Here is a 72,089-nt window from a genome sequence, read left to right as displayed (position 1 = left end):
TTTGACGGTGGTTGAGAATGTGCTGATTTTGACGGTGGTTGAGAATGTGCTGATTTTGACGGTGGTTGAGAATGTGCTGATTTTGACGGTGGTTGAGAATGTGCTGATTTTGACGGTGGTTGAGAATGTGCTGATTTTGACGGTGGTTGAGAATGTGCTGATTTTGACGGTGGTTGAGAATGTGCTGATTTTGACGGTGGTTGAGAATGTGCTGATTTTGACGGTGGTTGAGAATGTGCTGATTTTGACGGTGGTTGAGAAAGTGCTGATTTTGACGGTGGTTGGGAATGTGCTGATTTTGACGGTGGTTGGGAATGTGCTGATTTTGACGGTGGTTGAGAATGTGCTGATTTTGACGGTGGTTGAGAATGTGCTGATTTTGACGGTGGTTGAGAATGTGCTGATTTTGACGGTGGTTGAGAATGTGCTGATTTTGACGGTGGTTGAGAATGTGCTGATTTTGACGGTGGTTGAGAATGTGCTGATTTTGACGGTGGTTGAGAATGTGCTGATTTTGACGGTGGTTGAGAATGTGCTGATTTTGACGGTGGTTGAGAATGTGCTGATTTTGACGGTGGTTGGGAATGTGCTGATTTTGACGGTGGTTGGGAATGTGCTGATTTTGATGGTGTTTGGGAATGTGCTGATTTTGACAGTGGTTGGGAATGTGCTGATTTTCATGTTGGTTTGGAATGTGCTGATTTTGACGGTGGTTGGGAATGTGCTGATTTTCATGGTGGTTGAGAATGTGCTGATTTTGACGGTGTTTGGGAATGTGCTGATTTTGACGGTGGTTGAGAATGTGCTGATTTTGACAGTGGTTGGGAATGTGTTGATTTTCATGGTGGTTTGGAATGTGCTGATTTTGACGGTGTTTGGGAATGTGCTGATTTTGATGGTGGTTGGGAATGTGCTGATTTTGATGGTGGTTGGGAATGTGCTGATTTTGACGGTGGTTGAGAATGTGCTGATTTTGATGGTGGTTGGGAATGTGCTGATTTTGATGGTGGTTGGGAATGTGCTGATTTTGACGGTGGTTGAGAATGTGCTGATTTTGATGGTGGTTGGGAATGTGCTGATTTTGATGGTGGTTGGGAATGTGCTGATTTTGACGGTGGTTGAGAATGTGCTGATTTTGACAGTGGTTGGGAATGTGTTGATTTTCATGGTGGTTTGGAATGTGCTGATTTTGACGGTGGTTGGGAATGTGCTGATTTTGATGGTGGTTGGGAATGTGATGATTTTGACGGTGGTTGGGAATGTGCTGATTTTGACGGTGGTTGGGAATGTGCTGATTTTGATGGTGGTTGGGAATGTGCTGATTTTCATGGTGGTTGAGAATGTGCTGATTTTGACGGTGGTTGGGAATGTGCTGATTTTGACGGTGGTTGGGAATGTGCTGATTTTGACGGTGGTTGAGAATGTGCTGATTTTGACGGTGGTTGAGAATGTGCTGATTTTGACGGTGGTTGAGAATGTGCTGATTTTGACGGTGGTTGAGAATGTGCTGATTTTGACGGTGGTTGAGAATGTGCTGATTTTGACGGTGGTTGAGAATGTGCTGATTTTGACGGTGGTTGAGAATGTGCTGATTTTGACGGTGGTTGAGAATGTGCTGATTTTGACGGTGGTTGAGAATGTGCTGATTTTGACGGTGGTTGGGAATGTGCTGATTTTGACGGTGGTTGGGAATGTGCTGATTTTGATGGTGTTTGGGAATGTGCTGATTTTGACAGTGGTTGGGAATGTGGTGATTTTCATGTTGGTTTGGAATGTGCTGATTTTGACGGTGGTTGGGAATGTGCTGATTTTCATGGTGGTTGAGAATGTGCTGATTTTGACGGTGTTTGGGAATGTGCTGATTTTGACGGTGGTTGAGAATGTGCTGATTTTGACAGTGGTTGGGAATGTGTTGATTTTCATGGTGGTTTGGAATGTGCTGATTTTGACGGTGGTTGGGAATGTGCTGATTTTGATGGTGGTTGGGAATGTGCTGATTTTGACGGTGGTTGAGAATGTGCTGATTTTGACAGTGGTTGGGAATGTGTTGATTTTCATGGTGGTTTGGAATGTGCTGATTTTGACGGTGGTTGGGAATGTGCTGATTTTGATGGTGGTTGGGAATGTGATGATTTTGACGGTGGTTGGGAATGTGCTGATTTTGACGGTGGTTGGGAATGTGCTGATTTTGATGGTGGTTGGGAATGTGCTGATTTTGATGGTGGTTGGGAATGTGCTGATTTTGATGGTGGTTGAGAATGTGCTGATTTTGACGGTGGTTGGGAATGTGCTGATTTTGACGGTGGTTGGGAATGTGCTGATTTTGACAGTGGTTGGGAATGTGCTGATTTTGACGGTGGTTTGGAATGTGCTGATTTTGATGGTGGTTGGGAATGTGCTGATTTTGACGGTGGTTGGGAATGTGCTGATTTTGACGGTGGTTGGGAATGTGCTGATTTTGATGGTGGTTGGGAATGTGCTGATTTTGTTGGTGGTTGGGAATGTGCTGATTTTGACAGTGGTTGGGAATGTGCTGATTTTGATGGTGGTTTGGAATGTGCTGATTTTGATGGTGGTTGGGAATGTGCTGATTTTGATGGTGGTTGGGAATGTGTTGATTTTGACGGTGGTTGGGAATGTGCTGATTTTGACGGTGGTTGGGAATGTGCTGATTTTGATGGTGGTTGGGAATGTGATGATTTTCATGGTGGTTTGGAATGTGCTGATTTTGACGGTGGTTGGGAATGTGCTGATTTTCATGGTGGTTTGGAATGTGCTGATTTTGACGGTGGTTGGGAATGTGCTGATTTTGATGGTCGTTGAGAATGTGCTGATTTTGATGGTGGTTGGGAATGTGCTGATTTTGACGGTGGTTGGGAATGTGATGATTTTGATGGTGGTTGGGAATGTGCTGATTTTGACGGTGGTTGGGAATGTGATGATTTTGATGGTCGTTGAGAATGTGCTGATTTTGATGGTGGTTGGGAATGTGCTGATTTTGACAGTGGTTGGGAATGTGATGATTTTGATGGTGGTTGGGAATGTGCTGATTTTGACGGTGGTTGGGAATGTGCTGATTTTGATGGTGGTTTGGAATGTGCTGATTTTGACGGTGGTTGGGAATGTGCTGATTTTGACGGTGGTTGGGAATGTGCTGATTTTGATGGTGGTTGAGAATGTGCTGATTTTGATGGTGGTTGGGAATGTGCTGATTTTGACGGTGGTTGGGAATGTGCTGATTTTGATGGTGGTTGAGAATGTGCTGATTTTGATGGTGGTTGGGAATGTGCTGATTTTGATGGTGGTTGAGAATGTGCTGATTTTGACTGTGGTTGGGAATGTGCTAATTTTGATGGTGGTTGAGAATGTGCTGATTTTGACGGTGGTTGGGAATGTGCTGATTTTGACGGTGGTTGGGATTGTGTTGATTTTGATGGTGGTTGAGAATGTGCTGATTTTGATGGTGGTTGGGAATGTGCTGATTTTGACGGTGGTTGGGAATGTGCTGATTTTGACGGTGGTTGGGAATGTGCTGATTTTGACGGTGGTTGGGAATGTGCTGATTTTGACGGTGGTTGGGAATGTGCTGATTTTGATGGTGTTTGGGAATGTGCTGATTTTGACAGTGGTTGGGAATGTGCTGATTTTGACGGTGGTTGAGAATGTGCTGATTTTCATGGTGGTTTGGAATGTGCTGATTTTGACGGTGGTTGGGAATGTGCTGATTTTGATGGTCGTTGAGAATGTGCTGATTTTGATGGTGGTTGGGAATGTGCTGATTTTCATGTTGGTTTGGAATGTGCTGATTTTGACGGTGGTTGGGAATGTGCTGATTTTCATGGTGGTTGAGAATGTGCTGATTTTGACGGTGTTTGGGAATGTGCTGATTTTGACGGTGGTTGGGAATGTGCTGATTTTGATGGTGGTTGGGAATGTGCTGATTTTGACGGTGGTTGAGAATGTGCTGATTTTGACAGTGGTTGGGAATGTGTTGATTTTCATGGTGGTTTGGAATGTGCTGATTTTGACGGTGGTTGGGAATGTGCTGATTTTGATGGTGGTTGGGAATGTGATGATTTTGACGGTGGTTGGGAATGTGCTGATTTTGACGGTGGTTGGGAATGTGCTGATTTTGATGGTGGTTGGGAATGTGCTGATTTTCATGGTGGTTGAGAATGTGCTGATTTTGACGGTGGTTGCGAATGTGCTGATTTTGACGGTGGTTGGGAATGTGCTGATTTTGACGGTGGTTGAGAATGTGCTGATTTTGACGGTGGTTGAGAATGTGCTGATTTTGACGGTGGTTGAGAATGTGCTGATTTTGACGGTGGTTGAGAATGTGCTGATTTTGACGGTGGTTGAGAATGTGCTGATTTTGACGGTGGTTGAGAATGTGCTGATTTTGACGGTGGTTGAGAATGTGCTGATTTTGACGGTGGTTGAGAATGTGCTGATTTTGACGGTGGTTGAGAATGTGCTGATTTTGACGGTGGTTGGGAATGTGCTGATTTTGACGGTGGTTGGGAATGTGCTGATTTTGATGGTGTTTGGGAATGTGCTGATTTTGACAGTGGTTGGGAATGTGGTGATTTTCATGTTGGTTTGGAATGTGCTGATTTTGACGGTGGTTGGGAATGTGCTGATTTTCATGGTGGTTGAGAATGTGCTGATTTTGACGGTGTTTGGGAATGTGCTGATTTTGACGGTGGTTGAGAATGTGCTGATTTTGACAGTGGTTGGGAATGTGTTGATTTTCATGGTGGTTTGGAATGTGCTGATTTTGACGGTGGTTGGGAATGTGCTGATTTTGATGGTGGTTGGGAATGTGCTGATTTTGACGGTGGTTGAGAATGTGCTGATTTTGACAGTGGTTGGGAATGTGTTGATTTTCATGGTGGTTTGGAATGTGCTGATTTTGACGGTGGTTGGGAATATGCTGATTTTGACGGTGGTTGAGAATGTGCTGATTTTGACAGTGGTTGGGAATGTGATGATTTTGATGGTGGTTGGGAATGTGCTGATTTTGATGGTGGTTGGGAATGTGCTGATTTTGATGGTGGTTGGGAATGTGATGATTTTGATGGTGGTTGGGAATGTGCTGATTTTGACGGTGGTTGAGAATGTGATGATTTTGACAGTGGTTGGGAATGTGATGATTTTGACGGTGGTTGAGAATGTGATGATTTTGACGGTGGTTGAGAATGTGATGATTTTGACGGTGGTTGAGAATGTGATGATTTTGACGGTGGTTGAGAATGTGATAATTTTGACGGTGGTTGAGAATGTGCTGATTTTGACGGTGGTTGAGAATGTGCTGATTTTGATGGTGGTTGAGAATGTGCTGATTTTGACGGTGGTTGAGAATGTGCTGATTTTGACGGTGTTTGGGAATGTGCTGATTTTCATGGTGGTTTGGAATGTGCTGATTTTGATGGTGCTTGAGAATGTGCTGATTTTGACGGTGGTTGGGAATGTGCTGATTTTCATGGTGGTTTGGAATGTGCTGATTTTGATGGTGCTTGAGAATGTGCTGATTTTGATGGTGGCTGGGAATGTGCTAATTTTGATGGTGGTTGGGAATGTGCTGATTTTGATGGTGGTTGAGAATGTGATGATTTTGATGGTGGTTGGGAATGTGCTGATTTTGATGGTGGTTGAGAATGTGATAATTTTGACGGTGGTTGAGAATGTGATGATTTTGACGGTGGTTGAGAATGTGCTGATTTTGATGGTGGTTGAGAATGTGCTGATTTTGACGGTGGTTGAGAATGTGCTGATTTTGACGGTGTTTGGGAATGTGCTGATTTTCATGGTGGTTTGGAATGTGCTGATTTTGATGGTGCTTGAGAATGTGCTGATTTTGACGGTGGTTGGGAATGTGCTGATTTTCATGGTGGTTTGGAATGTGCTGATTTTGATGGTGCTTGAGAATGTGCTGATTTTGATGGTGGCTGGGAATGTGCTAATTTTGATGGTGGTTGGGAATGTGCTGATTTTGATGGTGGTTGAGAATGTGATGATTTTGATGGTGGTTGGGAATGTGCTGATTTTGATGGGGGTTGGGAATGTGCTGATTTTGACGGTGGTTGGGAATGTGCTGATTTTCATGGTGGTTTGGAATGTGCTGATTTTGATGGTGCTTGAGAATGTGCTGATTTTGATGGTGGTTGGGAATGTGATGATTTTGATGGTGGTTGGGAATGTGCTGATTTTGATGGTGGTTGAGAATGTGATGATTTTGATGGTGGTTGGGAATGTGCTGATTTTGATGGTGGTTGAGAATGTGATGATTTTGACGGTGGTTGAGAATGTGATGATTTTGACGGTGGTTGAGAATGTGATGATTTTGACGGTGGTTGAGAATGTGATGATTTTGATGGTGGTTTGGAATGTGCTGATTTTGACGGTGTTTGGGAATGGGCTGATTTTGACGGTGGTTGGGAATGTGGTGATTTTGACGGTGGATGGGAATGTGGTGATTTTGACGGTGGTTGAGAATGTGATGATTTTGACGGTGATTGGGAATGTGCTGATTTTGATGGTGGTTTGGAATATGCTGATTTTGACGGTGGTTGAGAATGTGCTGATTTTGACAGTGGTTGGGAATGTGATGATTTTGATGGTGGTTGGGAATGTGCTGATTTTGATGGTGGTTGGGAATGTGCTGATTGTGATGGTGGTTGGGAATGTGCTGATTTTGATGGTGGTTGGGAATGTGCTAATTTTGATGGTGGTTGGGAATGTGCTGATTTTGATGGTGGTTGGGAATGTGCTGATTTTGATGGTGGTTGGGAATGTGCTGATTTTGATGGTGGTTGGGAATGTGCTGATTTTGACGGTGGTTGGGAATGTGCTGATTTTGACGGTGGTTGGGAATGTGCTGATTTTCATGGTGGTTTGGAATGTGCTGATTTTGATGGTGCTTGAGAATGTGCTGATTTTGACGGTGGTTGGGAATGTGCTGATTTTGATGGTGGTTGAGAATGTGCTGATTTTGATGGTGCTTGAGAATGTGCTGATTTTGATGGTGGTTGGGAATGTGCTAATTTTGATGGTGGTTGGGAATGTGCTGATTTTGATGGGGGTTGAGAATGTGATGATTTTGATGGTGGTTGGGAATGTGCTGATTTTGATGGTGGTTGAGAATGTGATGATTTTGACGGTGTTTGGGAATGTGATGATTTTGACGGTGTTTGGGAATGTGCTGATTTTGACGGTGTTTGGGAATGTGCTGATTTTCATGGTGGTTTGGAATGTGCTGATTTTGACGGTGTTTGGGAATGTGCTGATTTTCATGGTGGTTGGGAATGTGCTGATTTTCATGGTGGTTTGGAATGTGCTGATTTTCATGGTGGTTGGGAACGTGCTGATTTTGATGGTGGTTGAGAATGTGCTGATTTTGATGGTGGTTGAGAATGTGATGATTTTGACGGTGTTTGGGAATGTGCTGATTTTGACGGTGTTTGGGAATGTGCTGATTTTCATGGTGGTTTGGAATGTGCTGATTTTGACGGTGTTTGGGAATGTGCTGATTTTCATGGTGCTTGGGAATGTGCTGATTTTCATGGTGGTTTGGAATGTGCTGATTTTCATGGTGGTTTGGAATGTGCTGATTTTGACGGTGTTTGGGAATGTGCTGATTTTCATGGTGGTTTGGAATGTGCTGATTTTGACGGTGGTTGGGAATGTGATGATTTTGACGGTGGTTGGGAATGTGCTGATTTTGACGGTGGTTGGGAATGTGCTGATTTTGACGGTGGTTGGGAATGTGCTGATTTTCATGGTGGTTTGGAATGTGCTGATTTTGACGGTGGTTGGGAATGTGATGATTTTGACGGTGGTTGAGAATGTGCTGATTTTGACGGTGGTTGGGAATGTGATGATTTTGACGGTGGTTGAGAATGTGATGATTTTGACGGTGTTTGGGAATGTGCTGATTTTGACGGTGTTTGGGAATGTGCTGATTTTCATGGTGGTTTGGAATGTGCTGATTTTCATGGTGGTTGGGAATGTGCTGATTTTCATGGTGGTTGGGAATGTGCTGATTTTCATGGTGGTTTGGAATGTGCTGATTTTGACGGTGTTTGGGAATGTGCTGATTTTCATGGTGGTTGAGAATGTGCTGATTTTCATGGTGGTTTGGAATGTGCTGATTTTCATGGTGGTTTGGAATGTGCTGATTTTGATGGTGGTTGGGAATGTGCTGATTTTCATGGTGGTTTGGAATGTGCTGATTTTGACGGTGTTTGGGAATGTGCTGATTTTCATGGTGGTTTGGAATGTGCTGATTTTGACGGTGGTTGGGAATGTGTTGATTTTCATGGTGGTTTGGAATGTGCTGATTTTGACGGTGGTTGAGAATGTGATGATTTTGACGGTGGTTGGGAATGTGATGATTTTGACGGTGGTTGGGAATGTGCTGATTTTCATGGTGGTTTGGAATGTGCTGATTTTGACGGTGTTTGGGAATGTGCTGATTTTCATGGTGGTTTGGAATGTGCTGATTTTGACGGTGGTTGAGAATGTGATGATTTTGACGGTGGTTGGGAATGTGATGATTTTGACGGTGGTTGGGAATGTGCTGATTTTCATGGTGGTTTGGAATGTGCTGATTTTGACGGTGTTTGGGAATGTGCTGATTTTCATGGTGGTTTGGAATGTGCTGATTTTGACGGTGGTTGGGAATGTGATGATTTTGACGGTGGTTGGGAATGTGCTGATTTTGACGGTGGTTGGGAATGTGCTGATTTTGGCGGTGGTTGGGAATATGCTGATTTTGACGGTGGTTGGGAATGTGCTGATTTTCATGGTGGTTTGGAATGTGCTGATTTTGACGGTGGTTGGGAATGTGATGATTTTGACGGTGGTTGGGAATGTGCTGATTTTCATGGTGGTTTGGAATGTGCTGATTTTGACGGTGGTTGGGAATGTGATGATTTTGACGGTGGTTGAGAATGTGCTGATTTTGACGGTGGTTGAGAATGTGCTGATTTTGATGGTGGTTGGGAATGTGCTGATTTTGATGGTGGTTTGGAATGTGCTGATTTTGACGGTGGTTGGGAATGTGATGATTTTGACGGTGGTTGGGAATGTGCTGATTTTGACGGTGGCTGGGAATATGCTGATTTTGACGGTGGTTGGGAATGTGCTGATTTTCATGGTGGTTGGGAATGTGCTGATTTTGACGGTGGTTGGGAATGTGATGATTTTGACGGTGGTTGGGAATGTGCTGATTTTGACGGTGGTTGGGAATATGCTGATTTTGACGGTGGTTGGGAATGTGCTGATTTTCATGGTGGTTTGGAATGTGCTAATTTTGACGGTGGTTGGGAATGTGATGATTTTGACGGTGGTTGAGAATGTGCTGATTTTGATGGTGGTTGGGAATGTGCTGATTTTGACAGTGGTTTGGAATGTGCTGATTTTGATGGTGGTTTGGAATGTGCTGATTTTGTCGGTGGTTGGGAATGTGCTGATTTTGACGGTGGTTGGGAATGTACTGATTTTGACGGTGGTTGGGAATGTGCTGATTTTGACGGTGGTTGGGAATGTGCTGATTTTAACGTGGTTGGGAATGTGCTGATTTTGACGGAGGTTGGGAATGTGCTGAGTTTGACGGTGGTTGGGAATGTGCTGATTTTGACGGTGGCTGGGAATGTGCTGATTTTTATGGTGGTTTGGAATGTGCTGATTTTGACGGTGGTTGGGAATGTTCTGATTTTGACGGTGGTTGAGAATGTGCTGATTTTGACGGTGGTTGAGAATGTGCTGATTTTGACGGTGGTTGAGAATGTGCTGATTTTGATGGTGGTTGGGAATGTGCTGATTTTGATGGTGGTTGGGAATGTGCTGATTTTAACGGTGGTTGGGAATGTGCTGATTTTGACGGTGGTTGGGAATGTGCTGATTTTGACGGTAGTTGGGAATGTGCTGATTTTGATGGTGGTTTGGAATGTGCTGATTTTGACGGTGGTTGGGAATGTGCTGATTTTGATGGTGGTTGAGAATGTGCTGATTTTGACGGTGGTTGAGAATGTGCTGATTTTGACGGTGGTTGAGAATGTGCTGATTTTGACGGTGGTTGAGAATGTGCTGATTTTGACGGTGGTTGAGAATGTGCTGATTTTGACGGTGGTTGAGAATGTGCTGATTTTGACGGTGGTTGAGAATGTGCTGATTTTGACGGTGGTTGAGAATGTGCTGATTTTGACGGTGGTTGAGAATGTGCTGATTTTGACGGTGGTTGGGAATGTGCTGATTTTGACGGTGGTTGGGAATGTGCTGATTTTGACGGTGGTTGAGAATGTGCTGATTTTGACGGTGGTTGAGAATGTGCTGATTTTGACGGTGATTGAGAATGTGCTGATTTTGACGGTGGTTGAGAATGTGCTGATTTTGACGGTGGTTGAGAATGTGCTGATTTTGACGGTGGTTGAGAATGTGATGATTTTGACGGTGGTTGAGAATGTGCTGATTTTGACGGTGGTTGAGAATGTGCTGATTTTGACGGTGGTTGAGAATGTGCTGATTTTGACGGTGGTTGGGAATGTGCTGATTTTCATGGTGGTTTGGAATGTGCTGATTTTGATGGTGCTTGAGAATGTGCTGATTTTGATGGTGGCTGGGAATGTGCTAATTTTGATGGTGGTTGGGAATGTGCTGATTTTGATGGTGGTTGAGAATGTGATGATTTTGATGGTGGTTGGGAATGTGCTGATTTTGATGGTGGTTGGGAATGTGCTGATTTTGACGGTGGTTGGGAATGTGCTGATTTTCATGGTGGTTTGGAATGTGCTGATTTTGATGGTGCTTGAGAATGTGCTGATTTTGATGGTGGTTGGGAATGTGATGATTTTGATGGTGGTTGGGAATGTGCTGATTTTGATGGTGGTTGAGAATGTGATGATTTTGATGGTGGTTGGGAATGTGCTGATTTTGATGGTGGTTGAGAATGTGATGATTTTGACGGTGGTTGAGAATGTGATGATTTTGACGGTGGTTGAGAATGTGATGATTTTGACGGTGGTTGAGAATGTGATGATTTTGATGGTGGTTTGGAATGTGCTGATTTTGACGGTGTTTGGGAATGGGCTGATTTTGACGGTGGTTGGGAATGTGGTGATTTTGACGGTGGATGGGAATGTGGTGATTTTGACGGTGGTTGAGAATGTGATGATTTTGACGGTGATTGGGAATGTGCTGATTTTGATGGTGGTTTGGAATATGCTGATTTTGACGGTGGTTGAGAATGTGCTGATTTTGACAGTGGTTGGGAATGTGATGATTTTGATGGTGGTTGGGAATGTGCTGATTTTGATGGTGGTTGGGAATGTGCTGATTGTGATGGTGGTTGGGAATGTGCTGATTTTGATGGTGGTTGGGAATGTGCTAATTTTGATGGTGGTTGGGAATGTGCTGATTTTGATGGTGTTTGGGAATGTGCTGATTTTGATGGTGGTTGGGAATGTGCTGATTTTGATGGTGGTTGGGAATGTGCTGATTTTGACGGTGGTTGGGAATGTGCTGATTTTGACGGTGGTTGGGAATGTGCTGATTTTCATGGTGGTTTGGAATGTGCTGATTTTGATGGTGCTTGAGAATGTGCTGATTTTGACGGTGGTTGGGAATGTGCTGATTTTGATGGTGGTTGAGAATGTGCTGATTTTGATGGTGCTTGAGAATGTGCTGATTTTGATGGTGGTTGGGAATGTGCTAATTTTGATGGTGGTTGGGAATGTGCTGATTTTGATGGGGGTTGAGAATGTGATGATTTTGATGGTGGTTGGGAATGTGCTGATTTTGATGGTGGTTGAGAATGTGATGATTTTGACGGTGTTTGGGAATGTGATGATTTTGACGGTGTTTGGGAATGTGCTGATTTTGACGGTGTTTGGGAATGTGCTGATTTTCATGGTGGTTTGGAATGTGCTGATTTTGACGGTGTTTGGGAATGTGCTGATTTTCATGGTGGTTGGGAATGTGCTGATTTTCATGGTGGTTTGGAATGTGCTGATTTTCATGGTGGTTGGGAACGTGCTGATTTTGATGGTGGTTGAGAATGTGCTGATTTTGATGGTGGTTGAGAATGTGATGATTTTGACGGTGTTTGGGAATGTGCTGATTTTGACGGTGTTTGGGAATGTGCTGATTTTCATGGTGGTTTGGAATGTGCTGATTTTGACGGTGTTTGGGAATGTGCTGATTTTCATGGTGCTTGGGAATGTGCTGATTTTCATGGTGGTTTGGAATGTGCTGATTTTCATGGTGGTTTGGAATGTGCTGATTTTGATGGTGGTTGGGAATGTGCTGATTTTCATGGTGGTTTGGAATGTGCTGATTTTGACGGTGTTTGGGAATGTGCTGATTTTCATGGTGGTTTGGAATGTGCTGATTTTGACGGTGGTTGGGAATGTGATGATTTTGACGGTGGTTGGGAATGTGCTGATTTTGACGGTGGTTGGGAATGTGCTGATTTTCACGGTGGTTGGGAATGTGCTGATTTTCATGGTGGTTTGGAATGTGCTGATTTTGACGGTGGTTGGGAATGTGATGATTTTGACGGTGGTTGAGAATGTGCTGATTTTGACGGTGGTTGGGAATGTGATGATTTTGACGGTGGTTGAGAATGTGATGATTTTGACGGTGTTTGGAAATGTGCTGATTTTGACGGTGTTTGGGAATGTGCTGATTTTCATGGTGGTTTGGAATGTGCTGATTTTCATGGTGGTTGGGAATGTGCTGATTTTCATGGTGGTTGGGAATGTGCTGATTTTCATGGTGGTTTGGAATGTGCTGATTTTGACGGTGTTTGGGAATGTGCTGATTTTCCTGGTGGTTGCGAATGTGCTGATTTTCATGGTGGTTTGGAATGTGCTGATTTTCATGGTGGTTTGGAATGTGCTGATTTTGATGGTGGTTGGGAATGTGCTGATTTTCATGGTGGTTTGGAATGTGCTGATTTTGACGGTGTTTGGGAATGTGCTGATTTTCATGGTGGTTTGGAATGTGCTGATTTTGACGGTGGTTGGGAATGTGTTGATTTTCATGGTGGTTTGGAATGTGCTGATTTTGACGGTGGTTGAGAATGTGATGATTTTGACGGTGGTTGGGAATGTGATGATTTTGACGGTGGTTGGGAATGTGCTGATTTTCATGGTGGTTTGGAATGTGCTGATTTTGACAGTGTTTGGGAATGTGCTGATTTTCATGGTGGTTTGGAATGTGCTGATTTTGACGGTGGTTGAGAATGTGATGATTTTGACGGTGGTTGGGAATGTGATGATTTTGACGGTGGTTGGGAATGTGCTGATTTTCATGGTGGTTTGGAATGTGCTGATTTTGACGGTGTTTGGGAATGTGCTGATTTTCATGGTGGTTTGGAATGTGCTGATTTTGACGGTGGTTGGGAATGTGATGATTTTGACGGTGGTTGGGAATGTGCTGATTTTGACGGTGGTTGGGAATGTGCTGATTTTGGCGGTGGTTGGGAATATGCTGATTTTGACGGTGGTTGGGAATGTGCTGATTTTCATGGTGGTTTGGAATGTGCTGATTTTGACGGTGGTTGGGAATGTGATGATTTTGACGGTGGTTGGGAATGTGCTGATTTTCATGGTGGTTTGGAATGTGCTGATTTTGACGGTGGTTGGGAATGTGATGATTTTGACGGTGGTTGAGAATGTGCTGATTTTGACGGTGGTTGAGAATGTGCTGATTTTGATGGTGGTTGGGAATGTGCTGATTTTGATGGTGGTTTGGAATGTGCTGATTTTGACGGTGGTTGGGAATGTGATGATTTTGACGGTGGTTGGGAATGTGCTGATTTTGACGGTGGCTGGGAATATGCTGATTTTGACGGTGGTTGGGAATGTGCTGATTTTCATGGTGGTTTGGAATGTGCTGATTTTGACGGTGGTTGGGAATGTGATGATTTTGACGGTGGTTGGGAATGTGCTGATTTTGACGGTGGTTGGGAATATGCTGATTTTGACGGTGGTTGGGAATGTGCTGATTTTCATGGTGGTTTGGAATGTGCTAATTTTGACGGTGGTTGGGAATGTGATGATTTTGACGGTGGTTGAGAATGTGCTGATTTTGATGGTGGTTGGGAATGTGCTGATTTTGACAGTGGTTTGGAATGTGCTGATTTTGATGGTGGTTTGGAATGTGCTGATTTTGACGGTGGTTGGGAATGTGCTGATTTTGACGGTGGTTGGGAATGTACTGATTTTGACGGTGGTTGGGAATGTGCTGATTTTGACGGTGGTTGGGAATGTGCTGATTTTAACGTGGTTGGGAATGTGCTGATTTTGACGGAGGTTGGGAATGTGCTGAGTTTGACGGTGGTTGGGAATGTGCTGATTTTGACGGTGGCTGGGAATGTGCTGATTTTTATGGTGGTTTGGAATGTGCTGATTTTGACGGTGGTTGGGAATGTTCTGATTTTGACGGTGGTTGAGAATGTGCTGATTTTGACGGTGGTTGAGAATGTGCTGATTTTGACGGTGGTTGAGAATGTGCTGATTTTGATGGTGGTTGGGAATGTGCTGATTTTGATGGTGGTTGGGAATGTGCTGATTTTAACGGTGGTTGGGAATGTGCTGATTTTGACGGTGGTTGGGAATGTGCTGATTTTGACGGTAGTTGGGAATGTGCTGATTTTGATGGTGGTTTGGAATGTGCTGATTTTGACGGTGGTTGGGAATGTGCTGATTTTGATGGTGGTTGAGAATGTGCTGATTTTGACGGTGGTTGAGAATGTGCTGATTTTGACGGTGGTTGAGAATGTGCTGATTTTGACGGTGGTTGAGAATGTGCTGATTTTGACGGTGGTTGAGAATGTGCTGATTTTGACGGTGGTTGAGAATGTGCTGATTTTGACGGTGGTTGAGAATGTGCTGATTTTGACGGTGGTTGAGAATGTGCTGATTTTGACGGTGGTTGAGAATGTGCTGATTTTGACGGTGGTTGGGAATGTGCTGATTTTGACGGTGGTTGGGAATGTGCTGATTTTGACGGTGGTTGAGAATGTGCTGATTTTGACGGTGGTTGAGAATGTGCTGATTTTGACGGTGGTTGAGAATGTGCTGATTTTGACGGTGGTTGAGAATGTGCTGATTTTGACGGTGGTTGAGAATGTGCTGATTTTGACGGTGGTTGAGAATGTGATGATTTTGACGGTGGTTGAGAATGTGCTGATTTTGACGGTGGTTGAGAATGTGCTGATTTTGACGGTGGTTGAGAATGTGCTGATTTTGACGGTGGTTGGGAATGTGCTGATTTTGACGGTGGTTGGGAATGTGCTGATTTTGACGGTGGTTGGGAATGTGCTGATTTTGATGGTGTTTGGGAATGTGCTGATTTTGACAGTGGTTGGGAATGTGCTGATTTTCATGTTGGTTTGGAATGTGCTGATTTTGACGGTGGTTGGGAATGTGCTGATTTTCATGGTGGTTGAGAATGTGATGATTTTGATGGTGGTTGGGAATGTGCTGATTTTGATGGTGGATGAGAATGTGATGATTTTGACGGTGTTTGGGAATGTGATGATTTTGACGGTGTTTGGGAATGTGCTGATTTTGACGGTGTTTGGGAATGTGCTGATTTTCATGGTGGTTTGGAATGTGCTGATTTTGACGGTGTTTGGGAATGTGCTGATTTTCATGGTGGTTGGGAATGTGCTGATTTTCATGGTGGTTTGGAATGTGCTGATTTTCATGGTGGTTTGGAATGTGCTGATTTTGATGGTGGTTGGGAACGTGCTGATTTTGATGGTGGTTGAGAATGTGCTGATTTTGATGGTGGTTGAGAATGTGATGATTTTGACGGTGTTTGGGAATGTGCTGATTTTGACGGTGTTTGGGAATGTGCTGATTTTCATGGTGGTTTGGAATGTGCTGATTTTGACGGTGTTTGGGAATGTGCTGATTTTCATGGTGCTTGGGAATGTGCTGATTTTCATGGTGGTTTGGAATGTGCTGATTTTCATGGTGGTTTAGAATGTGCTGATTTTGATGGTGGTTGGGAATGTGCTGATTTTCATGGTGGTTTGGAATGTGCTGATTTTGACGGTGTTTGGGAATGTGCTGATTTTCATGGTGGTTTGGAATGTGCTGATTTTGACGGTGGTTGGGAATGTGATGATTTTGACGGTGGTTGGGAATGTGCTGATTTTGACGGTGGTTGGGAATGTGCTGATTTTGACGGTGGTTGGGAATGTGCTGATTTTCATGGTGGTTTGGAATGTGCTGATTTTGACGGTGGTTGGGAATGTGATGATTTTGACGGTGGTTGAGAATGTGCTGATTTTGACGGTGGTTGGGAATGTGATGATTTTGACGGTGGTTGAGAATGTGATGATTTTGACGGTGTTTGGGAATGTGCTGATTTTGACGGTGTTTGGGAATGTGCTGATTTTCATGGTGGTTTGGAATGTGCTGATTTTCATGGTGGTTGGGAATGTGCTGATTTTCATGGTGGTTGGGAATGTGCTGATTTTCATGGTGGTTTGGAATGTGCTGATTTTGACGGTGTTTGGGAATGTGCTGATTTTCATGGTGGTTGAGAATGTGCTGATTTTCATGGTGGTTTGGAATGTGCTGATTTTCATGGTGGTTTGGAATGTGCTGATTTTGATGGTGGTTGGGAATGTGCTGATTTTCATGGTGGTTTGGAATGTGCTGATTTTGACGGTGTTTGGGAATGTGCTGATTTTCATGGTGGTTTGGAATGTGCTGATTTTGACGGTGGTTGGGAATGTGTTGATTTTCATGGTGGTTTGGAATGTGCTGATTTTGACGGTGGTTGAGAATGTGATGATTTTGACGGTGGTTGGGAATGTGATGATTTTGACGGTGGTTGGGAATGTGCTGATTTTCACGGTGGTTGGGAATGTGATGATTTTGACGGTGGTTGGGAATGTGCTGATTTTCATGGTGGTTTGGAATGTGCTGATTTTGACGGTGGTTGAGAATGTGATGATTTTGACGGTGGTTGGGAATGTGATGATTTTGACGGTGGTTGGGAATGTGCTGATTTTCATGGTGGTTTGGAATGTGCTGATTTTGACGGTGGTTGGGAATGTGCTGATTTTGACGGTGGTTTGGAATGTGCTGATTTTGACGGTGTTTGGGAATGTGCTGATTTTCATGGTGGTTTGGAATGTGCTGATTTTGACGGTGGTTGAGAATGTGCTGATTTTGACGGTGGTTTGGAATGTGCTGATTTTGACGGTGTTTGGGAATGTGCTGATTTTCATGGTGGTTTGGAATGTGCTGATTTTGACGGTGGTTGGGAATGTGATGATTTTGACGGTGGTTGGGAATGTGCTGATTTTGACGGTGGTTGGGAATGTGCTGATTTTGGCGGTGGTTGGGAATATGCTGATTTTGACGGTGGTTGGGAATGTGCTGATTTTCATGGTGGTTTGGAATGTGCTGATTTTGACGGTGGTTGGGAATGTGATGATTTTGACGGTGGTTGGGAATGTGCTGATTTTCATGGTGGTTTGGAATGTGCTGATTTTGACGGTGGTTGGGAATGTGATGATTTTGACGGTGGTTGAGAATGTGCTGATTTTGACGGTGGTTGGGAATGTGATGATTTTGACGGTGGTTGAGAATGTGCTGATTTTGACGGTGGTTGAGAATGTGCTGATTTTGATGGTGGTTGGGAATGTGCTGATTTTGATGGTGGTTTGGAATGTGCTGATTTTGACGGTGGTTGGGAATGTGATGATTTTGACGGTGGTTGGGAATGTGCTGATTTTGACGGTGGTTGGGAATATGCTGATTTTGACGGTGGTTGGGAATGTGCTGATTTTCATGATGGTTTGGAATGTGCTGATTTTGACGGTGGTTGGGAATGTGATGATTTTGACGGTGGTTGGGAATGTGCTGATTTTGACGGTGGTTGGGAATATGCTGATTTTGACGGTGGTTGGGAATGTGCTGATTTTCATGGTGGTTTGGAATGTGCTGATTTTGACGGTGGTTGGGAATGTGATGATTTTGACGGTGGTTGAGAATGTGCTGATTTTGATGGTGGTTGGGAATGTGCTGATTTTGACAGTGGTTTGGAATGTGCTGATTTTGATGGTGGTTTGGAATGTGCTGATTTTGACGGTGGTTGGGAATGTGCTGATTTTGACGGTGGTTGGGAATGTACTGATTTTGACGGTGGTTGGGAATGTGCTGATTTTGACGGTGGTTGGGAATGTGCTGATTTTAACGGTGGTTGGGAATGTGCTGATTTTGACGGTGGTTGGGAATGTGCTGAGTTTGACGGTGGTTGGGAATGTGCTGATTTTGACGGTGGCTGGGAATGTGCTGATTTTTATGGTGGTTTGGAATGTGCTGATTTTGACGGTGGTTGGGAATGTTCTGATTTTGACGGTGGTTGAGAATGTGCTGATTTTGACTGTGGTTGAGAATGTGCTGATTTTGACGGTGGTTGAGAATGTGCTGATTTTGATGGTGGTTGGGAATGTGCTGATTTTGATGGTGGTTGGGAATGTGCTGATTTTAACGGTGGTTGGGAATGTGCTGATTTTGACGGTGGTTGGGAATGTGCTGATTTTGACGGTAGTTGGGAATGTGCTGATTTTGATGGTGGTTTGGAATGTGCTGATTTTGACGGTGGTTGGGAATGTGCTGATTTTGACGGTGGTTGAGAATGTGCTGATTTTGACGGTGGTTGAGAATGTGCTGATTTTGACGGTGGTTGAGAATGTGCTGATTTTGACGGTGGTTGAGAATGTGCTGATTTTGACGGTGGTTGAGAATGTGCTGATTTTGACGGTGGTTGAGAATGTGCTGATTTTGACGGTGGTTGAGAATGTGCTGATTTTGACGGTGGTTGAGAATGTGCTGATTTTGACGGTGGTTGAGAATGTGCTGATTTTGACGGTGGTTGAGAAAGTGCTGATTTTGACGGTGGTTGGGAATGTGCTGATTTTGACGGTGGTTGGGAATGTGCTGATTTTGACGGTGGTTGAGAATGTGCTGATTTTGACGGTGGTTGAGAATGTGCTGATTTTGACGGTGGTTGAGAATGTGCTGATTTTGACGGTGGTTGAGAATGTGCTGATTTTGACGGTGGTTGAGAATGTGCTGATTTTGACGGTGGTTGAGAATGTGCTGATTTTGACGGTGGTTGAGAATGTGCTGATTTTGACGGTGGTTGAGAATGTGCTGATTTTGACGGTGGTTGAGAATGTGCTGATTTTGACGGTGGTTGGGAATGTGCTGATTTTGACGGTGGTTGGGAATGTGCTGATTTTGATGGTGTTTGGGAATGTGCTGATTTTGACAGTGGTTGGGAATGTGCTGATTTTCATGTTGGTTTGGAATGTGCTGATTTTGACGGTGGTTGGGAATGTGCTGATTTTCATGGTGGTTGAGAATGTGCTGATTTTGACGGTGTTTGGGAATGTGCTGATTTTGACGGTGGTTGAGAATGTGCTGATTTTGACAGTGGTTGGGAATGTGTTGATTTTCATGGTGGTTTGGAATGTGCTGATTTTGACGGTGTTTGGGAATGTGCTGATTTTGATGGTGGTTGGGAATGTGCTGATTTTGATGGTGGTTGGGAATGTGCTGATTTTGACGGTGGTTGAGAATGTGCTGATTTTGATGGTGGTTGGGAATGTGCTGATTTTGATGGTGGTTGGGAATGTGCTGATTTTGACGGTGGTTGAGAATGTGCTGATTTTGATGGTGGTTGGGAATGTGCTGATTTTGATGGTGGTTGGGAATGTGCTGATTTTGACGGTGGTTGAGAATGTGCTGATTTTGACAGTGGTTGGGAATGTGTTGATTTTCATGGTGGTTTGGAATGTGCTGATTTTGACGGTGGTTGGGAATGTGCTGATTTTGATGGTGGTTGGGAATGTGATGATTTTGACGGTGGTTGGGAATGTGCTGATTTTGACGGTGGTTGGGAATGTGCTGATTTTGATGGTGGTTGGGAATGTGCTGATTTTCATGGTGGTTGAGAATGTGCTGATTTTGACGGTGGTTGGGAATGTGCTGATTTTGACGGTGGTTGGGAATGTGCTGATTTTGACGGTGGTTGAGAATGTGCTGATTTTGACGGTGGTTGAGAATGTGCTGATTTTGACGGTGGTTGAGAATGTGCTGATTTTGACGGTGGTTGAGAATGTGCTGATTTTGACGGTGGTTGAGAATGTGCTGATTTTGACGGTGGTTGAGAATGTGCTGATTTTGACGGTGGTTGAGAATGTGCTGATTTTGACGGTGGTTGAGAATGTGCTGATTTTGACGGTGGTTGAGAATGTGCTGATTTTGACGGTGGTTGGGAATGTGCTGATTTTGACGGTGGTTGGGAATGTGCTGATTTTGATGGTGTTTGGGAATGTGCTGATTTTGACAGTGGTTGGGAATGTGGTGATTTTCATGTTGGTTTGGAATGTGCTGATTTTGACGGTGGTTGGGAATGTGCTGATTTTCATGGTGGTTGAGAATGTGCTGATTTTGACGGTGTTTGGGAATGTGCTGATTTTGACGGTGGTTGAGAATGTGCTGATTTTGACAGTGGTTGGGAATGTGTTGATTTTCATGGTGGTTTGGAATGTGCTGATTTTGACGGTGGTTGGGAATGTGCTGATTTTGATGGTGGTTGGGAATGTGCTGATTTTGACGGTGGTTGAGAATGTGCTGATTTTGACAGTGGTTGGGAATGTGTTGATTTTCATGGTGGTTTGGAATGTGCTGATTTTGACGGTGGTTGGGAATGTGCTGATTTTGATGGTGGTTGGGAATGTGATGATTTTGACGGTGGTTGGGAATGTGCTGATTTTGACGGTGGTTGGGAATGTGCTGATTTTGATGGTGGTTGGGAATGTGCTGATTTTGATGGTGGTTGGGAATGTGCTGATTTTGATGGTGGTTGAGAATGTGCTGATTTTGACGGTGGTTGGGAATGTGCTGATTTTGACGGTGGTTGGGAATGTGCTGATTTTGACAGTGGTTGGGAATGTGCTGATTTTGACGGTGGTTTGGAATGTGCTGATTTTGATGGTGGTTGGGAATGTGCTGATTTTGACGGTGGTTGGGAATGTGCTGATTTTGACGGTGGTTGGGAATGTGCTGATTTTGATGGTGGTTGGGAATGTGCTGATTTTGTTGGTGGTTGGGAATGTGCTGATTTTGACAGTGGTTGGGAATGTGCTGATTTTGATGGTGGTTTGGAATGTGCTGATTTTGATGGTGGTTGGGAATGTGCTGATTTTGATGGTGGTTGGGAATGTGTTGATTTTGACGGTGGTTGGGAATGTGCTGATTTTGACGGTGGTTGGGAATGTGCTGATTTTGATGGTGGTTGGGAATGTGATGATTTTCATGGTGGTTTGGAATGTGCTGATTTTGACGGTGGTTGGGAATGTGCTGATTTTCATGGTGGTTTGGAATGTGCTGATTTTGACGGTGGTTGGGAATGTGCTGATTTTGATGGTCGTTGAGAATGTGCTGATTTTGATGGTGGTTGGGAATGTGCTGATTTTGACGGTGGTTGGGAATGTGATGATTTTGATGGTGGTTGGGAATGTGCTGATTTTGACGGTGGTTGGGAATGTGATGATTTTGATGGTCGTTGAGAATGTGCTGATTTTGATGGTGGTTGGGAATGTGCTGATTTTGACAGTGGTTGGGAATGTGATGATTTTGATGGTGGTTGGGAATGTGCTGATTTTGACGGTGGTTGGGAATGTGCTGATTTTGATGGTGGTTTGGAATGTGCTGATTTTGACGGTGGTTGGGAATGTGCTGATTTTGACGGTGGTTGGGAATGTGCTGATTTTGATGGTGGTTGAGAATGTGCTGATTTTGATGGTGGTTGGGAATGTGCTGATTTTGACGGTGGTTGGGAATGTGCTGATTTTGATGGTGGTTGAGAATGTGCTGATTTTGATGGTGGTTGGGAATGTGCTGATTTTGATGGTGGTTGAGAATGTGCTGATTTTGACTGTGGTTGGGAATGTGCTAATTTTGATGGTGGTTGAGAATGTGCTGATTTTGACGGTGGTTGGGAATGTGCTGATTTTGACGGTGGTTGGGATTGTGTTGATTTTGATGGTGGTTGAGAATGTGCTGATTTTGATGGTGGTTGGGAATGTGCTGATTTTGACGGTGGTTGGGAATGTGCTGATTTTGACGGTGGTTGGGAATGTGCTGATTTTGACGGTGGTTGGGAATGTGCTGATTTTGACGGTGGTTGGGAATGTGCTGATTTTGATGGTGTTTGGGAATGTGCTGATTTTGACAGTGGTTGGGAATGTGCTGATTTTGACGGTGGTTGAGAATGTGCTGATTTTCATGGTGGTTTGGAATGTGCTGATTTTGACGGTGGTTGGGAATGTGCTGATTTTGATGGTCGTTGAGAATGTGCTGATTTTGATGGTGGTTGGGAATGTGCTGATTTTCATGTTGGTTTGGAATGTGCTGATTTTGACGGTGGTTGGGAATGTGCTGATTTTCATGGTGGTTGAGAATGTGCTGATTTTGACGGTGTTTGGGAATGTGCTGATTTTGACGGTGGTTGGGAATGTGCTGATTTTGATGGTGGTTGGGAATGTGCTGATTTTGACGGTGGTTGAGAATGTGCTGATTTTGACAGTGGTTGGGAATGTGTTGATTTTCATGGTGGTTTGGAATGTGCTGATTTTGACGGTGGTTGGGAATGTGCTGATTTTGATGGTGGTTGGGAATGTGATGATTTTGACGGTGGTTGGGAATGTGCTGATTTTGACGGTGGTTGGGAATGTGCTGATTTTGATGGTGGTTGGGAATGTGCTGATTTTCATGGTGGTTGAGAATGTGCTGATTTTGACGGTGGTTGGGAATGTGCTGATTTTGACGGTGGTTGGGAATGTGCTGATTTTGACGGTGGTTGAGAATGTGCTGATTTTGACGGTGGTTGAGAATGTGCTGATTTTGACGGTGGTTGAGAATGTGCTGATTTTGACGGTGGTTGAGAATGTGCTGATTTTGACGGTGGTTGAGAATGTGCTGATTTTGACGGTGGTTGAGAATGTGCTGATTTTGACGGTGGTTGAGAATGTGCTGATTTTGACGGTGGTTGAGAATGTGCTGATTTTGACGGTGGTTGAGAATGTGCTGATTTTGACGGTGGTTGGGAATGTGCTGATTTTGACGGTGGTTGGGAATGTGCTGATTTTGAGGGTGTTTGGGAATGTGCTGATTTTGACAGTGGTTGGGAATGTGGTGATTTTCATGTTGGTTTGGAATGTGCTGATTTTGACGGTGGTTGGGAATGTGCTGATTTTCATGGTGGTTGAGAATGTGCTGATTTTGACGGTGTTTGGGAATGTGCTGATTTTGACGGTGGTTGAGAATGTGCTGATTTTGACAGTGGTTGGGAATGTGTTGATTTTCATGGTGGTTTGGAATGTGCTGATTTTGACGGTGGTTGGGAATGTGCTGATTTTGATGGTGGTTGGGAATGTGCTGATTTTGACGGTGGTTGAGAATGTGCTGATTTTGACAGTGGTTGGGAATGTGTTGATTTTCATGGTGGTTTGGAATGTGCTGATTTTGACGGTGGTTGGGAATGTGCTGATTTTGATGGTGGTTGGGAATGTGATGATTTTGACGGTGGTTGGGAATGTGCTGATTTTGACGGTGGTTGGGAATGTGCTGATTTTGATGGTGGTTGGGAATGTGCTGATTTTGATGGTGGTTGGGAATGTGCTGATTTTGATGGTGGTTGAGAATGTGCTGATTTTGACGGTGGTTGGGAATGTGCTGATTTTGACGGTGGTTGGGAATGTGCTGATTTTGACAGTGGTTGGGAATGTGCTGATTTTGACGGTGGTTTGGAATGTGCTGATTTTGATGGTGGTTGGGAATGTGCTGATTTTGACGGTGGTTGGGAATGTGCTGATTTTGACGGTGGTTGGGAATGTGCTGATTTTGATGGTGGTTGGGAATGTGCTGATTTTGTTGGTGGTTGGGAATGTGCTGATTTTGACAGTGGTTGGGAATGTGCTGATTTTGATGGTGGTTTGGAATGTGCTGATTTTGATGGTGGTTGGGAATGTGCTGATTTTGATGGTGGTTGGGAATGTGTTGATTTTGACGGTGGTTGGGAATGTGCTGATTTTGACGGTGGTTGGGAATGTGCTGATTTTGATGGTGGTTGGGAATGTGATGATTTTCATGGTGGTTTGGAATGTGCTGATTTTGACGGTGGTTGGGAATGTGCTGATTTTCATGGTGGTTTGGAATGTGCTGATTTTGACGGTGGTTGGGAATGTGCTGATTTTGATGGTCGTTGAGAATGTGCTGATTTTGATGGTGGTTGGGAATGTGCTGATTTTGACGGTGGTTGGGAATGTGATGATTTTGATGGTGGTTGGGAATGTGCTGATTTTGACGGTGGTTGGGAATGTGATGATTTTGATGGTCGTTGAGAATGTGCTGATTTTGATGGTGGTTGGGAATGTGCTGATTTTGACAGTGGTTGGGAATGTGATGATTTTGATGGTGGTTGGGAATGTGCTGATTTTGACGGTGGTTGGGAATGTGCTGATTTTGATGGTGGTTTGGAATGTGCTGATTTTGACGGTGGTTGGGAATGTGCTGATTTTGACGGTGGTTGGGAATGTGCTGATTTTGATGGTGGTTGAGAATGTGCTGATTTTGATGGTGGTTGGGAATGTGCTGATTTTGACGGTGGTTGGGAATGTGCTGATTTTGATGGTGGTTGAGAATGTGCTGATTTTGATGGTGGTTGGGAATGTGCTGATTTTGATGGTGGTTGAGAATGTGCTGATTTTGACTGTGGTTGGGAATGTGCTAATTTTGATGGTGGTTGAGAATGTGCTGATTTTGACGGTGGTTGGGAATGTGCTGATTTTGACGGTGGTTGGGATTGTGTTGATTTTGATGGTGGTTGAGAATGTGCTGATTTTGATGGTGGTTGGGAATGTGCTGATTTTGACGGTGGTTGGGAATGTGCTGATTTTGACGGTGGTTGGGAATGTGCTGATTTTGACGGTGGTTGGGAATGTGCTGATTTTGACGGTGGTTGGGAATGTGCTGATTTTGATGGTGTTTGGGAATGTGCTGATTTTGACAGTGTTTGGGAATGTGCTGATTTTCATGGTGGTTTGGAATGTGCTGATTTTGACGGTGTTTGGGAATGTGCTGATTTTAACGGTGGTTGGGAATGTGCTGATTTTGATGGTGGTTGGGAATGTGCTGATTTTGACGGTGGTTGAGAATGTGCTGATTTTCATGGTGGTTTGGAATGTGCTGATTTTGATGGTGGTTGGGAATGTGCTGATTTTGACGGTGGTTTGGAATGTGCTGATTTTGATGGTGGTTGGGAATGTGCTGATTTTGATGGTGGTTGGGAATGTGCTGATTTTGACGGTGGTTGAGAATGTGCTGATTTTCATGGTGGTTTGGAATGTGCTGATTTTGATGGTGGTTGGGAATGTGCTGATTTTGACGGTGGTTTGGAATGTGCTGATTTTGACGGTGGTTGGGAATGTGCTGATTTTGATGGTGGTTGGGAATGTGCTGATTTTGACGGTGGTTGAGAATGTGCTGATTTTCATGGTGGTTTGGAATGTGCTGATTTTGATGGTGGTTGGGAATGTGCTGATTTTGATGGTGGTTTGGAATGTGCTGATTTTGACGGTGGTTGAGAATGTGCTGATTTTGATGGTGGTTGAGAATGTGCTGATTTTGACGGTGGTTGGGAATGTGCTGATTTTGACGGTGGTTGGGAATGTGCTGATTTTGACGGTGGTTGGGAATGTGCTGATTTTGACGGTGGTTGAGAATGTGCTGATTTTGACGGTGGTTGAGAATGTGCTGATTTTGACGGTGGTTGGGAATGTGCTGATTTTGACGGTGGTTGGGAATGTGCTGATTTTGACGGTGTTTGGGAATGTGCTGATTTTCATGGTGGTTTGGAATGTGCTGATTTTGATGGTGTTTGGGAATGTGCTGATTTTGACGGTGGTTGGGAATGTGTTGATTTTCATGGTGGTTTGGAATGTGCTGATTTTGACGGTGGTTGGGAATGTGCTGATTTTGACGGTGGTTGGGAATGTGCTGATTTTCATGGTGGTTGGGAATGTGCTGATTTTGACAGTGGTTGGGAATGTGCTGATTTTGACGGTGGTTTGGAATGTGCTGATTTTCATGGTGGTTGGGAATGTGCTGATTTTGACAGTGGTTGGGAATGTGCTGATTTTGACGGTGGTTGGGAATGTGCTGATTTTGACGGTGGTTGGGAATGTGCTGATTTTGACGGTGTTTGGGAATGTGCTGATTTTGACGGTGGTTGGGAATGTGCTGATTTTGATGGTGGTTGGGAATGTGCTGATTTTGACGGTGGTTGGGAATGTGCTGATTTTGACGGTGTTTGGGAATGTGCTGATTTTGACGGTGGTTGAGAATGTGCTGATTTTGACAGTGGTTGGGAATGTGCTGATTTTGACGGTGGTTGGGAATGTGCTGATTTTGACGGTGTTTGGGAATGTGCTGATTTTGACGGTGTTTGGGAATGTGCTGATTTTCATGGTGGTTTGGAATGTGCTGATTTTGATGGTGGTTGGGAATGTGCTGATTTTGACGGTGTTTGGGAATGTGCTGATTTTCATGGTGGTTTGGAATGTGCTGAGTTTGACGGTGGTTGGGAATGTGCTGATTTTGACGGTGGTTGGGAATGTGTTGATTTTCATGGTGGTTTGGAATGTGCTGATTTTGACGGTGGTTGGGAATGTGCTGATTTTGACAGTGGTTGGGAATGTGCTGATTTTGACGGTGGTTTGGAATGTGCTGATTTTGATGGTGGTTGGGAATGTGCTGATTTTGACGGTGGTTGGGAATGTGCTGATTTTGATGGTGGTTGGGAATGTGCTGATTTTGACGGTGGTTGGGAATGTGCTGATTTTGATGGTGGTTGGGAATGTGCTGGTTTTTTTCAGCTGTATCTCATGTTTTACAGGTGCATTTCACTGCAGGAATTCCAATAATGGGTTGACAGGTGAAGTAGAATGGAAATGCATTTTGTAATGAATTTATTTATCAATTTGAAGTGTTATGCAAACACTGCTGTAAATCAACATTTGTTTTTGTTTTTCTTCTAACAAATACCATATTCACTTATTTTCTTCAAACTGTACACTGATTTTATTTATCACTGATCTAATTCAGCATCGATAAGCTTTGCTCTCCATGCCGAGCTGGGAGAAATAATTTTTTAAATAAAATAAATAAATAAAAATCATCAATTGTAATCTTATTGATTAAATTTGTGTCTGGAATGTAGGTATCAAATTGGACGGAGTCCATTCTAGTGAGTTATTCACATGAAGCAATGCCACTATTGGCTACCTGGAGATGAGATGTGTTCCTGAGTCGCTAAATATGTTTCATGTATTGTCCTCCACACATCATTATTGCTCCACTTTCCCAGATCAACATGAACATGCATATCTAACCTGACATCAACATCCATACTGCACCTCATACATTATGTCATACATTAACGAGTGTGCCCAGATTGGCTTCCACTATATAAACGAGGCTATTACTCGAGTGCAGTAGCTGTCATTTCCACAGATATCCCATGTGCTTTACTGTGCTCTCACTCATACAAGTACCCATTTCAGACATGCAGCCTTCCAGTAATGCAGAGTGAATTAACATTGCGAAACATCTTCAAAATTGATCTCATTCACAATATTCATTCACCCTGGGAATGTTAAAAAGGCGTGCGTTGGAGAACTCTGCTTATAGTAGTTGCACAAGACTGTTCATAAATATATATACAGACTTGGCATTTAATATGGAATATTTTTTTTGTGGGGGTGAACTTACTTTTCAAGATGACTTAGAACCAAAAGTTCATTGGAATTATGATGAAATTATTCTAGATTTTGTTAATGTGACCTTTAAAAGAAACAAAAACCACATTTGACATTTCGAAGCAAATACATTGATCCTTGAAAGTGATGCAAACTGATATCGAACTCAATTCATGGACAGTACTGTGTTAAACTTCTGTACGTTTTCCAGAAGTATTTCTTTATTTTGCACATTAGTCAATTTTTTTTTTTTGCCAAAACAAAAGTTAAATTACGACTGGGATTACGGACAGTAAAATTACAGTTCAGTACTTCGTGTAACCCCCACGAGCATTCAGGAGAGCACGCACACGTTGAGGAATGCTGTTCACGAGATTTGCCAAGGTTTGGACAGGAATCGCTTGCCATGCAGTGACAATAGCCTGCTGCAATTCACGCACAGATGTGGGCTGCTGGTCCAAGTGGTCGATTTGACGCGTTAATTCTGCCCACAAGTTCTCTATGGGATTCATATCCGGGGACATGGCAGGCCACTCCACATGCTCTACACCACGGTCAGCAAGAAAGTGTTGGATCATGCAAGCATGATGAGGCCATGCATTGTCATCTTGGAAGACAAAGTTTCCTTGAAAGGCTGCACGAGCAAATGGAAGCAATGTTTCTTCCAGAATGGCCCTGTACTTGAACTGGTTCAGGTTTCCATTCAGAAAAACCAGGTCAGTTTTGCCCCCTGCATGAAAAGCAGCCCAAACGGTCACCCCACCACCTCCAGCTTGGACTCTTGGCACTATACAATCTTCGTTGTAGGCTTCATGCACTTGTCTGCACACTCGGACATGGCCATCTTGACGATAGACCAGAAATCAAGACTCGTCACTGAAGATCACGTTGTCCTGGCTGCCATTGACGGTGCTGTCTGGCCCACTGCAATCAGCGCTGGCGGTGTTGTCTTGTCAGGCATGGCTTTCTCAGGGGACGCCTGGCACGATAGCCTGCTTGAACCAGTCGTTGGTTGACTAGCCTTCTGGATACAGGCACATTTGTCAGTTGCTGCCACTCAGCCCTAAGCCGATTAGCTGACTTGGTATGGCCATTGCGGACTAACCGGTGCAGCTGGCGATCATCCGTCCTTGTGGTTCTGCGGAGACGTCCTGGCCTCGATATTGGAGTAGGGACACCCCTCTGAGCATTTCGTTTCGGGATCTTTGTCACCTGACCTTGAGTGATGCCATACTGCCGAGCAATAGCACGCTGTTTCATGCCGGAATTTCGTAAAGCCACCACTCCATGACAAACAGCATTGTCGAGTTGATGGACCATCTCCAGAGGAAGCGGCAATAATTTTGTTGACGTGCAGCAGTTGTTTTCCACTAATACAGAATGCAACAACCCTTATATACCCTATTGTGAAGCCAATCATCAAATGTACCTGTCCGTACATGTTGTCACGCCACCTGTGATATAATCCTGTTATTGACTTCTTGCTGCGACAGACAATCAGTGACATAGTTCTTTTAACAAAGAAATCACCGAAGCGTAAAATAAACTCACCAGATTGATATACTGAGTTCAGAAAGGAAACCCAATTCAAGAAAAAAAAAATATTCCATATTAAATGCCAAGTCTGTATATATATATATATATATATATATATATATATATATATATATATATATATATATATATATATATATATATATATATATATATATATATTATATGTATATAAATATATATATATATATATATATATATATATATATATGTATCTCTATATATAAAGGAGGAGTGTCTGTGTGTGTGTGTGTGTGTGTGTGTGTATATGTTTGTCTGTCTGGATGTCCGCTTATAACTCAAGAACTACACATCGGAGAAAAGTTTTAGACACAGATTCGGAATCAGCATAAAATCCTGGTGGTTATAGGCTACGTTTTATTTTAATATCAATGGTTTAAAAAAACCGCGCCACCTGCAATTCCATGGTGGTTTGTGGCGGCGCTAGACGTTCGGGGTGTATTGCAATGGTTTGTCGGGTTTGGCTGTGGGTCCAGAATAGCTCCCATTTCCTCATGTGCTTCCACTTTTATTTTGATTCTTCTGTTACAACGCCTTCCTTATGTACCTTATATCCCCCCGACGAGGCCTCTACATAATTTCATGTGGCAGAATTTCGTACATTTTGAGTGAAAGAAGTGAGACGAAGTTGAAGGAGGAAGAAGAGGCGCGGCCGAACAGATAGAAGCCGACTGTGGAGGGCCTCGATCGTGAGTGGAAATGGCGGGAATTGCGTTTGTATCGCAAAGTAAAGGATCTGCATTCATTTCTGAACTTGCATTGGTGGATTGTTATACATCTGCATTATTTTTCATAAAAAAACTTTATGTTGAACTTGAAGGTTCTAAGCACGGACTATATATATAGACCTCATTGAGGTAAAAATAAAAGTAAAAATCCTGCTATCGCTTGCCAAGCTAGCCGTTCCCCACCCCCCCCCTTCCCGTTCCCCTCCCCCCCCGTTCCCCTCCCCTCCCCCCCATTCCCCTCCCTTCCCCCCCCGTTCCCCTCCCCTCCCCCCCGTTCCCCCCCCTCCCCCCAGTTCCCCTCCCCTTCCCCCCCGTTCCCCTCCCCTCCCCCCCATTCCCCTCCCCTTCCTCCTCCCCCCCCTTCCCCCGCCCGGCAATGCCAGGTACTTCCCATGGCCAGCTGTACATGGGCTGCTCGAGGGTTGGAAAACCAAGCAATCTTTATGTCTTGGCACCAAGTAAGAAAACCAGAAATGTTGTACACCAAGAGGTTTTGAGAAATTGAAAATTGACAAAACGCCATGTAGGAAATGTACTGTGATATTGCTCTAAAATATACATGTTCTTTTCATCATATATTTGTATTATTCTTATTCAACCCGGGCGAAGCCCCCCCTCCCCCCTCCCCTCCCCCCTCTTCCTCCCCTCCCCCCTCCCACTCCCCTCCCGTCCCCCCTCCCACTCCCCTCCCCTCCCACTCCCCCCTCACCTCCCTTCACCCCCTCCCCCTCTCCTCCCCCTCCCCCTCACCTCTCCCCTCCCCCTCTCCCTCCACTCCCCCTCCCCCTCCCCCTCCCCCTCCACTCCCCCTCCCCTCCCCCTCCCCCTCCCCCCTCACCTCCCCCCCTCCCCTCTCCTCCTCCCCCTCCCTCCTCTTCTCCCCTCTCCTCCTCCCCCTCCCTCCTCTTCTCCCCTCTCCTCCTCCCCCTCCCTCCTCTTCTCCCCTCCCCCCTCTTCTCCCCTCCCCCCTCTCCTCCCCCTCCCTCCTCTTCTCCCCTCCCCCCTCTTCTCCCCTCCCCCCTCTCCTCCCCTCCCCCCCCGTTCCCCTCCCCTCCCCCCCCGTTCCCCTCCCCTCCCCCCCCGTTCCCCTCCCTTCCCCTTCCTCCTCCCATCCCTTGCCCCGCCCAGCAATGCCGGGTACTTCCCATGGCCAGCTGTACGTGGGCTGCTCGAGGGTTGGAAAACCAAGCAATCTTTATGTCTTGGCACCAAGTAAGAAAACCAGAAATGTTGTATACCAAGAGGTTTTGAGAAATTGATAATTGACAAAACGTCATGTAGGAAATGTACTGTGATATTGCTCTAAAATATACATGTTCTTTTCATCATATATTTGTATTATTCTTATTCAACCCGGGTGAAGCCGGGTACCTCAGCTAGTATATATATATATATTGTTGCGGATATGGGATTTGTCCTCCATCCATATCCGCTTGTAAATATTCCCCTATTTCCCCAATACTCCCCAACTATCCCCAATCCCCCATTCCCTAGTCCCATTGTCTGTAAACAACACTCTGTAGCCCCGACCTTCCCCTTTTTCCCCCATTAAATGTCGTGCCCAGGTTCACCGCATCTCACGTAGACAACTATAGGACATCTTGCTAGTTATTCTTATTCAGTTAAGGACTCGTTTCCATTAATTCTGACTCTTCGTTGCACCAGAATGTGATTGTATGGCACCAGTAGTAAGTTTAGGACCTCCCAATACCTCCCCGCATCTCTTCCTCCTTCCTCATGGAATAACAACACCAACAACAACAGCGGCGCGGGGAGTGCGCGTCCTCACTCCGGCTTGGTTAGCCGCCATTGACCATGTGCTCCGACGGGGTTACCACACAGGGGCTGACTGTCAGCTCCTCGTCAAGGGCGGAGCCCGGTAACCCCCCCGCACCCAATAAGAAGCGGCGGACCGATTCCATCTGGGGCGGAGCTAACGAGCCGAGGGCGTGTCACTCCCCGCTGGACATACGCAGCCACTTACCGGAGGTGACGTCAGATGCGCCCCCAGCTTGGAGAGAGAAGTCGCCACCTCCGAGCGCTGAATACCTCCCCGCATCTCTGGACCGGACCGCGTTGATTCTGCCCCTGAGCCAAGGTGCACCTTGAGCCATCGACTACCTGCCCTACCTTGCCATCAATCCCTGTGTGAGTCAGTCTTGTCCCGTTTGTCTGTGGTCTGTCAGGGCTAAGATAAGACCGTGTATAAGTGCCTACCTTTCTGTGCTGTACCTCTTGTTCCGTGTAATCTAAAACGTTCTGCATACAAATATTATATCCTCCTCCGGAGGTCTTGAGAACTGTACCCCTGGTGTCGTGTCATTTAACCCAGCCGTTGTGTCCTTTCCTTCATTGATTTAGCATAGCGCGATTCGGCCAACGTTCGAGTGTAATCGGGTAACTTGTGCGAACACGGCGGCCATTCCGCTCGGCCCAGCATAACATCTTAATAAGTCGTGTCCGTAACAATTGGTTGTCAGGAGTTGGATTCGGACCTGGGACTAAATTCATTTAGCCCAAATTTTGGAACACCAATTGTACTATTAGAGTAACAATTGGTGTCGGGAAGTGAGATTGGACCCGGAGCGCGTTTCACGCGCTCGAAATTATAACGGCGAAATTTGATTGTGTTTTACAAAAAAAAAAAAAAACCCGAATTTTGAAAGTCGCGCTATGGCGGATCAAGACGGCTGGGTTCCGGTAGAGGAGAGTGGGGTAGAATCGACCCAGGACCCCAGGGAAGAAGTGGGGAAAATGGTGGAGGAGAGTAAAGAAGGTGTGGTTGAGGAGGTATCAGGTGCACAAAATGGCGCTCTCGCGCACGTGGTTACAGCGGCACCAAATTTTGCCGCGCCCTTTGTACCAACGGTGGAAGACATGCAATTAATTATGGCTGAAATGGAGGCCCTTTTGGACAGGAACAGGGAGCGATTGTTAAACCAAATGGAAGCAATAACGAATGGATTGGGAAACCAAATTGAAGCAACAACGAACGGAATGAGGGCCGATAGAGAGGCACGGGAGCAGAGGGACAGAGACCGCAAGTTGGGCGAAAGGGTCCCAGGGGTGCACGACGAGGTAACGCGGGTCGAAAAGCGCTGGTTGAGCGAAGCGGAGGAAAGCACGGGTACAATGACGGGGGTAGAAATCGCGACCCGGGGTTTGGAAAAGCCGGCGACCGATGAGGTAGAGGGAATTTTATTAAAGCCAACGGTCGTCGAGGTGAACAAAGAAATTATGGGTATAGTTGAAATTGGAGAGACCGGGGACTTAAAGTTAAAGAGCAACAATCGGAGGAAGGAATGGAAATTGCTCAAAGTCTAAATGCACATCCTGATGCTGTACTCGCTAATCCAAATGGAAGTTTGCAGGTTTTGGTGCAGGGAGGAAGAAGAACCCCGAAGGTGAGACGTGCTGTATATTGTGCGGGTAGATTTTGTAAGAGGATGTTTAGCGACAAAAGAATTTTCGCGCGCTTGGGATCGAGGAAGCATCCGGGCGTTGGTGAAGGGTCCCGTGTGAGTGGAAATGGCACGCGTGGGAGGAAAAAGTGTGCGTCGGCGAGTGGGTGTGTTATAAAGTGTGGGAGTGAAACCGAGTGCTAGCAAGAATGCACGTCGGTGTGTATGGGGTGTGACAGGGAGTGAGAGCAATACGGAGTGTACGTGCGAGGGTGAGTGTGGAACGTGTGCGAGAAAGCACACCTGAGTTGGTGGTGGAGCGGGTGCGAGAATGCATGCTTGGAATGGTAGAGGGTGTGCGAGGAAGCACACCTGGGTTGGTGGAAGCGCGTGTGCGAGGGAGCACAGGGAAGCGCGGTGTGGTAAGTGTTACGGAGGACGTAACGGAGGAAAGGTGTGGACCAAAGTGTGCGCAAGAGTGTGCGCGAGAGGTGTGGTGTGTAACAGAGAGAGCGTTGGTGGAATGTACGGACGGCGTTGGAACGCCAGGTTTTGTGAGGATGAAAGGGGTAGCGTATGCTTGTAAGCATGCAAGTAAAGCATCGACGGTAACCGGGTTAGTGGTTAGAGCGACGGATAGCCGATGCGAGCACTCGGTGCGAGGAGCCCTTTGTTGGATGCAGGGCCCGGCGCGGATCGAAGCTGCGTCGCTTCTCTTCGAAGCGTCATTGCCGATTCGGGCTTGGCCCCGCCCCGCACGGTCGAGTCCGGGCCTTGTCGGGCCAGGCGACCGGTCCGGTTCAAGGGCGAGTGGGAGGAAGCGGAACGGTGCCCCCTCGTGGGGACGGGGTTCCGACCGGGGGAGATTGAGCCATCGGGCCCGGGACCGCAAGGTGCCGCGCCGAGATGGTGCGTGGAATCTCGGTCCAACCAAACCACCTCCCTTGAACCGAAAGCCGGACGGATTCAACCTGCAGGCGACCAAACCACCCGAATTCATTGCTCGGCTTTACGAACCGAGTTTAATGATGTCACGGCGCACCGAGAGGATCTAATAAGTAGACGGGTGATGAGGATAGTGTTTTGGCCCCGAAATTAGAAAAACAAAATTTGATGATTGGCAAAGGATTGGCAGTAATGATTGGCAGATGATGAGTAGTGATTGGCAAATTTTTGATTTGTTGAAATTTGATGTGCAAAATTGGTAGTGGGAGATGCCCGATGTGGTGGGATGGCAACTCTGTCATCCCTCACAAAGGTGGGGCAAATGCGCTATAGTTTATGGGGTGTATGGCAGTGAAAACTAGCCCGGGTGGGTTAGGTTATATTGTGTGTAGGGATCTAGCGAAGATGACATCAGGTGACAAGATTTAAGTAGGAGACTTGATACCTGTAGTGGGGACGCAGGTAGATTAGTGTGGATTATAATGACGAGGGAGCGCAATAGTTTAAAGGGATGACTGGGAAGCGCGAGTTTCAGAGGGGAGTAGTTAGATGAGATGATGCCGTGTGTGTGAGAACTGGACAGGTGTGTGGAGCAGTGGATGAGTAGTGAGTGTTGTGGATCAGCGCGAATGCGCTTGGGGAGAGGAGGGTGCAGGTGGCACCAGGTGTGAGAGCACAGGTGTGCAAGTACAGGTGTGTGGAATATATGGAGCAGAGAATGAGTGGTGTGGAGAGAGTTGGAGTAAGTGGTACGGGGTGGTGTGCATGGTGCGAAGGTGTGGATGGGGGAAGAGTGGACCCCTTTCACGAGTACCCGGGGCGGGTAGTGTAAGTGTTAGGTAGAGGGTATAGGTAAATTGTGGTTGGATATTGGCATTTGTGGTGCGGTTGCAGAATGGTATTGTGGATGGGTGCATTAGTGTTGTGGAAATGGCTGGGCGTGTAGCCTGTTAGTGTGTGTAGTTGGTTGGGCACTCCACCACTGTGAGGATGTCGGCCAGGTGAGGCCGCAGGTGGGCTCTGGGAGCCGTTAGTGTCAGTGGGGCCCGAGGATCCGGAGGACGGACCCGGGTAGCCCAGTGCCAGAGAGGGCACCGAGTGGGGAGAGCGCCAGAGGGCCTTCCCCAGGTAGTTAGGTTAGGGTAAGGAGCAGGTAAGCTCGGAGGCAACTGCAGTGGTGGAGGTGTGCAGGTGGGTAGACCTGCTGGGAGAGCTACACGTCACAGCCCAGAAATTGTGCGAAGGCACCGGGAGATGAATCGGGGGAGTGAGACCCCAAATTGAGAGGCACCACAGTTTGGGCAATGGGAATTGGTTTTTAGAACCCATAGAGTAAGTTGGCCAATGGATTGGCAGGGAAAGACCCCGGGTAGTGTAAAGTGTGTTAATGTCATTTAGAGGATAGTTAGGATTGAAGTCTCCTCGCACCATCTACATGCACTCACCTGAGATGACGTACCTCCACACCATGCCATGTTTTGTTATTTTATTGTGCAGATGTTTGGAATGTGAGACGCATCATGACGTGGGTGTGACATTGTGTTTTGTTGTTCCATCTCTTCCTCCTTATGAGGATTGATGATGAATTTGGTGATGGCAAATTTTGGATAGAGGGATTGTGGAGACGAATTTGGTATAGGGGAAATATGGGGAAGACGTGACAGTAGTGACGAATTTGTAAATGTGTAGATTTTTGTACATATGGGGTAAGGGCAAGGGTAGGGTAGGTGACAGGGGGGTGACGTACGGTAGGGACGAGCTTTCCCACTTCGCCCTCCGTACGCATTTCGCCTTGCATTGCCTTATTGATGTGTACCCTTGTGACCTTACCCCTCGCTCATTGTCTTTCCCCTTTTGTCTCCCACATGACCTGTGCGCCATTGGGTGCCGAGGGGAGCGTGCGTGAGTCGGCCATTGTGCGCCCGGCACTCTCAGAACCAGCTGTCTGCATCGATGCACCACATTATGGACCACATGCCTGTGGCCGAGCACCACTGATGGACCCCATGGGTTGGGGCATGGCCCCTCTGCTGGAACCGGCCATGAGGGCCCGGAATCTTGCTGGCGGACCTTGGCCACAGGGCACCGATGCCCCACAGGTGAACCACACGTAGTCGGCCCTGTGGGCCATAAATAAAGAAAATAAAAAGAACACATGGGGCACACTTTATTGCAAATAGGCCGCCAGTAAGAAAATGAAAGAAAGACAACAACGGGAAGACAATAATAATAACCAGCAGAGGGAGCCGAAGAGCAAGAGACACCTGCAGGGTTAGGGGTTGTTGTTTTTATTTTCATGAACAATGGTGACTGCACCGATTGGTGCTTGAGGGTGCTTTGGTGCGTTTTTGGGTGCTTTAATGGTGCATTGATGCAGAGCAGACTGTCTCCCCCCCAGAAAGAACAATCACAGGTCCTGGGTTAGTCTTGTAAATAAAGTAGCGTCAATTGTAAATAATGCTCCCTACCGGCTGTATGTTTAGTTTGAGAATTCTTTCCGCGATTCGGTTATCCTGTGGGTGTGTTTCTGTGAGGAGAAGGGTGCAACGTCGCAGGGGGACATATTTACTCATTTGTGAACATCTGTAAAACTGTCGCACTCAGGCTTGAGTTAATAGTAGAGGGAACTACATCTGAGTGCCACACTAACGTAGGTAAAGATTTATCGGGTCGGGACGCCCCGAGGTAGAGAAGGGTGCAATGTTGCGGATATGGGATTTGGCCTCCATCCATATCCGCTTGTAAATATTCCCCTATTTCCCCAATACTCCCCAACTATCCCCAATCCCCCATTCCCTAGTCCCATTGTCTGTAAACAACACTCTGTAGCCCCGACCTTCCCCTTTTTCCCCCATTAAATGTCGTGCCCAGGTTCACCGCATCTCACGTAGACAACTATAGGACATCTTGCTAGTTATTCTTAGTCTACGTCAGTTAAGGACTCGTTTCCATTAATTCTGACTCTTCGTTGCACCAGAATGTGATTGTATGGCACCAGTAGTAAGTTTAGGACCTCCCAATACCTCCCCGCATCTCTTCCTCCTTCCTCATGGAATAACAACACCAACAACAACAGCGGCGCGGGGAGTGCGCGTCCTCACTCCGGCTTGGTTAGCCGCCATTGACCATGTGCTCCGACGGGGTTACCACACAGGGGCTGACTGTCAGCTCCTCGTCAAGGGCGGAGCCCGGTAACCCCCCCGCACCCAATAAGAAGCGGCGGACCGATTCCATCTGGGGCGGAGCTAACGAGCCGAGGGCGTGTCACTCCCCGCTGGACATACGCAGCCACTTACCGGAGGTGACGTCAGATGCGCCCCCAGCTTGGAGAGAGAAGTCGCCACCTCCGAGCGCTGAATACCTCCCCGCATCTCTGGACCGGACCGCGTTGATTCTGCCCCTGAGCCAAGGTGCACCTTGAGCCATCGACTACCTGCCCTACCTTGCCATCAATCCCTGTGTGAGTCAGTCTTGTCCCGTTTGTCTGTGGTCTGTCAGGGCTAAGATAAGACCGTGTATAAGTGCCTACCTTTCTGTGCTGTACCTCTTGTTCCGTGTAATCTAAAACGTTCTGCATACAAATATTATATCCTCCTCCGGAGGTCTTGAGAACTGTACCCCTGGTGTCGTGTCATTTAACCCAGCCGTTGTGTCCTTTCCTTCATTGATTTAGCATAGCGCGATTCGGCCAACGTTCGAGTGTAATCGGGTAACTTGTGCGAACACGGCGGCCATTCCGCTCGGCCCAGCATAACATCTTAATAAGTCGTGTCCGTAACAATATATATATATATATATATATATATATATATATATATATATATATATATATATATATATATATATACACTGGCTTGGCTCGCCTCACCAGGCGTCGATACTGAGGAACGGGCTTGCTTTAGCTGAGGATAAAGACTGTACCTGAGTTGCTGTGTTGTCATGATTTACACCAATTATAATACAAAAATTACTTTGCACAAATGTATTTGTTGTGTTTGTTAAAGTACATTTTTATAGGCAATTTAGGTTGAAGATTTAGGTTGAAAAAAAAAAATTCAAGAAAGAACCCCTAAGCACATACATATGGGAGGGGTAGGTGCAGACTGGAAGTTTGGGACGATTACACCACACCTTATCACCATGTAATGAAAAACACCTCACCACCATGTAATTCAAAACACCTCACCACCACCTAATTTAAAACACGTCACCACCACGTAATGAAAAACATCTCATCCACACAAAATTAAAAACACCTCACCACCATGTAATGCAAAACACCTCACCACCATGTAATGCAAAACACCTCACCACCATGCAATGCAAAACACCTCACCACCATGCAATGCAAAACACCTCACCACCACGTGATTCAAAGCACCTCACCACCATGTAATTAAAAACACCTCACCACCATGTAATTCAAAACACCTCACCACCACGAAATTAAAAACACCTCACCACCATGAAATTAAAAAAACCTCACCACCATGTAATTCAAAACACCTCACCACCATGCAATGCAAAACACCTCACCACCATGCAATGCAAAACACCTCACCACCACCTAATTTAAAACACGTCACCACCACGTAATGAAAAACATCTCATCCACACAAAATTAAAAACACCTCACCACCATGTAATGCAAAACACCTCACCACCATGCAATGCAAAACACCTCACCACCACGTGATTCAAAACACCTCACCACCATGTAATTAAAAACACCTCACCACCATGTAATTCAAAACACCTCACCACCACGAAATTAAAAACACCTCACCACCATGTAATTCAAAACACCTCACCACCATGTAATTCAAAACACCTCACCACCACATAATTCAAAACGTCTCACCACCACGTGATTCAAAACACCTCACCACCATGTAATTCAAAATACCTCACCACCACGTAATTCAAAACGCCTCACCACCACGTGATTCAAAACACCTCACCACCAAGTTATTCAAAACACCTCACCACCACGTGGATCAAAACACGTCACCACCACGTAATTCAAAACGTCTCACCACCACGTGATTCAAAACACCTCACCACCATGTAATTCAAAATACCTCACCACCACGTAATTCAAAACGCCTCACCACCACGTGATTCAAAACACCTCACCACCAAGTTATTCAAAACACCTCACCACCACGTGGATCAAAACACGTCACCACCACGTAATTCAAAACACCTCACCACCATGTGATTCAAAACACCTCACCACCACATAATTCAAAACACCTCACCACCACATAATTCAAAACACCTCACCACCACGTAATTGAAAACACCTCTCCACCATGTGATTCAAAACACCTCACCACCAAGTGATTCAAAACACCTTACCACCACGTAATTCAAAACACCTCACCAACAACGTTATAAAAACACTTCACAACCACGGAAACAAAAGTTTGAGGGAGTAGTTCAGTGACAACACAGACACTGCCCACATATGTAGATATAAAGATACAGTGCATTCAGAAAGTATCCAGACCCCTTCACTTTTTTCACATTTTGTTATGTTGCAGCCTTGTGCTGAAATCGTTTACATTCATTTTTTCCCTCATCAATCTACACTCAATACCCCATAATGACAAAGAGAAAACAGGATTTTAGAAAGTTTTGCAAATTTATTAAAAAGAAAGAACTGAAATATCACATTTACATAAGTATTCACACCCTTTGCTATGACACTTGAAATTTAGCTCAGGTGCCTCCCATTTCTCTTGATCATCTTTGAGATGTTTCTACACCTTGATTGGAGTCCACCTGTGGTAAATTCAATTGATTGGACATGATTTGGAAAGGCACACACCTGTCTATATAAGGTCTCACAGCTGACAATGCATATCAGAGCAAAAACCAAGCCTTGAGGTCGAAGGAACTGCCTGCAGAGCTCAGAGACAGGATTGTGTCGAGGCACAGATCTGGGGAAGCCTACAAAAAAATCTCTGCTGCATTGAAGGTTCCCAAGAGCACAGTGGCCTCCATAATTCTTAAATGGAAGAAGTTTGGAACAACCAGGACTCTTCCTAGAGCTGGCCGCCCGGCAAAACTGAGCAATCGGGGGAGAAGGGCCTTGGTAATAGAGGTGACCAAGAACCTGATGGTCACTCTGGCTGAGCTCCAGAGATCCTGTGTGGAGATGGGAGAAAGTTCCAGAAGGACAAACATCACAGCAACACTCCACCGATCTGGGCTTTATGGAGGAGTGCCCAGACGGAAGCCAAACAGTTCAATCTTGGTTTCATCAGACCACAGAATCTTGTTTCTCACAGTCTGAGAGTCCTTTAGATGCTTTTTTTGCAAACTCCAAGCGGGCTTTCATGTGTCTTTCACTGAAGAGAGGCTTCCGTCTGGCCACTCTGCCATGAAGCCCAGATCAGTGGAGTGTTGCAGTGATGGTTGTCCTTCTGGAACTTTATCCCATCTCCACACAGGATCTCTGGAGCTCAGCCAGAGTGACCATCGGGTTCATTGTCACCTCTTTTACCAAGGCCCTTCTCCCCCGATTGCTCAGTTTGGCCGGGCGGCCAGCTCTAGGAAGAGCCCTGGTTGTTCCAAACTTCTTCCATTTAAGAATGATGGAGGCCTACCACAGGTGGGCTCCAATCAAGGTGTAGAAACATCTCAAAGATCATCAAGAGAAATGGGAGGCATCTGAGCTAAATTTCAAGTGTCATAGCAAAGGGTGTGAATACTTATGTAAATGTGATATTTCAGTTTTTTCTTTTAATAAATTTGCAAAACTTTCTAAAATCCTGTTTTCTCTTTGTCATTATGGGGTATTGAGTGTAGATTGATGAGGGAAAAAATGAATTTAAACGATTTTAGCATAAGGCTGCACCATAACAAAATGTGAAAAAAGTGAAGGGGTCTGAATACTTTCTGAATGCACTGTCGATGACTGTACCTGAGTTACTGTATTGTCATGATTTACATCAATCATAATACAAACAATTATTTTGCACAATGTATTTGTAATATACGTGATATTACATTTTATAAACAATTGAAGTTGAAGATTTAAGTTAAAAAAAAAAAAAAAAATGTAAATTTTTTTTTCACACATTTTCAAAAAGAATACGCTTCCGACATACCCATGGGAGATATAGGTGCATACCAGAAGTTTGGTACGATTTGACAAAAGTTTGAGGGAGTAGTTCAGTAACAAGACAAGACAACACAAGACAAGATAGACACTGCACATATATATATATATATATATATATATCGATTGATAGATATATACGAGGGCCTGTCCATAACCATAAAATATATACGAGGGCCTGTCCATAACCTTAAAATGGCGATATAAATTCGAGAATGTAATGTGTGTAGTTGTAGAAGACATATGTTATATCTATGGGTAAGAGTCATGTTTTGCCTGTTTTAGATCTGGCAACTTTCAGCGTATGACGTCAGTAGAGCAGTTCCAACATGGCGGCTCTCTTAGAAGCATACACCACGGAGGAGCAACGTTCTGTCATCATTTTCTTGGGAAGTGAGAGTGTGAATCCCAGTGAAATCCACCGCAGAATGAAGATGCAATACGGCGACGCATGTTTATCACTGCAGCAGGTGTACGACTAGGACAGGAAGTTTAAAAATGGGGTGTCCAGTGTGGCAGACGCTGCTCACTCGGGCCAGCCTCACACAGCCGACACACCACAAATGGTTGCAGGACTTGAGCGCGTGCTAAGGGAAAACCGTCGCATACGCTGGATGAAGTTGTCTCCGAATTGATCATGAACCATGGTTCAGCACACCATATCATTCATAACGTGCTGGGGTTCCGCAGTGTGTCTGCAAGGTGGGTGCCTAGAAAACTCACGCCCGAACTGAAAGAACGGCGAGTGGACACATGTGAAGAACTTCTGTGACGCTAGGAAACAGAAGGCAACGCTTTCAAACAGCACGCAGTGGACTGGGTCCACTACTTTCAGCCAGAAACGAAGAGGCCAAGCAAAGAGTGGCACCATTCAACTTCACCGAAGCCCAAAAAATTCCACACAGCCGTCAACTGGAAAAGTAATGCTGATGCTCTTCTGGGATAGCCGAGGCATACTTGCAGAGCATTACATGCCCAGAGGGACCACAGTCACCAGTGCATCATACTGCGACTTCCTTAAAAATCATCTGAAACCAGAAATCAGTTCAAAACGTCATGTACTACTACTCACTACCGGTGTTTTGCTTCAGCAAGACAATGCTCGGCCCCATACTGCCCGCACTACAGCTGCACCAATCGAGGACCTACATTTTGAGTGTCTTCATCCACCCTACTCGTCAGACCTCGCCCCTTCGGAATACCACATCTTTGGGGCACTTAAAGAGGCGCTTGGTGGAACCACTTTCCGATCCAACAAAGAGGTCCAAGAGGCGATGCACGAATAGCTACACAAGCAGCCAAAATATTTTTCTTTCTGGAGGAATCCAGGCCTTGGGAAAGCGCTGGAAAAAATGCAGTGAACGCAATGGAGATTATGTTGAAAAATAACAGTTGTTTCACACATACATGCAATAAACAAGTTGTGAAAGATATTTTACGGTTACTTATTGACTGCCCCTTGTGTGTAAATATATATTTTAAAAAAAGATATATATCTATATGTATGTGTATGTGTACGTGTATGTGTATCAGCGATTCCTCTTGTGCAGTTTGCAGTTGGCAGGGGACACTTTAGATGTGATTCTGGCTAAGTGATGCAGATTGACACTTATACCTCTCACAAAAATCTGCTCCTAAAAGCTCAGGTTTCCTTTTGATCCACCCACAGGTTTGCCATAATGTGTTGAGAGGAGTGTGTCAGGCCCAGGGTACATGATTACTTGCTCAGTACACTTGCATCACCCTTCTTCTTGATGATATGCTGTCTCACCGACAAAAGCGGTTATTTATTTAGTCGTAGCACCTGTGACAAAAATGACTAATAATTTGAACAAATTTAAAGAAAACGCAGTGGTAATGTTCACATTCTTTATTGGCGAATTTTGGGAAGTGATTCTATATTTTCCTTTAAGTTTAATGGTTTTTATATTTCTTTCCCCTTTCTTCAATAATCACAATCTCAGGTGCACTGTTCAGTTGTCTCTTGGCAATGTCGTCTTTGTCTTTGTAAATATGTCTTCATTCTTATTGAGACAAGACATTACATTACATTACATTGTCTTATTGAGACAAGACATTACACTTTTGATTATTTGAAAACAATCATTTCTTCTGATATCCTTTTGCCAGTAAATGAGAAGTGCTCACGTAAACAATTATTATTGTTTATTATTGTTTTTGTAAACAATTATTATTGTTTTTATTAATTGTTTATTAATTGTTTATTATTAACTGTTTGTTTTTGCAATTACTGCAATAATTGCTGCAATATTACTGCAATAACTACTGCAATAAAATTTGCAATTTTGCAATGACAATTAAACAATAATAATTGTTTATTATTAATTGTAACCAATTATTATTGTCATGTGTTTTATATGACCAAATAAAGTATTTTAAAATCCATTTTTGGCATTTTCCTGCCCTCTGTCCCCCAAGGATTGCTATGAACATATTCCATCAATATCAATAATTTGTTTTTGCATTGTCCTTGTTGTAAATCCCTTCTCATGTTCCATCCATATCCATTATTATTTACAAAAATCGAAGAATTTTCAAGTAAATTTGTTGGTCTTGTGCGTTATTATTGTCACATTATATTTTTTGACAAGTATGTTGATCACTCCGGTTTGTGTGTTTGTTTGTCTGTCCACTCACTTATAGTTGCCTACAGGTCACAATTTTAAATCGATCTTCACGAAACTTCACCAAATGGTCTTCGCTTCACGAAACCTTCGTCAAAAGGTCAACATAGGCCAAAGGTCAACCACTTTTCCCAAATTTCCAAAATCCTCAATTTCCATCCGATTGACTTGAAATTTGAATAGGATTTACATATCAGTCAAGTGAATTCAACCACCAACTATATTTTAGGTCAACATAGGCCAAAAGGTCAACATAGGCCAAAAGGTCAACAACCAATTAAATTTCTAAAATCGGAAATTTTCATCCAATTAACTTGAAAATTGAATGGGATGAACATATCAGCGAACTGAATTCAACCACCAACTATTTTTAAGATCAGCATACGCTAAAAGGTCAATATAGGCCAAAGTCAACAACCATTTCAAATTTCTAAAATCCTCAATTTTCATCCAATTGACTTCGAATTTGAATAGGATTTCCATATCAGCAAACTGAATCCAACCACCAACTATTTTTGAAGTCAACATAAGTCATAAGGTCAACATAGGCCAAAGGTCAACCACTTTTGTCATATTTCAAAAATCCTCAATTTTCATCCAATTAATTTGAAAATTGAAGAGGATTGGCATATCTGGTCAATGAATTCAACCACCAAGTATTTTTGAGGTCAACATCGGCCATAAGGTCAACATAGGCCAAAGGTCAACCACTTTTGTTATAATTCTAAAATCCTCAATTTTCATCCCATTGACTTGAAATTTGAATATGATTTTCATATCAGCGAACTGAATTCAACCACCAACTATTTTTTGAGATCAGCATATGCCAATCGGTCAACCAACACAGGCCAAAGGTAAACAATTTCGAATTTCTAAAATCACCAATTTACATCTGATTAACTTTCAACATAGTCCAAAAACATAGGCCAAAAGGTCAACATAGTCCAAAAGGTCTGCATAGGCCAAATTTCTAAAATCCTAAATTTTCACCCGATTAACTTTAAATTTTAAGAGGATTTGCATACCAGGTGACTATATTGAACCACCATTTATTTTTGAGGTCATCCTAGGCCAACATCTTATTTTTAGGGATTTTGCAAGTATTGTGCTATGCACGACATTTTTATATATTTTTTTATTGTCCTTGTTGTAAATCCCTTTCCAAATACAGCGAGAATTTATCTCAACAAACAAAACTTTTGAAAGGAAGAAAGGCAGGATTTTTGAAGACCTTGCATTCAGTGAAAGGTCATTTTGTACATGTTCTCAACAAAGCGAAGTAACAGTGCAAGGACTCGGTGTACAAATATATGATGAGAAATAAGCACCTGCTCAAAGAAATGATGCGACACCTGGCCACGTTATTTTCTTTTAACCCTTCTTTCCTTTTATTTGCACCTGTCTCCAACTCAAGTCAGCCATTATGTTTAAGTTCGTCGGTTCAAAATTCATACCATTGTGCTTGACATGGTATGAATTTAGGGCCCACAGTTTTTAGGTACAGTATTTATTCATACATGGTATACCCAGAAGGTACATTATGATCACCAAAAATGTTTGGACAGTAAGGAAATAAACAGGATTATTGTTTAACAATCATTTAATCGCTTTCTAATTGGGGGTACGTTTTTGCAAATCTCCGAACTTGTCACTCACACTTTGTACCAAATTTGGGCAAATATAAGGAGCAATATTATACGAGCACCCAATAACATTTTCCCATTTAGGGTCAGTGAGCTCTTTTTTTCAGTCAGTGATTTACGGTCTCGTCAAAACTCAAGGTGGGGAACCCGATCGAAGCAAGGGTGGAAATCACTCCATTTATGACGACGAAACGTCTGATGCCCGACGTGGAGATCGGTTTCTGAGGTTTGGGACATGGAATGTAGGGACAATGACAGGGAGATCAGGAGAAGTGGTGGAAGTATTGGTCAGAAGAAGAGTAGACATATGTTGTGTGCAAGAGACGAAATGGAAGGGAAGTGGTGTGAGAATGGTGAAGGGTAGGCAGGGACAGAAATACAAGTTTGTGTGGCAAGGGTGCCCGGAGGGCGTGAATGGTGTTGGTGTCCTGTTTTCTGAGGAGCTTGTAGACAGTGTGGTGAGTGTGACTAGAGTGATTGAAAGGTTGATGATGGTGAAAATGATGATTGGAAAGCTCTTGGTGAACGTCATCTCGGGATACGCTCCGCAGGTTGGTCGGAGCGATGAAGAGAAGGACAAGTTCTGGTGTGATAGAGAAACTGATGGAAAACGTGAAAGATGAGGAAGTTGTTGTGGTGGGAGGAGACCTAAATGGACAAGTGGGAAGGAGTATGGATGGTTTTGAGGGAGTTCATGGGGGTTACGGATATGGTGTGAGAAATGGAGAAGGTGAAAGGATTTTGGAGTTTGCTGATGGAGCTGATTTGTTGATTTGTAATACTTCGTTCCAGAAAGAGGATAATAAGCTTGTTACATACACGTCATGTGGGTCGACGACAACCATTGACTACCTGATGGTGTGTAGGCGAGAGAGGGGGCACCTCCGGGACACAAAGGTGATCCCGTGGGAGGAGGCTGTTTCACAGCACCACTTGGTTGTCTGCAACCTAAGGGTGAAAGGTGCGAGGAGAGCTTGGCGGGTGAAGTACCAACCGAGAATGAATGTGTGGAGGTTGAAAGAGGTGACAGTAAGGGAGGCATTAAAAGAGAGGCTGAGTATGGTGGAGGATGATGTGGTTGAGCTTGAAAGTGGTTGGATGTCAATGAAAGATAGTCTGTTGGGAGCCTTTGGTGAGGTATGTGGGTGGACAAAAGGACCACCGAGGCACTCGGAATCATGGTGGTGGGATGATGAAGTTGGAAAGAGGATTGACGAGAAGAGGAAGAAGTTCAAGGAGTGGCAGAGGGCGAAGGGTACGGGAGCAGAAAAAGCAGAGCATGAAAGTTATAAGGCAGCCAAGAAGGCTGCAAAGAAAGAGGTAGCAAAGGCGGAGGAGACATGCAGGAAAATGTTCGGAGAAAACTTGGATTCGGAAGAGGGTCAGAGAGCAGTGTTCAGGATTGCAAAGCAGATAGCGAAAGAGAGGTGTGATGTGATGAGGGTAAGTTGCTTGAAGGATGAAGTGGGACAAATCATTGTGGACCCAGATGGAATTAAAGGAAGATGGAAGAGACATATGGAAATGCAGAGAATGAATGGGATGGCGACATAGAGAGTAACCCAGTTTTAGGACTGGCAGAGAAAATAACTGAGAAGGAAGTTGAGGAAGCGATAAAAGCAATGAAGAGTGGAAAAGCGGGAGGGCCGACGGGAGTTGTGGGAGATATGTTGAAGGCAGCAGGAAGTTGGGGTGTGAAGAGAATAACAGAGATATGTAATCTGGTGGTGAAAGAAGGCCACATTCCAGTGTATTGGGAACTGAGTACCCTCGTCCCTCTATACAAGGGGAAAGGTGACCCTCTGGAGTGTGGCTCGTACCGAGCGTTAAAGTTATTCGAGCATGGAATGAAGGTATTGGAAAGGGTGTTGGAGAAGAGGATAAGGAAGAAGGTGAAGATCGACGAAATGCAGTTTGGATTTATGCCAGAAAGAGGAACGACAGACGCGCTCTTTATTGTGAGGCAGTTGCAGGAGAAGTACACGGAGAAGAGGAAAAAGTTGTTTCTTGGATTTGTTGATGTGGAGAAAGCATTCGATAGGGTTCCACATGAAGTAGTGACATGGGCATTGAGGAAGTTAGGAGTGGAGGAATGGGTGATCAGAGTGGTGATGGCAATGTATGAGAGGCGTGCACAGCTGTAAAGATGAAGGACGGGAACAGTGGTGAGTTTGAGGTGAAGGTGGGAGAGCATCTGGGGTCGGTACTAAGTCCACTACGATTGGTAGCTGTGATGGAGGTGCTGGCTCGGAATGTAAAGGAGGGTTTACCGTGGGAGTTGTTGTTTGCAAATGATCTTGTGTTGATTGCAGAAAGTATGGATGGACTGAAGCAGAAGATGAACAAATGGAAGGAATGTATGGAGACAAAAGGTCTGAAGGTGAATACCGGAAAAACGAAGGTGATGGCATGTGGTAAAGCATGTGGTGAGGTGGAAAGAACTGGGAAGTGGCCCTGTGCTGTGTGCAGGAAGGGTGTCGGAGTGAACTCCATTCAATGTACAATGTGCGCTGAGTGGGTTCATCAAAAATGTAGTGGTTTGAGAGGGTCATTAACCAGTGTGGCAGCTACATTCAAGTGGAAGGTGTGCGCAGAGGGAGCTGCAGATGGAGGAAATGTTGAGTTGTATCTTGGAGACGGCGTGAAGCTGGAAGGTGTGAAAACATTTTGCTACCTCGGAGACATGCTGAATGGAGAAGGTGGATCAGACTCGGCAACAGTTGCTCGAGTGAGATGTGCATGGAAGAAGTTTCGGGAACTGAGTGGCGTGCTGATGAGGAGGGGAGTGTTGTTGAAGCTGAAGGGAAAGGTGTATGCTGCATGTGTGAGAAGTGTTATGCTTTATGGGAGCGAGACATGGGTAATGAACGTAGAGCAGCAACGAAGGCTGGAAAGGGTGGAAATGCGAATGGTTCGACGGATGTATGGAGTATCGTTGAGAGAGAGGAAGACAAATGATGAATTGCGAAAGATGATGGGAATAGAGCCTGTGATTGATGCTGTGAAGAGGAACAGGTTGAGATGGTTTGGTCATGTGTTGAGGAAGGATGAAAGTGACTGGTTGAGAAGAGTGATGGAAATGAATGTAGAAGGAAGTAGAGGACGGGGAAGACCGAGAAAGACTTGGCTAAAGATGGTCGAAGAAGAAATGCGAGCAAGGGAGTTAACAAGGGGAGATGCAGAAAATAGGGCAAATGGAGAAGATTGTCATGGGGACCGCAAGGCTAACCCCTGCTCTAGCAGGGAAAATGGCCTCAAAATGCCTGTAGTTGTTGTTGGTCAGTGAGCTCTTTACCTGGTGGCATGTTGATTGCAACTGAGTTTCAATACTTGGAGCACACCTTTAAAAACCACGTGCTGCTTGGCATTGTGATAGTTTACACATACAGGTTTGAAGGGTTCATTTCGAGTGTGAGTGTGACTCCGATGGTAATGGTAATATTGAGTATACATGTTCACCTGAGATGAATCAAGGATTTTGGAAGGAGGAGTGAACACATCCGCAGACCTTAAAATGAATGAAGAGAATGATTGTGGACAGTGATAAGTGAGAATCTCTGATACAATATTGTACACACACACACACACACACACACACACACACACACACACACACACACACACACACACACACACACACACACACACACACAAAAATATATACACAGACACACTGCATACACACACAAACAAACACATTTACAAAGACACACATATACAAAGACACACACACACACACACACACACACACTCTCTCTCTCTCTCCTTTGCACGAGACAGCGGTGAGAGAAAGTGACATCACATCCACCTCCTCCGAGATTGCCTTGAGTAAAAGGCTTGAGATGATGGAGCCAATGGTCCATGATCGACCACAACTCTGCGTCCACCCACCAGCTCACGTAAACCACAGCAAGACCAGCCACTCAATTTGCTGAAATGATCCCCTGTTATCCACCTTGTGTGGACCTCAGCAAGACCTCTCAATGTGTCGACACGAATCGGCGCCCTCCTCCTCACGTGTACCACAGTAAGACCTCTCATGGGTCGACACGAATCGGCGCCCTCCTCCTCACGTGCACCACAGTAAGACCTCTCATGGGTCGACATGACGGGACTGCATGTGGAGATGACGATTGGTGGCAGTCGGGCGCCATGTCTGAGCAGGTGGGGATGTCCTGGGTGGTAGTGGGCATACCGTGGCATACACAGGACTGGGCCAGATTATCGTGGGGGCAAATGGGGAATTTGCTCCCGGCCCCAGATCCAGATCCTTGAGCAGACTCTGACCAGCCCAGAAATTGAGTGAATAAAACGTTTTTTTATGCAGTTTCTCTTTAACAAATGAAAATAACAAACGTCTGGACAAGGTCCAAACTTGGTAACCTCAGTTGTTCTGCATCATGAAATAAATATAATGATGAGTGATTCACACATGAAAGCCCGCTTGGAGTTTGCAAAAAAGCACCTAAAGGATTCTCAGACTGTGAGAAACAAGCTTATGTGGGCTTTCATGTGTCTTTCACTGAGGAGAGGCTTCCGTCTGGCCACTCTGCCATAAATCCCAGATCGGTGGAGTGTTGCAGTGATGGTTGTCCTTCTGGAAGTTTCTTCCATCTCCACACAGGATCTCTGGAGCTCAGCCAGAGTGACCATCGGGTTCTTGATCACCTCTCTTACCAAGGCCCTTCTCCCCCGATTGCTCAGTTTGGCCGGGCGGCCAGCTCTAGGAAGAGTCCTGGTTGTTCCAAACTTCTTCCATTTAAGAATTATGGAGGCCACTGTGCTCTTGGGAACCTTCAATGCAGCAGAGATTTTTTTGTAGGCTTCCCCAGATCTGTGCCTCGACACAATCTTGTCTCTGAGCTCTGCAGGCAGTTCCTTCGACCTCATGGCTTGGTTTTTGCTCTGATATGCAGTCAGCTGTGAGATCTTATCTCGACAGGTGTGTGCCTTTCCAAATCATGTCCAATCCATTGAATTTACCACAGGTGGACTCCAATCAAGGTGTAGAAACATCTCAAAGATGATCAAGAGAAATGGGAGGCACCTGAGCTAAATTTCAAGTGTCATCGCAAAGGGTCCGAATACTTATGTAAATGTGATATTTCAGTGTTTTCTTTTTAATAAATTTGCAAAACTTTCTAAAATCCTGTTGTCTTTGTCATTAAAGGGGTCTGAATACTTTCTGAATGTACTGTAGGCATCGACCCATTTTGTGTGCGTGTCCGTGATGATTAGAACCATGCTGCCGTTAATAGGCCCGGCATAATCGAGATGTAGGCGATGCCACGGTTCGCTGGGCCATTCCCAGTGATGCAGTGGCGCTTTTGCAGGTGCATTCCGTGTGCTCTGGCAGGGGTAACAATGTCGAACATGATGTTCGATATCAGCATCATGATTCGGCCACCACACATAGTTTCTGGCGAGTGACTTCATCTTCACAATCCCGGGGTGACAGTCATGGATTTCATCCATGATGCGGGAACGCAGATTTTCCGGGATCACGACACGACATCCCCAGAGTAGGCAACCATTTTCCACACCGAGTTCGTTTTTACTTCCTTTAAAAGACGCAAAAGCTGGGTCACCCTCAGGTAGCAAATGCCACCCAAGCTGCACAGCCTGTACAGTTCTGGACAGAATGGGGTCTCGTCGAGTATGAGTGTGGATCTGGCCGGCGTCGACAGCACAATCTTCCAGATGATCCATCAGTGCGATAATGGATCCTGGTGTAGGCGAATCATCAACGGATTCTGGAAGGGGTAACCGACTCATGGCATCTGCATTTGTGATAGACAAACCGGGCTTATAACATATGGTGTAGTCATAAGCAGCGAGAAACAGGGACCAGCGGATGATCCTGGGCGGTAGTGTGTCAGATGTCGCCTTAGTTGGACCAAACAGACTGATCAGCGGCTTGTGATCAGTGCGAATCGTGAAATGATGTCCAAGAAGGTACTGGCGAAATTTGCTGACGCTGAAAACGATTCCCAATCCTTGTCAAGTTGGGATTAGTTATTCTCTGCAGGGAACAACGTTCTGGATGCAAATGCAACAGGTCTTTCCGTACCATCAGGCATCACGTGTGATAATACACTCCCCACTCCATACCGACAGGCATCGCATGTCAGCACAAGATCCTTCTCTGGATCAAAATGAACGAGAACATTGGACGATTTGAGCAGATCCTTGGAGGTCTGGAATGCTGATTGTTCAGTGGACCCCCAGCTCCAGGAGACTCCTTTCCTCAAAAGACGATAAAGGGGGCCCAAAACGTCGGTCACATTCGGGATGTAACGACCATAGAACTGAAGCAAACCGAGGTACGACTTCAATTCAGTCACGTCTCGTGGAGCCGGAGCATCCTTGATAGCTCGGACTTTCTCATCTGTCGGGTGTAGACCCTCGGCATCAATCGTATGACCCAGGTAGGTGACCGATGGCACCATAAACTTGCACTTGTCTCGACACAAACGTAGGCCGGAGTCCGTAATCTTCTTCAGAACTCTATCCAGGTTTTGTAGATGTTCCGCGTCCGTACGACCAGTAACCAGAATATCATCCTGGTAACAAACGACGTTGCGTTCGGCGGCAAACAAACTGTCCATGACACGCTGATAAATTCCAGGTGCAGATTTCACTCCAAAACTGAGTCGGTGGTACCTGTACAACCCACGATGCGTGTTGATGGTAAGATACTGTTTCGAATTCTCATCCAAGCGGAGCTGTAGATAGGCGGATTTGAGATCGAGTTTCGTAAAAGTCTTGCCTCCCGTGAGACGAGCATAGAGGTCTTCGATCCTCGGGATTGGATATTTATCCAATGAAGAACACTTGTTCACGGTCATTTTATAATCTCCACATATGCGGATGGACTGGTCCGATTTTATGACCGGAACGATGGGCGCCGCTCATTCGGCATACTGGATTTGCTCGATGATGCCCAGATTTCAAGATGATCCAGTTCCTTGTCAATCCGCTCCCGCAGGGCGAAAGGGACTGGGCGAGCTCTGCAAAATATAGGATTGGCATCCCGGTAAACACTGAGTTTAGCCGTATGTACTTTCAAGGTTCCAAGCTCATCCTTGAAGACATCTGGGTACGTATCCAGCACATTTTTGAGTGTGTATGTTGCGGTAGGAGAAACGTTGGCTGCCCAGAGTTTATGAATGCTTTTGAACTTCAGTTGAATTATGCTAAACCAGTCCCTGCCGAGTAAGGAAGGGCCCTTTCCAGGAATGACGATCAGGGGTAGGTGAAACTCACGGTTATCGTAGCCCACCGTGACGTCACATGTACCGCAGGGAACAATCTTCTCACCTGTATAGGTGGAGAGTCCATAGGTTTCAGGTGGGGTTGGTCAGCATCACGCCACAGGTTTGTGAAAACAACACGGTTGATGAGCGAGACGGCCACATTAGTGTCGACCTCCATTTGCAATGGTCGATTATTGACGACAACAGTGCAAGCAAGAAAAGGGTCCCGCTTATCGTGAGAATCAATATGAAACAGGTCACACGATTCTGAGTTGTGAGAAACAGAGCTCACCTGGTCAAACTCAGGTTCCTCCGAACCGATAAACTGATGAATCTTCTTGTCAGCAGCTTTGTCTTTTCCCGATTTGCCCTTTCCATGGAAATGGCGGTGTCTGACATTTTGGAACGTCAGTCTTCTCTCAGCAAGCAGGCATCCACGAGTGCGGTCATCGGACATGCCAACCACCAGCAAATCACGGAGCATGTCGTCGATCGTGTCCCCAAACTCACACAGATGTGACAGTTTTTTGAGGTGTGCAATGAAGTCTGCGATCGACTGACCTTGCTGCTGTCTACACATGTTAAAATTAAACCGACTCAGGATGACTGAAGGAGATGGATTACAATGTTCCTTCAAAGCGGCCTTGAGCTCTGCATTCGTGAGCTCCTGGATTGTCCGAGGCCGAATCAGGTTTTTAACGAGTGTGAACGTCTCATCCCCGCAAACGGACAGGAAGACGGCCTTCATCCGGGCTTCGGTCGCGATGCCGTTCGCCTCGAAGTAAAAAGACAACCGCTCAGAATACGTGTCAAAATCTCCCTCATGAGGGTCGAATTCATCGATATGGCCGAAAGAAGTCATGGTCTAGATGTTTATCCTCGTCGCCAAGTAAGGTATCTCGACAGACTACGATCGATTGTTGCACATTTATTTACTCTGCAGATACAGGCCCGATTCACCCCAGCGCTATCCGAGCTGAGCCGTAACTTCCGGAAACGGAAATAAACCCGCGGTCACGGTGTCCGGATAAAACGGTGAATATTTGCACCTTCATACATGACAGTCCTGAAGGGTTTTAACCTATATATGTTGGGCGCCCCTTTATATGAACTTTTCTAGAGCATTACTTGGTTTCTCCTAAGAAAACAAGTGTAGTTCACCATGCACAAGAGATTTTTTTGAATATTCCTTATTACTTGCAAAATCGAAGATTTTTCAAGTACGGCATTATATTGGTCGGTTGTGTTTGTGGTTCTGTCTGTTTGTTTGTCTGTCTGTCTGTCTGTTTGTCACTGGCCGACAGGTCACAATTCTAAACCGATCGTCACGAAACTATACCAAGTTGTATAGGTCGTCCCAATTGAGAAGCCTATTGATTTTGAGTTCAAAGGTCATCTAGAGGTCAAATTTCTAAAATCGCCATTTTAAATCCGATTGACTTGAAAATTGAACAGCATTTGCATACCGAGTCACTAAATTGGGAAATTATCTATTTTTGAGGTCAAAAGGTCAAAGGTCAACTCAAGGTCACGTTAAAAAAATTAGTAATTTTCATTTAAAAAGCCGTCAATTCTCAACCGATTGACTTGAAAATTGAACAGCATTTGCATATCGAGTCAGTAAATTGGGGAACATACTATTTTTGAGGTCAAAAGGTCAAAGGTCAACTCAAGGTCAAACTCCCAAAATCATCACTTTTCATCTGAAAAACCGTCAATTTTCATCCGATTGACTTGAAGATTGAGCACCATTTGCACATTGAGTCACTAAATAGGGAAACCAACTATTTTTGAGGTCAAAAGTCAACTCAAGGTCAACCTTCCAAAATCATCATTTTTCATCTGAAAAATCATCACTTTTCTTCCTATTGACCCGTGCTTTGATCAAGATTGTCAATTTTAATCTTGATAAAATGGAAAATTTGCTGCATCAATGGAATTTGTTTTGGGGGAGGGGAGCGGCGGGTTTTGCAAGTATCGTGCTCCACATGACGTCTAGAGTCCCTGTATAAAGAGAGTTGCGCCATGCGCTGACCCGAGATTTCTGGTCACGTGATTTCGTGGCGCCATTTTGTGTCTAACTTCACCGTGCGTGAACGTCAGCTTGGTACGGGAATGTTGTTTATTGCCAAACAAAATGACTGGTTGTTCTGCTTTTGGTTGTTCAAACCAATCTGGGAAATATAAGATGTATAGATTTCCAAGTGATAAAGTCAGAAATATGGAAAAGAAATATGTCAGAATAATAATAAAAATAATAAAGTCAGAAATATATATATATAAAAATATATAAATATATATAAATATAAATATAAATATAAATATATATTATATAAAATAATATATTATAAAATATATTATATTTATATTATATATATTCTATATATTATTATAATATATATAATATATATATATTATATATATTATTATATATATATTATTATATATATAATAATATATATATTATTATTATATAATATATATATATATATATATATAATATATAATATAATAATATATATATAATATTAATATATATATATATATATATAATATATAATTATATATATATATATAATTATAATATATATATATATATATATAATATATAATTATATCTATCTATAATTCCAGTAATCTCTGTGTGTGTGTGTGTCTGTGTGTATGCGACCGCTGTTTCTCGACAACTACCGGTCCGATATACTTGAAACTTGCCAGGTATATTGCTGGGGACCCGAGGATGTGCCTTTTCAAGGTTTCATATTAATCGGACAAGTAGTTACCGAGCTATGGCGATTTCTTTACCAAACTCCGCAAGCCGTTCGCTTTGGACCAAACCATTTCATGTAAATAGAGGGGGGGGATTGTCACCGTACTCGCAAGCCGTTCGCTTTGGACCAAACCATTTCATGTAAATAGAGGGGGGGGATTGTCACCGTACTCGCAAGCCGTTCGCTTTGGACCAAACCATTTCATGTAAATAGAGGGGGGGGATATAATTTTGTACGGGCATGCCCTAGTATATATAATTATAATATAATATATATAATATATATATAATATATATTATATATATTATATATTATACATTATATTATATATATATTATATATTATTATAATATATAATAATATTAGAATATAATTATAATATAATTATAATTATAATTACGAGGGCATGCCCGTACTATATCTATATCTAAAATTATATCCCCCCCTCTATTTACATGAAATGGTTTGGTCCAAAGCGAACGGCTTGCGAGTACGGTGACAATCCCCCCCCCTCTATTTACATGAAATGGTTTGGTCCAAAGCGAACGGCTTGCGGAGTTTGGTAAAGAAATCGCCATAGCTCGGTAACTACTTCTCCGATTAATATGAAACCTTGAATTGGGACAATGTTTTTATGTTTTTAATTGAATTACTATCCGTAATGGCGCACGCTCTCACAGGAGCTCCGGAAGGTCGCATATCGCAGTTACGATGAATCGCAAAATAGTTTTAATTAGTTTTAAAACATAGTTTAACGGCAACATAGTTTGCCAACGTGAAATAAATGAATACGCTCTCAAATGTGCCGTCCGAGGCAGAGTCTGTTCGCCACGTTCGGCACACGTGATAGCTCGCTGCTCTCTGATTGGTTGAATCGTTTTTTGGACATAGCTCGGTAACTACTTGTCCGATTAATATGAAACCTTGAAAAGGCACATCCTCAGGTCCCCAGCAATATACCTGACAAGTTTCAAGTATATCGGACCGGTAGTTGTCGAGAAACAGCGGTCGCATACACACAGACAGAGATTACTGGCATTATAGATAGATATATAATATAATTATATATATATATATTATATATAATATATAATTATATAATTATATATAATATATAATTATATAATAATATATAATGTATATATATATATATAATATATATTATTATATATATTATTATATATATATTATATATATTATTATTATATATATATATAATATATATATATTATATATATTATTATATATATTATATATTATATATATATATATATATATATATATATTATATATATATTATATATATTAAAATAATAATATATTATATAAAAAATATATAAAATATTATATAATTTTATAAAATATATAAAAAATATAAATATATATAAAATATATATATAAATATATAAATATAAAAATATATAAAAATAATAAAATAAAAATTATAAATAATAAAAAAATAACAAAATAATAAAAAGTCAGAAATATGGCAATACCACGTACAGAATTTGTTTTAAGTGTGTTAGACTATATGTCGGCTGGAAGTCCTACACCGGAATTGCTCTCGGCACCCTTTAAAAAATATTGGATATGCCCACACTCCTTTCTAAAAGTTATTAAAATTCAGAGAACGACAGCATTGGTTTGTCTTACTTATAATGTTAGCTCTTATATGCAGTGTTGGCTTGTAATATGCATTGCCATACCACTTTTAATATCACCACACAGCTCTTTTTCACGGCAATAGCTGAGTTTTTGACAAAACTGGTTTCATTACTGGTTTCATTCATTAATCATCCACTTTCTAAACTCCCCTCTTGCCCCTCCCATCCAAATCCCCCCCCCCTTGCACCTACACTCCGAAACTTCCCCCTTGCCCGTCCACTCTTAAACTCCCCCCTTGCCCCTCCACTCCTGAACTCCCCCCCTTGCCCTTCCCCTCCTAAACTTCCCCTTTGCCCCTCCCCTCCTAATCCCCCCCCTTGCCCCTCCACTCCTGATCTCCCCCCTTTCCCCTTCCCTCCAAAACTCCCCCCTTGCCCCTCCCCTCCTAAACTCCCCCCTCACTCCTGCCCTTCAAAACTCCCCCCCAATCCCTCCCATTCAATTCTCCCCCCATACCATTCCTCTCCAATTCTCTCTCCTCCCCCCTGTAATTTAATTTCCTGTAACTCGTATTTAATTAATCGTGTTCTGCTCCTCGTGTGTGGCCTTGTACTGTAGTTGTACCCCCGTCGGTGTTTTGTTAACTTAAGTGTGTTTTGCTTGGCTCTTGGTTTTTTCCCTTCTACCCCGAACATAATACTGTCTAACGTTCTCAATCCCCACCCCCCCCCCCCCCCCCCCAAAAAAAAAAAAAAAACCTAAAACATTTATTTTATTTTCTCCACGTGTACTGTTGTCTCATCCTGTATTTTCTGTCCAGGTGTGCTGTTCGCCCCACCCCCATTATCTCCTTGCCATCCACCGTTTGCCCTGTTCACGTGACTCGTGGTGGTCCCTCTCGGCTCTCCCCCCGTTGGTATTTTTGTGCATATAAGATTGTTCATAGTTCTGTTTAAATATTTTTAAATATGTTTAACCTTTCCCCTTCTGTTTTTTATTCAGTAGTATATTACAACACGCTGTTTTTCTTCCTATTTAAAAGGCTTTTCTCAATTTCCTCTCCAACTCATTCCACTTCAAAAAAAAGAAATTCAATATCTTATACGTCTCCCTCACTACATGGTCTAAATTCACATTCATTCCATCCCTCCTCCATCATCCTGAACCGGATTGCTAACTTGAAAATCACAACAAACCCAATTTGTTATCAATGTTCGTCTTTCATTAATCATCCACTTTCTAAACTCCCCTCTTGCCCCTCCCATCCAAATCCCCCCCTTGCACCTACACTCCGAAACTTCCCCCTTGCCCCTCCACTCTTAAACTCCCCCCTTGCCCCTCCACTCCTGAACTCCCCCCTTGCCCTTCCCCTCCTAAACTTCCCCTTTGCCCCTCCCCTCCTAATCCCCCCCCTTGCCCCTCCACTCCTGATCTCCCCCCTTTCCTCTTCCCTCCAAAACTCCCCCCTTGCCCCTCCCCTCCTAAACTCCCCCCTCACTCCTGCCCTTCAAAACTCCCCCCCAATCCCTCCCATTCAATTCTCCCCCCATACCATTCCTCTCCAATTCTCTCTCCTCCCCCCTCCTCCTCCAAGCTGCCTCCTCCCCACTTCGTCTCCCTTCTATCTCATACCTCCACCCCCCCAAACCTTCTACTTTCCTCTGCCCCCCCTCAAACAACCCCTCACTGTGCCGCATCCCTTCACCAGCAAACCTTTCATCCTCCTCATCCTTCCCTTTCTTGGAACTCTTCTGCAACATCTGAAACACTATCAACTGCTCTCCCTACCTCCCCCTCTCATCCTTCATCTTACCCTACTCCTCCCCTCCCCTGTCCTGTACCCGATGCTCCCCCTCTCTCTTCATTAACGGTATGGACCTCAAACATCCGGGGCCTTCGCTCAAACCTGACTGATCTCTCCATACAGGTTGCTTCTGACAATCCAGACTTGATCTGCTTAACAGAGACTTTCCTCCTTCAAGATGTCTCTGATTCCTTAATATCTCTTCCTGGTTACTCCCTCCTCCGGTATGATAGACCTGAGCCTCGGCCTGGTGGTGGGGTGGCTATCTTTGTCAAAAACTCTCTTCCTCACTCTCCTTGCACTGCTCTCTTTCCTCCTCACCCGCAGGAGTACCTCTGGTTACGGCTTCCTCTCCGCTCCCACCTTTTGTTCATATGTGTTCTGTACCGTCCCCCAAACAGTGATGACTCCATCTACATTTCAATGTCTGACAACATGGACCAACTTCTATCCACTCATCCCAACTCTCTCTTCCTCATATGTGGTGACTTCAACTGTCATCATGCCACCTGGTTGGGTGTGGGTTCCTCTCTCACTAGTCATGGCACCTCAGCAAAGGACTTCTGTGACTCACTGGGATTGACACAATCTGTCAATTTCCCGACCCGGATCTCAGCCAATGTAGTATCTTCTCTTCTAGACTTGGTTATGACAAACTTCCCTGCTAATGTCTGCTGCTCTTCTTCTGCTCCAATCGGTTCTTCTGATCATGTGCTTGTCAAAGTGGACATCTCTCTGGCCATTCTCAGGGAGCCTCCTCAGCGTCGACGAGTCTGGCATTTCACTCAGGCCGACTGGGACGGTCTTCAAGCAGCCATCAATCGTCTGGATTGGTCTCCCATCTCCACTGCCTCTGACATCAATTCTTCCTGGGAATTCTTCCAAAGCAAACTGATCTCTCTCATGCACAGATTTATCCCATCTCGCCTTCAATTGTCTTACCCTTCCTCCCGTCCATGGTACACTGAATCTTGTGGTGAGGCAGTTGCCCTGAAACAACTTGCCTTTGCCTCTTGGAAGGCCAATCCAACTGAAGGAAATCTCAGTTCCTTCCACCAAGCTCGGAACAAGTGTGTGTCTACCCTCAGGAGTGCCAGGAAGCACTATCTCTCCTCACTCAAGAATGAACTCTCAAACCTGTCTCCTTCCTCCAAATCCTGGTGGCGTCTGGTCAAATCCGTTTCTGGTGTTTGTTCCCCCTCCATCCCCTCCCTTACCTCAAATGGCCACACAGTTGACATCGCACGTGACAAAGCCGAATGCCTCAACTCTGTGTTCGCCTCGAAATCCTTAGTCCCAAACCCATCTCTCTCTGTTCCCACCTTTCCCAGTCGAACCCAACTGCTCCTGGACTCTGTGTCCTTCTCTCCTGACAAGGTGGAGGAGTTTTTGTCAAACCTCGACTCTGATTCTGCAACTGGACCAGACGGCATCAGCCCACGGGTCTTAAAATCCTGCTCTGCCGCTCTATCTCACCCTCTCTCTGTTCTTTTCACCCTATCTTTTGCTCAAGGTCATCTGCCAGCATCCTGGAAATCAGCTAACATTACCGCTTTACACAAAAAAGGTGCAAAAACAGATCCTTGCAACTACAGACCAATCAGCCTGCTCCCAATTATCAGCAAAGTCATGGAATCCATCATTGCTTCGGATATGAAATCTTTCCTCTTCTCCAATGGCTTGATCTCTGATCATCAATTTGGTTTCAGACCAGGTCACTCTACTCTGGACATGCTGCTTCTGCTGTCTCAACAATGGATGGAGGTCCTCAATGCCAAACAGGAAATCAGAGCTGTCTCCCTTGACATATCAAGGGCCTTTGATACGGTCTGGCACCCAGCTCTGCTCACCAAACTCTCCTCCTATGGTATCCATGGAAATCTCCATGCATGGCTTGCGGACTTCCTCTCTGGTCGTAGTCAACGTGTGGCCCTGAATGGATTTCTCTCATCTCCCCTTCCTGTTCAGGCTGGAGTTCCCCAAGGAAGTGTGCTGGGCCCTGTGCTTTTTCTGGTCTTTATCAATGATCTCTCTGACTCTCTGGAAAATCCTCTCTATCTCTTTGCTGATGACTCCACTCTCTGCCGCTCCATTCCTCTTCCCTCAGATCGGCAGTCTGCAGCCTCCTCACTCTCTGAAGACCTGGACAAAATCACAGACTGGTCAAACAAGTGGAACATGTCTTTCAATCCTGCCAAATCTCACTCTCTTACTATGTCTCTCCGAAAAGATCGACTGGACAACCCTCCCATCTACTTTCTCAACAATCCTCTCCAAGAAGTTCTGTCACTCAAGCTTTTGGGTCTCACTATCTGCCATGATCTTTCTTGGGAAAACCACATTTCCAAGCTGGCCTCCAAAGCCAGTCGCCGACTGGGCATCCTCCGTCGTGCGAAGTCCTTCCTCGGCACACCTGAGCTCCTCACCACTTACAAGGCTTTCATCCGCAGCTCAATGGAATACTGTTCTCCCCTATGGGCTGGTGCTCCTGCCTCACACCTGGCTCGGCTTCACGCTGTTGAATCCAAAGCTTTCAAAATCATTGGAATCTCCCGCGATGAAGCTATCTCTGAGGGCCTTTCACTCACTCACTGCAGGCAGGTAGGTGGTCTTTCTGTCTTCTACCGACTCCTCTCCGGCCTTGCTCCCCCAGCTCTCTCTGTGCTCTGTCCCCCAAATATTCCTACAGGTCGCACAAGATCTGCCAGCAACCCTCTGATGGTTAAACTGCCGAAATCTCGGCTCTCTGCTCACCTTCACTCTTTCATTCCTCTTTTCTCCCGCCTGTGGAACAAACTCCCACACTCCCTTCAATCCCTCTCCTCCCTCCAGGTCTTTAAAACAGCTGTTCACCACCATCTCTTATCTTCCCCCATCCATAACCTTGATCTTTTCTACCCCCACTAATTCACCCCAGATCCACCTTGTTTGAAATTCCAACTTATTTCCTGGAAATCCTGGCAGTGTCCATATGTTTATACCTCTCCCACCCACCCCCCTTCACATGCCTCCCCCCCCTTCACATGCCTCCCCCCCTTCACATGCCTCCCCCCCAAAGCCCTCTCCCTCCCACAGATCTCTCGATGTCTCCATGTCTCTCGGTCCCTGCTCTCAAATGTTGTGTTTGTGTCCTTCCCCCTCTCTCCCCATCTTGTCTACCGCTCCCGATGTTATTTGTTTTATGTGTCTGTTTGTCTTTCTGTGTGATTAATGTTCGCTCTTTCACGAGCCTCGATCTTGTATACAAAAAAAAATAAAAAAATAAAATAAAATAAAATAAAATAAAAATAAAACATCACCTGTATGTAATAATAAGACTAAATATGTGTAGTAAATTTTTTTTTAGCAGGTTTAGAATATATCACCCCATATCGCGAATGTACATGTATATCTAATCCGACACACTTAGACACAAAATGGCGTCCAAATTTGAGTTGACACAACTCTCTATATACAGGGACTCTAATCTTCTTGTTTGTGTGTTTGTCACCGGCCTGCAGGTCACAATTCCAAACCGATTGTCACGAAACTTTACCAAATTGTATAGGTCGTCCTAATTGAGAAGCCTATTGATTTTGAGGTCAAAAGGTCAAAGGTCAACTCAAGGTCAAATTTTAAAAATCATCAATTTTTATGTAAAAAGCCATCAATTCTCAACCGATTGACTTGAAAATTGAACAGCATTTGCATATCGAGTCACTAAATTGGGAAACATACTATTTTTGAGGTCAAAAGGTCAAAGATCAACTCAAGGTCAAACTTCAAAATCATCACTTTTCATCTGAAAAACCATCAATTTTCATCGGATTGACTTGAAAATTGAACAGCATTTGCATATCGAGTCACTAAATTGGGAAACATAATATTTTTGAGGTCAAAAAGTCAAAGGTCAAATCAAGGTCACACTTCTAAAATCATCATTTTTCATCTGGAAAAACGTCACTTTTCATCCTGTTGACCCGAGCTTTGATCAAGATCATAAATTTTAATCTTCATGAAATGGACAATTTGCTGTATCAATGGAAAACTTTTTGGGGGGAGGGGGGAAGGGTATCAATGGATTTTGCAAGTATCGTGCTCCGCATGACGTCTTCTTGTTTTTTATTTTTTGGCATTTTCTACAAACTATGGAATGTCCCTTCTTTTCTATACTTTGCCACAGGGCATATACCACATAAACAGGGCCTTTTCTATGCCCCTGGCATTTTCCACAAGATTTCCCAATTTCCCAAGACCTTTATTTTCTATGGACACTTGCACTGGCCATAGAAAGTGGCCATCACAACAATGCATGAAATATACATGGAAACATCACATACATCAATTTAATTGCACGAATTAAAAATCAACCTATTTACTGCGATCTGTATGGGGTCCTGCCCGATATCATCCGCTTTATAGTCCGCTTAATCATCCGATTCATCCTCCAATTTATCATCCGCTTCGTCATCCTCTTTATCACCCGCCTTATCATCTGCTTCGTCATCCTCTTTATCATCCGCTTTATCATCTGCTTCGTCATCCTCTTTATCATCAGCTTCATCAACCTCTTTGAGGTACTCTTTATCATCCGCTTTCTCTTCCGCTCCGTCATCCTCTTTATCATCCACTTCATCATCCGCTTCGTCAACCTCTTCATCATCTAATTTATCATCCACTTTGTCATCCTCTTTATCATCCACTTTATCATCCACTTCGCCATCCGCTTTATCATCCACCTTATCATCCTCTTCATCAGCCACTTTATCATCCGCTTTATCTTCCACTTCGTCATCCTCTTTGTCATCCAATTAATCATCTGCTTCATCATACGCTTTATCATCTGCTTTGTCATCCTCTTTATCATCCAATCCTCCTCTTTAACATCCACTTTATCATCTGCTTCATCATCTGCTATATTATCTGCTTTATCATCCTCTTTATCATCCACTTTATTATCCGCTTTATCAGCTGCTTCGTCATCCTCTTTATCATCCGCTTTATCATCCACTTAATCATCCACTTCACCATCCACTTTATCATCCACTTCGCCATCCACTTTATCATGCGCCTTATCATCCTCTTCATCAGCCGCTTTATTATCCGCTTAATCTTCCACTTAGTCATACTCTTCATCATCTGCTTCATCATCCTCTTTCTCATCCGCTTTATCATCCACCTCATCATCCTCTTCATCAGCCGCTTTATTATCCACTTTATCATCTGCTTTATCATCCTCTTTATAATCCACTTTATCATCCTCTTTGTCATCCTCTTTATAATCCACTTTGTCATCCTCTTTATCATCCTCTTTGTCATCCTCTTTATCATCCGCTTTATCATCTGCTTTGTCATCTCTTCATCATCCGCTTCGACATCCTCTTTAGCATTCGGTTTATCATCCTCTTTATCATCCGATTTATCATCTGCTTTATCATCTGCCTCATCATCCTCTTTATCATCCACTTAATCATCTGCTTCATCATCCACTTCATCATTGTCTTTATCATCAGCTTCCTCTTTACCATCCATTTTATCATCCACTTCATCATCCTCTTTGTCATCCGCTTTATGATCTGCTTCATCATCCTCCTTATCACCCGCTTTGTCATCCTCTTTATCATCCACTTAATCATCTGCTTCATCATTTGCTTTATCATCTGCTTTGTCATCCTCTTTATCATCCACTTCGCCATCCTCTTTATCATCTGCTTCATCATCCACTATATTATCCGCTTTATCATCTGCTATATTATCCACTTCATCATCTTCTTTATCATCCACTTTATCATCCACTTCGCCAACCTCTTTATTATCAGGTTTATCATCCGCTTTGTCATCCTCTTTATCATCCACTTCATCATACTCTTTATCATCCGCTGCCACATCGTCTTTATGCCCTGCTTTATCATCCACTTTGTCATCCTCTTTATCATCCTCTTCGTCATCCTATCTATCATCCGCTTTATCATCCGCTTCGTCATCCACTTTATCATCTGCTTTGTCATTTTCTTTATCATACGCCTTATCATTCAGTTCGTCATCCTCTTCATCATCCAATTTATCATACGCTTTATCGTCCACTTTGCCATCCTCTTTATCATCCGCTTAATCATCTGCTTCATCATCCACTTCATCATTGTCCCCCGTCGCACAGCGGAGCGAAAGGGGGACTACGGTTTTCCCCTCCGTCCGTGTGTCCGTCCGTGCGTGCGGGTGTGCGTGTGTGCGTGTGGGCGTGCGTGCGTGCGGGCATGCGTGCATGCATGCGTGCATAAGCGAAGGACCGCATTCGAATTTGGTGTGCGGGTGCAACCCACGTCAAAATCCAAGATGGCCGCCGCCATGTATGTCTGATGCCATGTATGTCTGAACCTTGTGAGCTGAATATCTTGAAAAATAAGCGAAGTACCAACTTCTAATTTGGTGTGTGGGTGTATCTCGGCACAACGAAGAACGCTATTGAAAATTGGTTCGCCACGTCAAAATCCAAGATGGCCGCCGCCATGTATGTCTGAACCTTGTGAGATTAATATCTTGAAAAATAAGTGAAGTACCAACTTCTAATTTGGTGTGTGGGTGTACCTACGCACAAGGAAGAACGCTATTGAAAATTGGGTCGCCACGTCAAAATCCAAGATGGCCGCCGCCATGTATGTCTGAACCTTGTGAGCGGAATATCTTGAAAATTAAGCGAAGTACCAACTTCTAATCTGGTGTGTCGGTGTATCTAGGCACAAGCAAGAACGCTGTTTAAAATTGGGTCGCCACGTCAAAATCCAAGATGGCCGCCGCCATGTATGTCTGAACCTTGTGAGATGAATATCTTGAAGAATAAGCGAAGTATCAACTTCTAATTTGGTGTGTGGGTGTATCTCGGCATAAGGAAGAATGCCATTGTAAATTGGGTCGCCACGTCAAAATCCAAGATGGCCGCCACCAATGTCTGAACATTGTGAGCGAAATATCTTGAAAAATAAGCGAAGTACCAACTTATAATCTGGTGTTTGGGTGTATCTAGGCACAAGGAAGAACGCTATTGAAAATTGGGTCGCCACGTCAAAATTCAAGATGGCCGCCGCCATGTATGTCTGAACCTTGTGAGCGGAATTTCTTGAAAAATAAGTGAAGTACCAACTTCTAATCTGGTGTTTGGGTGTATCTAGGCACAAGGAAGAACGCTATTGAAAATTGGGTTGCCACGTCAAAATCCAAGATGGCCGCCTCCAAGTATTTCTGAACCTTGTGAGCGAAATATCATATCATAGCATGTTTTCTGCGTCTTACACTTTGTCAACTCACATCACTTCCCCGACAGGGGACCTAGGCGTAACGCTTGTTCTCTTTATCATCTGCTTCCTCTTCATCATCCGCTTTATCATCTGCTTCATCATCCTCTTTGTCATCCACTTAATCATCTGCTTCATCATATGCTTTGTCATCCTCTTTATCATCCAGTCATCCTCTTTAACATCCGCTTTATCATCTGCTTCATCATCCGCTATATTATCAGCTTTATCATCTGCTATATTATCCACTTCATCATCTTCTTTATCATCCACTTTATCATCCGCTTCATCATTCATTTATCAGCCGCTTTGTCATCTTTTTTATCATCCGCTTTTTCATTTAGTTTGTCATCCTCTTTATCATCCAATTTATCATCCACCTCACCATCCTCTTTATCATCCGCTTAATCATTCTCTTTGACATCCTCTTCCTCTTTATCATCCACTTCGTCATTCTCTTTATCATCTGCTTCATCACCCGCTTCATCAACCGCTTTATCATCCGCTTAATCATCTGCTTTATCATCCGCTTTATCATCCGCTTCATGAGCCACTTTATCATCCACTTTATCATCCACTATATCATCCGCTTCATCATCTGCTTCATGATCCACTTTATCATCCACTTTATCATCCACTTTATCATCCCCTTTATCACAAGCTTCGTCATACTCTATCATCCACTTCATTATCTGCTTCATCATCCACTTTATCATCCACTTCGTCATCCTTTTTGTCATCCGCTTAATCATCTGCCTCGTCATCCTCTTTATCATCCCCTTTATCCTCCGCTTCGTCATCCTCTTTATCATGAGCTTAGTCGTCCTCTTTATCATCCACTTCATCATCTGCTTTATCATCCATTTGATCATCTGCTTCATTATCTGCTTTATCATCCGCTTTGTCATCCTCTTTTAATTAGCTTTATCATCCTCTTTTAATTAGCTTTATCATCCTATTTTAATTAGCTTTATCATCCGCTTCATCATCCGCTTTATGATCCGCTTTATCATCCTCTTCATCATCCGCTTTATCACCCGCTTCATCATCCGCTTCATCATCCGCTTCATGATCCGCTTCATGATCCACTTTATCATCCCCTTTATCACAAGCTCCGTCATACTCTATCATCCACTTCATTATCTGCTTCATCATCCACTTTATCATCCACTTTGTCATCCTTTTTGTCATCCGCTTAATCATCTGCCTCGTCATCCTCTTTATCATCCCCTTTATCCTCCGCTTCGTCATCCTCTTTATCATGAGCTTAGTCATCCTTTTTATCATCCACTTCATCATCTACTTTATCATCCATTTGATCATCTGCTTCATTATCTGCTTTATCATCCGCTTTATCATCCTCTTTTAAGTAGCTTTATCATCCTCTTTTAATTAGCTTTATCATCCTCTTCATCATCCGCTTTATCATCCGCTTCATCATCCGCTTTATTATCCGCTTTATCATCCTCTTTAGAATCCGCTTTTTTATCGGCTTTAATATCCGCTTCATTATCCGCTTTATTATCCGCTTTATCATCCGCTTTATCATCCACTTCGTCATCCTTTTTATCATCCACTTTATCATCTGCTTTATCATCCACTTCGTCATCCGCTTTATCATCCGCTTTATCATCCACTTCGTCATCCTTTTTATCATCCACTTTATCATCCGCTTTATCATCCACTACGTCATCCTTTTTATCATCCACTTTATCATCCGCTTTATCATCCACTTCGTCATCCTTTTTATCATCCACTTTATCATCCGCTTTATCATCCACTTCGTCATCCTTTTTATCATCCACTTTATCATCTGCTTTATCATCCACTTCGTCATCCTTTTTATCATCCACTTTATCATCTGCTTTATCATCCACTTCGTCATCCGCTTTATCATCCGCTTTATCATCCACTTCGTCATCCTTTTTATCATCCACTTTATCATCCGCTTTATCATCCACTTCGTCATCCTTTTTATCATCCACTTTATCATCCGCTTTATCATCCACTTCGTCATCCACTTTATCATCCGCTTTATCATCCGCTCCATCATCTGCTCTATCAAACGCTTTTCATTTGCTTTTTTTATCAACTCTCACAGTTATCAATCGTCTGCCACGTAATTTGTTTGTGAGAACCATTTCACCATTTTATATGTGGAAAACGATCTTCGAAAATTTCCCCTCAATAAACACAAGGAATTCAAATGTGGCCCAATAATAAACACAAGGAATACAAGTGTGGCCCCATGATAAATACTAGATGGTATTCATCGAATACTTACCCTGCACAGTCAACTTGGTGCGAGCCAACTCTTCTGTTTTTGAACATTCGTTTTCTTTGATCCAATATGGCCGCCAGACAACGTGAGCAATTACATCATAAATTTATATTCTCTAATATAATTGTTGCATAGATTACGCTCAATAAATTTCAAACTGATCAGGCTTTGGGTTGTCCCCGTCGAATTATGACGTCATAATTACAGGACCAATGACATCATCAGTAACATATCTTAATCCCCGTGGGGTGTACTTGACAACGAGCCATGTTTAAATTTTTTCCATTAGGCGGTTTGGAAGATATAGAGGTGTCACGTTTTTCAAAGATGGCGTCCGTACCACGTGACGTATGACGTCATAATTATCATGAAAAAAATCTACAGGCAGAGGCGCTCCAACTGTAAAATTTCATGTCAATCGGACCAACGGTTGCCGAGAAAATGAGTTTTTAAAATGCAGACACGGCACACGTACGACACATGGAACACGGCACACGTACGCAGGATTGCTTAACCCCGCTTTTTGCTTCGCGAGCGCAGGGTAACAAGGAATACAAGTGTGGCCCAATAATAATTACTGCCATCTGTTGTGGTGATTATTAGCAATCTGCGTCTTTGTTGGCAAATGTTGAGAAAATGTCTGTACAAATGATATTAAAATCTTTTTCGATTTATAAAAGTAAAGGCTCACTCGGTATTATTAATTGGTCCATAATTGTGATTGAGGTGATAAATCAAGTAAAGCAACTACGTGATGAATTGTTGATATAACACACATGATAGATGACAGTAAAATTGTCTCTTTTTTCTCATATTCTTTGTAATCATTTTCTTTTTGGGTATTATTTTGGTAAGAAGAGCCTGACAAGATAAACACAGGTTCTGAAAAGGAAAAAAACACCTGTCAGGTGTCTGCCTGAAGCCGAGTGGATTTTTGAGAACACACGTTTTTGTTGGCAGATGTTGCAGGTCTCAGAAGAAGCACTTATTTTAACTTCATGTACTTGCAAATTAGACTCCTGTGCGTTGGTTTATCTCGTGGAGAACATTCATATTGTCACAAAAATGTGAAATTTTGTGATCAACTCATTTCCAATAGCAATATACCTGGACATGATTAGCAGCAGCACCTTGCAGTATAACGTCCACCTGTGCAAACGAATGCTGCAAACATGGATTAGGCTTAGCAAGGGTCTGTGCTCGACAAGGGTCATTTTATATTAAACTGTAGCCAGAAAGTAATGTTATCAGACGTTTGCAGACACGACTGATCAAGTCTTACCCTAACAACATACAATGGATGTTATAGCACCCACTTTTTATACTATTTATTTATTTTCATGTCAAATGCTGTCATATCTATCTATCTACATACACATATATATATATACATATATATATATATTCTTTTTTTTTTACACCTCTACATAGGAGCGGGCTTGTTTTAGCTGAGGATAATGACTGTACCTGAGTTTCTGTGTTGTTATGATTTACACCAATCATAACACAAACAATTATTTTGCACAAATTTATTTCTAGTGTTTGTGATATTACATTATTTATAAGCAATTTAGGTTGTAGATTTACATTGAAAAAATGTTTTTTTAAATCCAAAAAAAGAACCCCTCAGCACATACATAAGGGAGGGGTAAGTGCAGACTGGAAGTTTGGGACGATTACACCTCACCACCACGTAATTCCAAACACCTCACCACCACGTAATTCAAAACACCTGACCACCAAGTAATTCAAAACTTCCCACCACCGTGTAATCGTCAAGGAGGAGATTGCTCGGATCCAACAGAATCTGGGAGATGAGGTGAGTTGTTCCATCAAATATCTCCAGGATGAGATTAATGTGACCGAAGGGACTCACCACGAACCACAATTGGGCATAAATTGGATAGAGGCTCCGAAATTGGATACCCAGCAGGAGGGTTATTTTTGCCCTGAGCTAGATTTGGACATGGAGTAGTCAGTAAATAGAGTCTCGGAAAAAGCAATCCCCATAGTGAATTTGGTACATGGGCAGGGAGGGGCAGAAAAACCCAAAGTAGGGGTTGTGACCTGCGCTGTGGTTGGGCACGCGAGGCCAAATTTTTTTAAAATTAAATTGAAATGGGAGTTTGATTTGGAGCAGCCGTGGCAGAAGTTGGTCCCCGGGATGCGGAATTCGGACCGTGAGAGGTCATTGGGGTTGGCCTCGTGGAATCTTTGCCCCTTTCGAAATTGGTTTATGCCAGACAGCTGGGGGGCTGCGCTGGCAGGAATTTGGACATGGATCCGACCTTGGGGGTTGTGGTACGACCCGGGCCCCACACGGCGTCTGGTGGAGTGCGGGGTCCCTGGTCCACTGGGGTGCTGTCCGAGTGACTGACTCGGGCCGGCAGGGTCACCGGGCCCTGGAGGGGGTTGAGACCTTCGGGGGTTAGAGGTGGTAACTCATGGATGCCTAGCATGGTATTGGTATATTATGAGGACCACAGGGGAAGGTGTTGCAGGTCGCGCTTCTGTGGCAGCACCACGGACGGCCAACAAGGGCCTGATGTGGTGTCCGCCTGGGCAGGTGGCCTGTCAGCCTCTCCCTGAGACTCTGGGACAGCCAGCATGCCGTGACCTGCCATGCTGTGCTGGTCTATGGACGCGGGTCGAACCGCATGGACAGGTATGATTATAGCCCACCGGACAACCAATGGGGCATTTGTGGAACATGATGGTATGAGCATGGTCTTCCACAGATATTCAGCTGTGATTTGTGGACTCTCTGCTTGGAAAGAGAGCCATGAGATTGAATCGGAAAATTGGAACGAGCCGAGCATACGGGGCCATGCTCGCCTGGCAAGTGCATGGAAAAGCGCCCTTCTTTGGTGAAGATCGTGAAATGCGGAAAAATTGGCACAGGTAATCTGAGGGTTAGATGTAAAATTGAGGGTGAATTTTGTGAGGCCAGGGTTGCCACTGGGGACAGTGACATCATTATTGATCCAGGTGTGTGAGACCAAAGTGTTGCAGGTTGGGACAAATTTGATAGATTAGCAGGACACAGCCTTCAACTGGCTACGGGGCGATGATGCCAATATTGGGACGCAGGGTTGTAGGGATGGAGTTCGGCAGTCTTTTTTTTTTTTTTTTAATATGCAGAATCGAGGCTCGTGAAAAAGCTAGCATTTATCACA

This window comes from Myxine glutinosa, chromosome 9 (assembly GCF_964187855.1).
Source record: "Myxine glutinosa chromosome 9, kmMyxGlut1.1, whole genome shotgun sequence".
NCBI lineage: Eukaryota > Metazoa > Chordata > Myxini > Myxiniformes > Myxinidae > Myxine > Myxine glutinosa.
Note: the sequence above shows the minus strand (reverse complement) of the source record.